Source organism: Coffea arabica, chromosome 3c (assembly GCF_036785885.1).
Source record: "Coffea arabica cultivar ET-39 chromosome 3c, Coffea Arabica ET-39 HiFi, whole genome shotgun sequence".
NCBI lineage: Eukaryota > Viridiplantae > Streptophyta > Magnoliopsida > Gentianales > Rubiaceae > Coffea > Coffea arabica.
Window position 1 is genome coordinate 14,236,482 of NC_092314.1, and position 71,325 is coordinate 14,307,806.

General features: G+C 37.0%; 1 protein-coding gene and 2 long non-coding RNA genes across 5 annotated transcripts; 1 reads left to right on the forward strand and 2 right to left on the reverse strand.

Moving 5' to 3' along the window:
* Window positions 1–10,940: 10,940 nt before the first annotated feature.
* Window positions 10,941–15,940, reverse strand: LOC113734739 (uncharacterized). Its single transcript, XR_003459371.2, has 3 exons — window positions 15,445–15,940; window positions 14,073–14,144; window positions 10,941–11,160 (listed from the first exon to the last, which is right to left on the reverse strand). It is a non-coding gene; the product is annotated as an uncharacterized lncRNA (long non-coding RNA).
* A 3,851-nt stretch (window positions 15,941–19,791) lies between these two features.
* LOC113736082 (uncharacterized) lies at window positions 19,792–23,439 on the forward strand. 3 transcript variants are annotated; one of them, XR_011841590.1, is made up of 6 exons: window positions 19,792–20,086; window positions 20,193–20,330; window positions 20,931–22,336; window positions 22,841–22,883; window positions 23,005–23,050; window positions 23,149–23,439. It is a non-coding gene; the product is annotated as an uncharacterized lncRNA (long non-coding RNA). The 3 variants fall into 3 exon arrangements; XR_003459590.2 differs by lacking the exons at window positions 19,792–20,086; window positions 20,193–20,330 and having other exon boundaries at window positions 20,859–22,106; window positions 22,250–22,336; window positions 23,149–23,433; XR_011841589.1 differs by lacking the exons at window positions 19,792–20,086; window positions 20,193–20,330 and having other exon boundaries at window positions 20,859–22,336.
* Window positions 23,440–35,723: 12,284 nt separating this feature from the next.
* On the reverse strand, window positions 35,724–39,011 carry LOC113735642 (norfluorocurarine oxidase-like). The gene is made up of 2 exons (XM_027262641.2): window positions 38,075–39,011; window positions 35,724–36,460 (listed from the first exon to the last, which is right to left on the reverse strand). The coding sequence occupies exons 1-2, from the start codon at window positions 38,993–38,995 to the stop codon at window positions 35,849–35,851; spliced, it is 1,533 nt and encodes a 510-aa protein (XP_027118442.1). The 5' UTR covers window positions 38,996–39,011; the 3' UTR covers window positions 35,724–35,848.
* Window positions 39,012–71,325: the final 32,314 nt, after the last annotated feature.

Consider the following 71,325-nt stretch of genomic DNA (forward strand, 5'->3'; position numbering starts at 1 on the left):
ACATGAGATTCATATGAATAGTAATTAAATATCGCAATTCTATTCAAAGTTGTACAAGTAACTAATGTTGAAATGCTATTTATTTAAATAACATTACACTATTTAGGAATTAATCGTTGCTTAGCAAACCTAGCAATTAATCTTTGATTAATGAATATGTTCCAAATAAGATTATAGAATCCACTAATTCCACATTAGTGCAATCCAAATAAAATTTGAGGTCCATATTTGTCCAATTGATGATATTTCATTGATCAAAAAACTAACTACTAGGTTTGCTAAGCAGTTAATAACATGCGCGAAAAAGTTTGATTAATCCCAACAAATTTTCCTTTTGAATGGGAAACTTCCTCGAATTGGATCCTTTTGATTTTTATATCGAAGTTATATTCTCACGAAGTTGTTCCAATTTATTGATTTGCATTAACTCTAGATTTTTGCTCCGAGAAATCAATTAATACTTTCTACTCGAGCTCTATCCTGGACTATTTACATTACCAAATGATGTTGAGACAAGAGCACTTTCATTCCTAAATTACCCCATACGCGATTTTCGCTAGTATACAAATCATAAGTGAATATATGATAATTAGAGTTGAACTCACAGGAAAGATAGATGACTACTAGTACTACTAAAACTTCTCTATTACTAGACTCTCAACAAACTAAAACTAACAAATCTAAGCTACTAAAGAGAAGAAAAATACAGATGAAAGCTCCCCCGGTAATAGATTCCCTATCTACTTATGTTGGTGCAACGTTTAGACTAATTGAGTACTAAAACCTCGACTAAGTTATGGCATAATTTCCTTATATACGTGATACCCGCTTTCGCTGGTGTACCAACTATACTTATAACTAATCGATACCTACTTTCGTAGTTATGAAATTAACTACAAGTTCATTCACTTCTATAAAATTACTACAAAACAAGTTACAAAGGTGTACCTCTACTTTTATAAATGTACTCCCTAAGTTTAATACTTCTATAAATTAGTGTCAAATTTCAACTTTTATTGCAAATCTAATACCTTGAGATTATCACACAATTAATGGCTAATTAATCATGATTATAAGAGCAAAAGTGCTAAATAATTCAATCAAGATAATAGCCCAAAGAAATCAACATATAGCAATCATAGATAGTTCACCTAAATACCCAAGGCATAAACTTTAAAACAACATCAATAACATAATATCCAAACTAATATATTCACTAAATATAAAATTAAATACATGACAAAGAGTTTGGGGAAGAGGATAACCCTTGTCATTAGAGCCTCCCACTGTGCCCCTTTTTCATCCCAATCTTCCTCCTTGCTCAACTTTTTACAGGAATGGATACATAACACAAGTCCTAAACTAATCCTACAATCTGATAGAAATGGAAAAAGTTATGAATATGGTGGGTTTGTGTCTTGCCTCAAAGGATAAGATACAACCCCTTTTGTTTCTTTCTTTTGCTCTAAAATTATTTCTCTTTCTAAACTAACTAGAAAACTAAAAAGCTCCTTCTAAGACTAAAAGCCCCTCTGCTTATAATCTTCCTCACTCTTAAATCTTCCACAACAAGCTTATTTTGGTCTTCAAGAGTCAAAAGCTTAAAATGGATGACATAAAGTTGACAAAAGTTAATGTTTTGAACCCAAAAAGTGGTTGTCAAAACGTCATAGATGCTATAGGAAAGAATGATGAAAATCTGGTTGCAAGTTGCGCAACATGCAAGAGTTTCCCGCTCAAGTATTCGATGCGGTATCCGAAGTGAATTTCACTATTCAGCGCTATATACTACAAAACACTCTTTTTTGGAAAATTCTCTGATGAGTTTCTGGCACGAGTATTTGGCTTCACTTCCTTAATCCGACGTTGTATACTGCTCAACATCCTTTATCTTGCAAATCTTCTAGCGAGTATCTGATTTGATATCTGACTTGAAATTTATTGTTCGGTCAAGTATACTCTCATCCAATCCGGTGATGACTTTTTATAATCAGCTCCAGATTGTCCTTGTTCCTTCATCCCTACCAAAAATGATAAACTTTAACAAGTAAAACATGATGAATTCACAAGTTTTCTCAAAATTATTTAAGAGCATCAAATATTGCCAAAATAGTCATTCACATTGTCTTAGAAGTTCAAAATTAACTACAAATGAACTAAAATATACACAAACTATTAGGTAAAATGGTCATTCACAGTGTCTTAGAAGTTCAAAATTAACTACAAATGAACTAAAATATGCACAAACTATTAGGTAAAATGGACACTTGTCAGTTAGTATGAACCATGATATATTTCTCTCAATCATTAAAGTTAATAATATAAATCAACTTTCAAACTTAAAACCTAAAAAGATAAACTTGCAAATTAAAATGGAATGAAAAAAATTCACTCACATGGATGGTAACATTCTATTTCTATATATATCTTCACCTAATTGTTCATTGGAACCTATACTTAACTTTGTGGACCAAGCAATTAAGGATGGAGGTGCTTATGTCAAATTGGACCAATGTGCCTGAAGAGGTGATTTCTGGTTAGGTAGCCGAGCTATCCTAAGTTGGTTCCCTCTTAAGCGAGATGAGTTTATGTGGTAGACTTCTAGACCGAAGTAATAGGCGGGGCTTTGTCCCCTGGGATCACTCCAACGATCATATCAGTTTAGTGAGAGGAAACAAGAACAATAATAGATTTTAATGTAACAGTACTCTTACTTGTATTGGAGGAAGGAGGTGGTATTTATAGGATACCGGATGGAGGGAAGGACAACAAGTTTAAGTCTGTGGACCCCCACAACCTGCACTTTACGGCTCTGTCCTGCATATTATGGCTCTGTTCTGACACGCAGCAGTGGCTCAGGCTTCCTATCATGCAAGCACGTGGTTTCCCAAAAATGTGTGACCATGTGGCTTCCCGATAAAGTACCCTTTACTATTAATCCGTCAGTTGAAATGATAAGGGGTGAGTTGGTTCTGACATTTGTGTGGAGGCGAGATGACTGACGTCGCCCAAGGGCTCGGTGTAGTCAGGTGTGGGAGTTGAGATGACCTCGGGCCGAGATGAGGGAAATGATTGGGCTCGGCTTTGTAGTTCGGGGTAGACGAGTCGAGATAATCGTCCTCAATAAGACCCCAAGCCTCGGGGATGAGGAGCCGTCGCATTCCGAGACTTTCATGTTCCGAGGTCATCCATAGCCCGAGGTCCTCCAATCTCGAGGCTTTTACGGAGTGTAATGGAAGGTCACGTTTGGCCATTATGCCATGTCAGACATGGGCATGCAATCCGGAGAGATATGGCTTGATGGGACAGTTACAAGTGACTGACACGATGTGAGATCATGGGGGAAAGCGTGTAGTGGTGTGTCAGAAAAATGGCTGAGCATTAATGAGGATAGAGGGGCATGTTCTTTTTTGAAATTTAAGGTTGCCGCCTTTCTATCTTCCCTCGTACCCTATAAATAGGGGGTCTTTTTCACCGCCCATTTCACCATTTCTCTAGTAGTAAAAAGCTAAAGCAGATACTAGAGCAACCGTCCGAAGATTTTTTTACCAGCCGACGTCAATTCTTTGTAGAAAATAGTAAGCCACTTTTTCTAATTCTTGATAATTCATGGCTCGAGTGGCGAGCACACACAAGGAAACCATGAGGCCGAGCTACATAGAAGCAGAGAGGCCCGACCCATCCGAGGAAGAAGAGGGCACCTCGTCTAGCCTTGAGGAGGAGGAAGTCGAAGTGTCCCAGGAAACAGAAGGGTCTCAGGAGACAAGTCAGAGATATATAACGATGACCTCGGAACCGAAGTCCCCCAGGCGGTTGCCCCACCAGATCTCTCCGTCATAGATTTTGGCCAATTCCGATCATTTAGAAGTCGGATAGGCATAGCCGAGGTGAACGCGATAGTCCGGAAGTACCCGTTCAAGCAGAGGTACAGCATCTACCCTCCTAGGGCGACCCAATCAGCTGAACTACCCCCAGCAGGCAGAGTCACGATCTACCTGGACCAATTAGAGGCTGGACTCAGAATGCCCATCACGAGATTCTTCCGAGGTGTCCTTAGGTATTAGGGAGTACGGGTCATCCAACTGGTCTCGAACGCTATTCGAATTGTGGTGGAGTTCGAGATGCTGTGCCGAGAACAGGAGGTGACCCCAACATTCAATCTTTTTTGCCAATGCTACACCCTTAAGAACCACGGGAGCGATAAGGGCTAGTTCTATTTCTACAACCAAAATAAGGCCATGCCGAATCTCGTGATGGATGCTCCTACTTCGATAAAGAATTGGAAGCATAGCTTTATCTTCGTCCCAGCCGAGGACTTCCTAAGGCGTTTCTGGTGGAGGCCCCTCAATGCTCCAAACGACCCTTTCCCAGGAGAAGTAGAGGAGTAGAACTTCCAGAAGTTAATGGGGTCGGGTCTTAGGATCAACTATTGGTTTTATCCCAAAGTGGTGCTAGTCGACGGAGGAATCAGCTGAACTGTCATTGACCCCGACAAGACTCCATATTTTTCTTCTAGATTTAAGAAGTTTTGTAAATTTTCCTTTATAACTTTATTTTTTACTTCGGCTATTCTAAATAATAATGCATCTCTCTTGCGTAGTGGTGAAGGTATCTGATCTGATCACGGCAAGGTCGGGAACCGTGGCCAAGAGGCTGAAGAGGAAGGCATCAGGGAAAACATCTGGAGCGCCAAAGAAGAAGAGTGCCTAGGCCCCATCATCAGGATTTCGGCAGCAATCAGCACTTCGTCAACTCTCACGACGGAGTCAGCCTCTCGCGGCTCGACTATTCCAAAAGGGGTTGTGACCCAAGGTGTCACAATCGCTTCACTTTTTCTCGGCCGAGGAAAGCCACCTTAATCATCAGCAGCACCGGTCATGGGGTCATCCTTGTGGAATCGCTTCTACATTCAATCCCGAGAAGCGGGTGATGATAAAAAACATCCCGGCTGGCACTAGTGTCTGGATTGAGAACTTAGTGTCAACGATCGCTGTTGGATCCTCGTGTGGCCCATGAACTCTTGACGTGCTCCACTTTGCCAAGGGACGTGGACTACACTAAGAAACTGACTCCTCCTCAATTGATCCAAACCTTAATGGTGTCATCGGCTTCCACTGCGGCCTTTGTAGCCGAGATCTCGCGGCGATATGGAAGCTTGCTCGAGCAGCAGCCGTACGTCGAAGTGTAAGACAAAATCTCCAAGTTGGAGAAACAACTGGCTTTGGCCGAGTATGAGAAGACTCAGCTTCGAGAGGAACGCCAAGAAGGATGAGACCCAGATAACTATCAATTCTCAGGTCAGCCTTGGAGGAAGAACAAAAAAGGTGAGAAGAAGAGGAGAAATCCCCTCGGGAGGCACTGGAAAAGGCGGGCACCTCGATTGTAGAGACCTTCCGAAAGTTCGAAACCTTCACTCAAGACTTGGGTGAGTTGACACTGCCGAGCTTTATGCTCAGGTATACTTTGGCCTTGAACAAGGTGGCGCCGTTTCTGTCCCAAGAGGATCTGGACTCCTTTAAAAATAAGGACAACTATAACGAGAATGCCAAGAAACTCTGCGACCGGATTGCCGAGGGTATTCAAGCCGGGAGGAACTTAGCCGAGATTCAAGAGTAATTCAATCGGTGGCTCTCTGAATTTGATCTGAAGGCCGAAGGCTCTTCAGGCACTGAGGCTGGAGAGACCGGCGGAGCAGAAAGGGAGGCCGAAGAAGCTGCTGGGGAAAAGGGAAGTGCTGAGGGCGCCGAGGCAAGAAATGCTTAAGAACATTCCTGACCTCGGATCTTTACACTTGTAAAACTTCCTTTGAATATCTTGTAATGCTTAATCATCAATGAAAGTTATCCCTTTTTTATCTCGTTTCTTCTTCTTCACTTCTTCCTACTCTTATCCCCTTATTTTTTAATATCAAGTAGTAATGCTTTTAAAAAATAACTAAATGAGACCAAAGTTAATAAATCAATAACATTCTTGTGAATAATATAATTTGAGATTCTCGGCATGTTAAGTTTTGGGTATAAGAGTGCCATCTCGGTAGGCCAACTTACAATAACCATTTCGGTTAGATTCAACCACTCGATAGGGACCCTCCCACTTTGAAGTTAGTTTACCCTGAGGTTCAGTTCGACTAACCGAATTCTTCCTCAGAACTAAATCTCCTGGGTTGAATCGAAAATATCTGACATGGGTATTGTAGCAGCTAGCCAAGATTCTCTTGTATGAAACTACCCGAGCTACTACAGTGTTTCTCTTCTTTTCAACCAAGTCGAGGTCTACCCTCATTTTGTTTTTTATTTGCCTTAGCAGCATATGCTGCCATCCGAGAGCTAGGAGTGAAGATTTCAACAGGGATCACTGCCTCGTACCCATAGGTCAATGAGAGCGGATTTTTTTGTGTGACAGACCTCAGCGTCGTCCGATAAGACCAGAGGACATTGGAGAGTTCGTCAACCCAAGATGATCCAAGTTGGTGCAACCTGGTCTTAAATCCATGTAGGAGAGTTCGGTTGAAGTTCTCAGCCTATCTGTTGGCTTGGGAATGACCTACCGAGGTGAAGTGCTCATTGATCCCGAGGCTTTCGCACTAACCTTTGAACGGATTTTCAGCGAACTATTTTTCGTTGTTCAAAATGATTGCTCGTGGTACTCCGAAGCGGTAAAACTATACATTTTCAAAAGAATTTCTGGATAGCTAGGCCGATTATGCTTCTTAATGGTTCGGTTTCGATTCACTTGGTGAAGTAATCCATAACTACCACAAAAAATGCATAACCACCAACAGCCTTGGGGAAAGGGCCGATAAGATTTGTTTCCCATTACTCGAAGGGCCAGGGCGAGGTGATAGGGATCATGAGATTGGTAGATTGATGATACTCGGGAGTGTGGTATTGGCATGAAAGGCAGCTAAGGATTATGATCTAGGTATCTTATTGGATGGTAGGCCAAAAGTACCTGAGGAGTAGGCTCTTTTTAGCCAACATCTTATGACCGACGTGAGTTCCGCATAGGCCTTTGTGTATTTCACAGAGGACCCGTCCTCCTTCCTCTGCCGTGATGCACCGTAGTCATGGTCAGAGGTAAGACCGCTTGTACAATTTCCCTTCCGGAGTGCATGCCGAGCGACTTTGCATTGGATCTTTCTCGCTCGACCCCGATCTTCGAAGAGGGTCCCCTGACCTAGGAATTTGATGAGGGGACTCATCCAGGTGTCCCTTGAATACACAGGACAGACTTTTTTCTCTGAATACTCTGGATCGATATGGACCTCCACTAGAACTGTTCTGTTGAGCGTTGAGAATGAGGTGGAGGCTAATCGGAACAATGCATCGGCTCGTTTATTCTATGACCGAGGTATCCTTTGAATTTTGACAGAGTCGAAGTATGCTGCTAGTTAGTGAACTTTAGAGAGGTACCGCTGCATGATTTCCTTTCTAGTTTCAAATTTAACGAGGACTTGACATATTACGAGTTGGGAGTCACTGTTAACTTGAATGTGCCGTGCACCTAGTTGGCAAGCTAAACGCAAACTCGCGATCAGAGTCTCGTACTCGACTTCATTATTGAATGTTGGGAAGTCAAATCGGAGGGCGTAGGAGCATATCTCCCCATAAAGATCTTTAAAAAGTAATCCGGCTACATTGCCACTATTGTTGGAAGATTCGTCAACATAGAGAATCGATGAAGATGGTTTAGATGAGTTTGAGGTGGCGTTTTGGCTCACTAAAAACGTGAACTTAGCCAAGAAATTTGTCAAATCTTGAGCTTTGATAGCTGTCTGAGACTCATAAGACAGATCATACTCGCCCAGTTCGATAGCCCATTTGATAAGACGTCCTGAAGCCTCGGGACGTAGAAGGATCTGCGGAATCAGTTGGTCTGTCCTCATAGATATGGGATGAGCCAAGAAATAAGGTTTCAGCCGCTGAGCCGCATGCACCAAGCCCAACACTAGTTTCTCCGTCTGGGTGTACCACGTCTCTGATCCGCGCAGGATTCTGCTGAAATAGTATACGAGTATCTGAGTACCTTCATCTCAGATTAGTACAACACTAACTGTTTTGCCAGCCGCGGACAAGTAGAAGTACACTCTCTCCTCGGCCTGTGGTGAACGGGAGTAGGAAGATGATGCAAATAATCTTTCATCTGATCAAAAGCATTTTGGCACTTCTCAGTCTAGGAGAATTGGTTCGCCTTCTTTAATACTTTGAAGAAGGGTAATGCCCTCTTGATGGATTGAGACAAGAACCGATTCAGGGCGGTTAGGCGACCTGTCAATCTCTGGACTTTTCGGGGATTTCGAGGGGGTGACATATTTTGGATGGCCTTCGACTTGTCGGGGTTAGCCTCTATTTCTCGACGGGATACTAGGTATCCGATGAACTTTTTCAAGGTGACCCCGAATATGCAATTTTTTGGATTCAGCATCATCCTGGCATCTCAGAGGACCCCCAACACATCTCGCATATCTGAAAGAAAAATCGAGGTAGTCTCACTCTTGAGGAGAATATCATCAACATAAGTCTCAACATTTCGGCCTATCTGGTTGTGAAAGATGCTATTTATCAGCCGTTAGTAGATTGCCCCGGCATTCTTCAACCCACAGGACATGATGGTGTAACAATAGACTCCTCGATCGATGTAGAATGCCATCTTTTCCTGATTCTTCTCGCTCATTTCTATTTGGTGGTACCCCTTGAATGCATCAAGGAAGTAGAGGATCTCATATCCCATTGTCGAGTCAACTAGAACGTCAATCCAAGACAACGGATAGCAGTTCTCGGGACAAGTCTTGTTAAAATCAGTGAAGTTCACACACATTCTCCACCCGCCAGTGTCTTTCTTGACCATGACGGGATTGGATAGCCAAGTCGGGTACTGAATTTCTCTGATCATTTTGGCTGGTAGAAGTTTATCAACTTCTTCAGAGATGGCTTTACTACGCTTAGGGCCGAAGTGTCTCCTTTTTTGCTTCACTGAACGAGCACGTGGATCCACGTTGAGCTTATGTATCATGAGCTCAGGAGGTACCCCGACAACCTCGTCGATTGTCCAGGCAAAGACATCTCGGTGTTCCTTGAATACTTGTCCCCACTCGGACCACCTGATCGGTCTCAGGGCGTTCAAAGTTACCTCTTCCACTTCATCTTCGGTCTCAAGTCTTCCAAGCTTACTGGTCTTGTGAGGATCGATACAGTCTATGGAGAGAATGTTTGGTCTTTTCCTCTCGGTCTTTGGCTCAGCACCTGGGTTGACAGCGGGTTGCATGGTTGCGAGGAACATTCTCTTGCCGCAGTCACATCACTACTCACTTCGGCTATATTAGCAGTAGTCAAGAACTTGAAACTCAAGTGGTAGATGGAGTACACGGCTTTCAGATCGTTGAGTGTGGGCCAACCTTTCAACATATTGTATGGAGAATCAGCTTTAACAATAGTAAAATTAACAGGGACAATTTGGCAGTGGAGGTAAAGGCCAACGGTGACCATCAAAGAGGCCATCGCTTCCGGGTGGACTACGCGTCCCCCGAGCCCGACAAGAGGAGTCCTCATGGGAGTGAGCTGTTCCCTCATCAGCTTCAGACTCTCAAAGGTTCGGTAGTTCAAGACGTCTACCGAACTGTTAGGATCTACATATACCTTTTTCACAATGTAGTTATTGGTGAGAACCTCAATTACAAGGGTCTCGTGGTTACTAGAGGTAGTTGGGACGGGGTCACTGAATCCATAAGTGATCACCTCGGATAGCCTGGAGCTTGACTCGGCTAGGTCCAGGCTAGCTTGACGGAAAGTCCTCTTCCTGGAGTTCTGACTATTCCCTCCCGACGAACCACCCTTAATAGTGTTAATGATCCCAACGATATTCAGACCAAAGTCTGGGAATCCGTTTCTAGGAGGTCTCCCAGACTCCCTATGGTCCCTGGGGCCACGGCTGTTGCTCTTCTCACTCTTCCCGGCCATCTTTGGAGGAACGCGGCTGAGGTGATTTTGTTCCATTATAGCAAGAATGTGAGATCGCCTGGTGTTGAGAAGAGTTAGCTTGGAATCAGAGACGGATGGTTTCCCTTTTGCAATCCTATTGAAAATACTTCGGCGATCTCGAGAAAGATTCTGAAGCCCGCCACTGGGGTCTCGTTCGTCTTGGCTTGATTCCTTCTTCTTTCGGGGGCCCTGTCCAGTGCGAGCTGCTTGCGCTTCTCTTTTCATGCGATTTACATCCTCACTTTGGATGCTCTTGTCTACTCGGTGCTAGAGTTCTCGAAGTGTTCAAGGATACTCCCGATATATTTCAGTGCTGAACGCACCTACTATTAACCCATTTGTAAAAGCAACTATGGTCACCTGCTCATTTTGATTGGGTATTTGCACGTTTTCATCGTGAAACCTCTGCATGTATGAGTAGAGGCCTACTACAAGAAAAAAGGTCATCAATGACAACCAATTCTTGTCACAAAAAAAGTAAATATCGTTACTGATGACAATTACTGACAACATGTAAGTCGCCACAGAGTCGTCAGTGAATGCCCGTCGGTAAAGATGTACAGTGACAACTTTATATGTCGTCAGTAAATAGCATTCTTTACTGACAACTCACTTCGTCAATAAAAAGTACAAATATAGTGATGACTTTATATCTTGTCAGTGATGGCCCCAGTAACATTGTCACTGAAACTTCTTGATGATTGTTGCTTGTATTGACTAATTACTAACAATTTTGGTTCACGCTTGTCACTAAAATAGACGTGATATTGACAACTTTTTGTCATCACTGCAGGCTTTAAGTTTAGAGATACTAATTATTGACAACATTTCATTGTTAGTGGAGAAGTCTAATTAGTGACAATATACTGTAACCGTGTAGTTTGATAAAGAAAATTATACTGGAATTAATCAATCCAACAATTCAATTTACGAATTGAGAAAAATAACAACAAAGCCTACTAATTAAAAACAGAAGACATCCATTACATTCGAAATGCCAAAATATCATATTTAAGTTCAACATCCTGCTACAGCTTTACAAAAATAAATCTAAGTCCTAAACTTAGCTAGCAACTACTGCCGAAACACTTCAAGAGCAAAACACAACTTTGTCTTCATTGTTCTTCAATCAATTAATAGCTGTGGATTAGAGGCCAAAAGAGTTTGAACAAGCAATACAAGTCTGCATAAAGTAGTATAATAATTAGTAGGTAACAAGTAGCTTGAGCAAAAAAATAAACTATCTTATATTTACCTACAACAAAACTCAATCACGATTAGAATCTTGGTCAAGACAAGAACAAATAAGGCAGAAAATTAACATAACAAGGACAATATCCCAAATTAGCTTAGAAGTTAGCTAGTTAAGTATTAGTGAGGTCAATACCTTTTTAACAAACTACTCAAGGCCAAACAAAAATATTACTAGCTTTTCACGGAGTGGCTTAACATGTCTTCCTAACAAAGTCATGGAGCCAAAAGCTAACAAAGAATTTTTTGACTGAATATTATCTCTAACTCGAATAGTAAATTATCGGATATCATTTTACATACACTCAAAACAGTAATAGAAAACCAACTACAAGCAGAGATATGCAAGAAATCATAGCTAGCAAATGGTTGTACATACTTTTCATGACAGGATAGAGAAAACATGCTGTTGAAGGAACAAGGCCTTCCTAGGACTTTACAAACAAGACAATCAATAAATACAATCAAATCAAAAAGTGTCCTCAAACACCCCTATTCCTGATAAATTTCTACATACCTGAGTTCTATACATAAAAGTTAGTCAAGGAAAGGGTACCCAGCTAGACTTGTGAAGGTTTAGGAAACTTGATCTTGTACAATATAAAGATTCTGTGGATCTACTAAGATCCCAACTTACTCCCTGCTCACGATAAATTGATGTCTAACTTTGCATTTAATGCCATGCAATAAGAAAAAGAGTGGCAACGATTTTCTCAATTTTACCATTGACTACTTGTTACCCAACCTTCTCCATTTATTAAATTCAATTCATAATGCAATCCATGTGTTTCCCACTTCTTATTTAAGTTTCAAACATTATTGTTATCTAAGTTCATTTTAAAGTAGAGCCGACTCTAGCTAGGACATCCATTTGGAACAAAGGAGTGGAACACAAGTTATTAGCTTTAAAGCTATCTCACATTTGTTAGAATTTATTTATTATATGTTTTACATTGTTAAAATCTATGAGTTAATTAACTATAACAACTTGTAAAAGTTGCATCTTACAAGACAAAAAATTTTTAGTTCATCAACTTGTAGCCAAGAAATTTGTCCTCTTATCATGCCAACCAGATCTAAAGGTGACTTTTTGAGCGACTATGCTAGTAGGAAAGCACTTGCATGTGAAATAAACATATTAACCATAAAATTGTGCTTAAAATCTTTGGAAAAATGGTTTGGGGTTGATGCATGCACAAATACTGGTTGTCTATATTTCCACACAAAAGCAAAAGCATATTGATAAGAAGCACCTTTTGGCATCTGGGAATTCTAACTCGTCTTGATCAAAAAGCCAGCTTTTGGAAAAATGGTTTAGGGTTAATTTTCTTGTTGCATCAGCTGAACCATCTTCATAGAGGTAATTTTACTGCCTTTTCTATAATTATGGACCTAAATATGCATCCAGTAACATAAGTATTGTTAATATTCACGTAAAAAATGATCAACTTGACCACTAGCCTGTCTAGAAAGAAGACAGAGCAAGAGTACCTCAATTCACTTTACAACAGGTTTTCTAGCATGACCTTTAGAATGGTAGCAATTTTAGCATGTCAAAGGAAGGAGTAATCATCCAACAAGAAATTCATCAAATTGATCTTCTCCAACAATTAAAAGGCACAAAAAGTTCCTAGCTTGCTTGAAAAGCCATGCCAGCTTCTTACAAAAATCTTGGTCAAAAGATCATTCCATTGCATCTTTAAGGAAATGCTCTATTCTATCAGTCTCAATACGTCATTTAACATTACAAAAAAACACATAAGACAACTCTTCCTAGAATATCATAAGGGAATAATAGTGATGTTGGATAGCAAACTTTTTGATACAATTAAAGTCCATACTCGCTCATTTTCTCAGGTATTCTAGAAACCTGAGAGATTACAATAGGCTAATAAAGTCATTAGAACTAGACAAATCCCGAATCTAAAGCAACCGAATTAGTATGTTTCCTAATTATCTGGCAATTTTACATGTTTATGACAGCAAGATAGCAAACTTGGCAAGTATCGCATTAGAATCATGTTGCAGAATCTTATTCACAACAGAATCTCTAGGGATGCTACTAACCAAAGTGGCATTCGTATCTCAATCTAACTGACTAGGGACAAATCTGTTATAATCTAACAGTACATGACTAATTTCACAGCTGAGAATGAAATTAAAAGCACAAGACGAATACAAATAGTCTTTATTGGATTCATCTATAAAGAAAGGGATACACAAAGACTACCTATTCGTTCTTGTAAATTGATACTCAAATAAATCAAAACAAACAACAAAATTAAATAGCCACCTTAGTTTCATAAGGAAAATTTTCATGATTTTTTTATCCTTCCTTTTCAATGAAGCACTTATTGGCATAAACAACCTTAGATTAATGAGGCAGTAAAAAGTTTTAATTGACATCCAACTCCATCTAAATATTTGGGATCTACGTAGTTTTTAATCATCCAACTCCTAGCCATGTTTTCTCTGTCTTGTATCCTAACATAAAGATATATGCATCCAAGATTATTTTAATGAAGGCACAATAACTAAATTGGGGAAACTAATCATCGCAAATAGCAACAAAGAAACTCCAAAGTAATGAAACACAAATTTTATCATTCAAATTGATCACGATCAGGTGCATGTGCTAAAAGTAGAACAAATATGAACATGATGTACTATTAAATCAGCATTATCATCAGATGACAACTCAATGCTTATAATTTAAATAAACATTAGTACTGGTGAACAACAGTACATTTTTGTAGGTCATTCGCAAAGCAAAAATTCTAGTAAAGTGTACTCATGATTACTAAACAAAAGAAAAAGGACTGAGGGAGAGTGCTTGTAAAGTACCTCAAAGTGAAAAATGCAACTCAATGAGAATATCCGAGGAAGACCCTAAGCCTATGTCAACAACTTCAATTGCTACAAAAAATAAGAAATCAATCAAATCTAAGAGAAATAAAGTAATTTTTGTGATCTACCTGAAACTAATCCACACTATATTGATTTATATAATTATATGCATATAAGTAGCACGCCAAATCAACAATATATGAAAAGGGAATATGAGTACAATTCAAAGTTGGAAGTAGCATACTGGAATGAATTCCATATTCGTAACTTAGAATGATGCTTTTGAAGTTATAATAGGTTTCAAGTTACTTGTATGATTAGTTAATCATGAGATAAACTAGAAGCCAAAAAAGAAAAACAATTACTAAAACTTTAAGGAGAAATCATGATGTTATCATATAGCATGCATGGCCACCATACAATTGTGTAGAATAATTAGATTGACCATGAAAACAATCACAAATATCAAATTGACCAGCATGCTACTTAGGAAAATAATTATAGATATCGTCAGCCTATATATTTGTATTTCTTTTCCTATGTATATTAGGGGTATAATTATAGATATCTTTAGCCTATATATTTGGTCTACCAGAAAAGACCAAAGCTTCAAACAGACCACACAATTCATCCAATCACACCTCATACATTTCAAATCTTTTCTATGTCATTTCATTGGATAATTGTAACAGCATGTATGTAAATATTATTATTAGTACTATTACTAATTAATAAAGCTCATTAACAACGAGCCAGTAGCTATTGCTTTGATTTTTGATAAAAATCCAAATAATTTCGAAGAACCCCTTTCAAGAATCGTTTCTGTAGGTACTTTAATGGGTTGTTCTGGTTTAGCTTAGTTTCAAGCAAAGTTTGAAGCTTTCGGGAAATTTTGAAGATTAAACTTTAATGTGCTACCTCTTTGCTCAGCCACATAGATAATCAACTAATCACTCCCCAATTCCCACTCCACCCAGCACCATTTATCCCACTATTTCTCTCACCAGCAGCCACTCATAGCAACATCGTACCATAATCACCTCCTTGCTCTCTTCCACTCCCTTCACCACCATCCAATTAGGCATGAACTTTTGCCCCACCTAGTTCCAAGCCAACGGCACCCGCACATAAATCCATTGAATTTTGTCACCATGACTCACATATGGAATTGGGTGATCAAGTCTACATCCCATGGTTGTACAAAAATAACTTAAGCAATTGCAACTATAGATCAAACAGTTCTACTAGAAGGAGTCCACGACTCAAACTAGGCACCATAAAAATTTTGCCAAAAATTTGGGGAAAAAATTTAGGGCAAATTAATTGAGGAAAAAGTTAAGGAAACAAGGAGAGACATAAGAGGACCTACCTGAGAGTTGGTGGAGAGCACATCGATCCCCTTCAGCGTTGAATGCACAATTAGTCTAGAGTTCCCTCAATCACTGCCAGCCTTTCGGTAAACTTGCCTTCTTTTTCTTGGGCTTGGTGTTGCGTCACCAAGGAGGTGGAGAAAGAAGTGGATGGTGGACTCCTTCTGGCTCCTTTCGGCTGTTGTAGTCGACTAGGGTACGGCCATCCTCCAGCTGCTTGCCGATGAAGATGAGGCGCTATTAGTTTCGGGGGAATGCCTCTCCTTGTCCTGGATTTTGGCCTTGACATCGTCGATGGTGTCAGAAGACTCCACCTCAAGGGTGATGGTCTTCCCCATCAGGATTTCCATGAAGATTTGCATTTTTTATGGCAGCAGCTGCCGGTTGTCGCCTCTACTGCTGCTCAGGTTTTGGAAAATGAATAAAGGGGGTTGGGTTGACCGAGGCATTGAGAGTGTTAAGAGTACTAAAGGCATCTGGAAGTGGGGAATAAGAGTGGTTCCTTTTCTAGTGTATACTGTATAGTACCCGGGCCATTTTTTTTTATGTTTAGCTTGAACAAATATTTGGTACTAGTCAATCAAGGCAATCCAAGTTAATTTTTAGCTTCAATTTTTATTTAAATTTACTAATATATTTCTAATCACTACTTCTTAACATATTTATTAAAAGGCTATAATGGATGAAAATTTTTTGCTAAATTCGAACAACTGGTAAATGTACTCTTTTTCAAGTTGTAATAGTTTAGATAGTTGTTCTAATTAGAAACTTTCATTAATTTTTTCCAGTTAAAAACCTATTATTATTTGAGTAACTATGACTAGTTTAATAAATTATTAAATTTTTAAAAAATAAATTAATATTAAGGCTCACAATTAAATAAATGCATTGGAGATGTTCAAGTTAGTGATGATACTATGTTATCACTAACTACATTATAGTTTTACTGACAAAAATTGGTTGTCAATAAATATAAATAGTGACAACAATGAAAAGTTGTCAAAGAAAGAGGTAGAATTACTGACAACTTTTATCAAGTTGTCACTATCGCAAAACTCCCGCCTTCCAAGTCTTATGGCGCGAAGTAGTTTTGTGACGACAATTAACGATTGTCACTGAAAACTTAGCTGCTTTGAGTCAATTGTGACAACCTTCAATGTCGTGACTAAACAACTACATTTTGTGATGACTTTTTGTCATCACTAGAAAATGTTGTCACTAATGCCCTTTTTTCTTGTAGTGGGGATTCCCTCGGAGCATGTTGTATATTTTACAGGTAGGCCGAGGTTTTTGTCACGGGCCGAGATGACACGAAACGGTGGATAAACTTATCCACAAGCTCTCTCAGGGAGGATATGCTCCTAGATTCTATGTTCTAGAAACATTTTCGAGCAGTTTCTTATAGGAAAATAGGAAAGGCTTGCCAAATAGAATCGGGAACACAATATAGCCGGAAGGCAGAGATGAAGGCATGGAGGTGGTTCTCAGGATCACCTCGCCTACTGTAAGGCGACAGCACTGGAAGTTTGAAGTTGGGGGCAACCATTTTTCCATTTATATCATCGGTGAAAGGTGGAGCCCTCATGTAATCGACTGCCAGCCCCTCTAGGTGCCGGGGTGGCTCCTCAGTTCGTCTTCCTAGCAAACCCCGGAAAAACGCTTTGGAAATGGAGGCAATCTTGGACGTGGCATTGGATGAGGCACGTTTTGAGGTGCTCCAGACAGGATGTCTGTCATCGGAGTCCTCTTCGGAAGGCATCTCAAGTGATTTCGCTAGCCTCCTCTTGGAAGACTCGACTTTTTCTTTATCTTGCCTTTTAAAGTATCTTCCTAACTCTTCGAAGATGTTCAGATTTTCTGCTACAAACTCAGCCATATGGGCGATGGCTTCTTCGTTTGCAGGTTGGGTCCTCGGGGACCCTGGTTCTTCAGAGATGTTATCGTGCTGGGGTCTGGACTTGGCTCAGCTCCGGTGGGGGGAACCCTCCTACTCCTAGAGTGCGTGGATTTCATATCTTAAGAGTATCTTCAATTCCCACAGACGGCGCCAATTGAAGAGGTGATTTCTGGTTAGGTAGCCGAGCTATCCTAAGTTGGTTCCCTCTTAAGAGAGATGAGTTTTCGTGGTAGACTTTTGGACCAAAGTAATAGGCGGGGCTTTGTCCCCTGAGATCACTCCGACGATCAAGTCAGTTTAGTGAGAGGAAACAAGAACAATAATAGATTTGAATATAATAGTACTCTTACTTGTATTGGAGGAAGGAGGTGGTATTTATAGGATACCAGATGGAGGGAAGGACAGCAGATTTATGTCTGTGGACCCCCACAATCTACACTTTATGGCTCTGTCTTGCGTATTACGGCTCTGTCCTGACACGCAACAGTGGCTCAGGCTTCCTGTCATGCAGGCACGTGATTTCTCGAAAAAGTGTGACCATGTGGCTTCCCGATAAAGTACCCTTACTGTTAACCCGTTAGTCAAAATAATAAGGGGTGCGCTAGTTCTGACATCTGCACGGAGGCGAGATGACTGACGTCGCCCAAGGGCTCGGTGTAGTCAGATGCGGGAGTAGAGATGGCCTCAGGCCGAGATGAGGGAAATGACTGGGCTCAGATTTGTAGTTCGAGATAGATGAACCGAGGTGATCATCCTCAGTGTCAAAAGCCATGCCTGAAACTTATGTTTTTCCTCCAGATAGGAGACCAGGGAAGCATATTCCAAGCTGCAAAGATAGTTCAACCATTGACCTCGAGAAAGCTGCAGGGCTTGAACGCACTAAAGTCATTGAGCAGATTATGAAAGCAAGCCAAGAATTTTTGGATTCTTTCATGTTCATAGTTCTGGTTATGTTTGAACTAAAAAATTAGATATAATTCTTGATGATGATTGTCTAAAAGCATCATTTGGAATGCATTATCAATCATGCTAAATGCTGTTAATATAGGTCAATAATCATGAAGTTTCTGAAGGCTTAATGGAGGAGACAATGAGTGTTATCCAGTTCTTTAGGCTGCCAGGTGAGTATAAGGCTAGCTGTCACTCCAATGACATCAATCAAAGCAATAGAATCTTCTCAAGCACTCTAATTATCAAAAAGAAGATTTTCACTATTGGAGGGATAACTTAACACATTCTTGCATCCTCTGGAGGATCATATTCAATTTTGGCCTGAAAAGACTACCAGATGTCAGTCAAAGCTATTGTAGGTTATATTGAGTCATAATCAGATAGAACTAAGAAGGTTTCGATGGTTTTTTGAACTTCTGTGTTTGTTACCATGGTTCAAAGACTCGGCCGAGTCGTCACCGAAATGGGGCTCCCTGTTTCGATATAGAGATGATATAATTCTGAGATATCTGAATCACCCAAAACTAGACTGAGAAATTGGTCGAGAAGTTGCCGATATAGATAGAAAAGGCCAAGTCATACCGAGTCACCTCGAATCAATTCAAATTCAACTAAAAACCAACAAAAAAAGCAAGAGAAAAAAGGGATGAAATTGCTGGGTGGTCTTGATTCTTGGTTTGAACTGTTTCACAAAAACAAGTTCGAGAACCCGAAAGAAACATCTGGAAACATGTTATTCAAATAATAGACAATAAGCAAAGTGCAGTTATTATCTGTACGTGCATATGCAAGTTGAGGCAAACAGCAAAAGATTGCACAAACCATGAAGATTACAGTTTTTAGCTTCTGGAAGAAGACAAATGTTATTCAGGTACCCCTAAAAGTTTAGCCTGAATATTTTCAAGCATCTTTTCCAGTCTTACAAGAGAGAGAGGAATTGACTGTATTACTGATTCTCTTCAAATACATCAAATGGGGATTTCACATCCTACAAACGTAAAATGTGAGCTCAAAAATATGACACGCCCCACATCGATGAAGATTCTACAGATGTATTTGACATGTAATTAATTGGAAACTTCTTGAGTTTTCGTCTAGAGCGGATAGAGTTGGACTAAATCAGATGCTTATAAATGGTATATCTCCTAATGTACAAGATTATGACACAAGAATTGCCCTTCATCTTGCTGCTAGAGAGGGCCGTGCCTCCATTGTTGAGCTTTTTTTGGCCTACAATGCTCAAGTACCACTACAGGAAAAATACGCTTTTTGTGACTCTTTTGCTGTGGCAGAGGGAAAAAGTGCTGCAAATAAGCAGCACATTTCAAATTGTCATATTGTGTTGCAAAGTTAATAGGGGTTCAAAATTTTATTGGCAAAACTACGTAGTTTTAATAAAGCCAGAAAAACGCCAAAAGAAGAAAAGAGGAAAAGTGGGCTCTTTGGCTTTCCATTATATCCTTCGTTCTCCCGATGAATTATTCCCTCTCTCTTTCAAACCTATTTCCACCTCCTCCATTTTCCTTGCAATATGGCCAACAAATATGCAGTAACCACCTTCATCCATGAGATATAGAGGAAATCTGGAAAAATAGAAAGATTGATTGCTGATCGGTTGCAGCGCCTAAAGCAAGGGTTTAATGCAAGAAAGATGAAGGACCTCCTCCATTTTCACTCTCAACAGTTGAAATCGATTCCCAATTGCAGTGTTTCTTCCTTGTTGTATCTCTCTTTGTTCCTCTTCTTCTTTGTCTCTCCAATTCTAAAGGCCATCACCTTCTCAAAGGAATATGGTGAGATTTGTACCTAGCGATAGTTTTATCTCAATTTTGTGTTTGATTTTTAGGTTTAATAACTCCTAGCATGATTTTGAGAAGTTAAATTTGTTTTCAATTTTAGGTAATTTTGCCAAAAGTGATTAAATTGGCTTTCACTAGCTGGATTTGCTTCAATTAATTTTGATCATCGGTGAAGTAATTAATAGCTTTGAGAGAACTTGCCCAACAATTTTGCGAGCTATTCTAGTTCAAAAGCAAGGTAATTAAGCTCAATTCCTTTTGCAATTTTTTTCACTTTACTCATTTGTTTTATGGTATAATTAGAGAATTTATTACATGCTCTTAGTGCTTGGGAGTTTATAGACTTTTATGGTTATTTTTATGTAATTTTTACAATTCTTTAGAATATTTATAATGTGACTTAATGGGGGATAATGGAGTTTTAGTTTCAAAAGTTGGACTGCACTGCATTTTAATCTCCAATTTTGTGATTTATCTATTTTTCTAGTTGTCAAAGGAAAATGTTTTTTTTATTCAAATAGTGGATAGAAATATGTAGGAGTTGATACTCTACATTTTATGTTTAGTTTCATAGTAATTGAGTAACTTTTTTCGTGTTGAATTTTGGTACAGTCAATTTTAGGTGGACAAAAGCATTCTAGTTCAAGTTTTAAAACTCTTTTTTTTTTTTCAAGTTTCTTCTCTTGAGACCTCTTCTAGCATCCAAATTATGATTATGAAAAATAATTAATGTTTAATTTGTATATATTGCTGTTGAAATGGAAGGGTTCTAATTGTCCTGTATTTTCTAGTTCTGATTTTCTGTGTTAAAAATTTTATGATTTTTGGTCTTGCACAGAATTTGGCAGATGTGAAGGGACTGGATTAGGAGAAAGAAGAAAGTTCTACAACATTTGATTCTCAACTTTACAGATGGAAAATATGTTCAAGATATGAGTCAATTATGAGCTTGGAATTCTTTTTCAAGTCCTTTTTTTCTACTCTTTCATAAACTTACCTGCTTTTCTATGATTGATTCGAATAATAGTTATAAGTCCCTGGAAAAGCTGAAGCGCCGAAAAATACCAGAGATAATTTTTCCATTATTATTTGATGCTGTCCTTACTTTAAATTATGCAACGCTAGGCCACGGGAATCAGGTCTCCCCTTATTCATAATTCTTTTCTTTTAAGAGTTAAAAAATGGCAATCAGCTACTCCATACATACAGGCTTCTTGATCAAATGTTCATGCTTTCTTTGTCTCTATCTGATGCCTTCAACATTTGAGTAGGCTTGATCTTGGGGATCTTGAAAGAATTGGCTACAGTTGTTATTATTTAGTTATCTTTCAAGTTTTAGGTGAAATTAGTTTAATTTAAAACTAGGCATCCTAAGCTTTCTTTTGGTGGGCCAATTGCTGCAAGTAGAGCTAAAATGAGTGAGATATAAGGTTCTTGATGTTAGGTAACGTCTTATCCTGGTTCTATTATAGTAATAGTTAAATGAAATGATATTGTGTATACATGCAATGATAATCTATTGCATTTGTTTCATACTTAGCTTTAGCTTCAGAGATTAAATGCTTGGAATGGTAAGAATCACTCAAGTAATAGTACATGTCCTCTTTCTATGAGAATGCTTTCGATTTTGTATGTAAATAATTATTTTGGCCTTCAGCACAATTTTGTGTGTGGTCCAAGTACGTGCTAACATTCCTTTTCAATGATTTCCTTCAAAATCTGCTTTGGCAGGCCATTTATGAACTGTTAACAATATAATTTATCATCGCCATATGTTGTTATGCTTAGTATCTTCACTGTCTGTAAATGTTCTTGTAGTTTTTTAAGCTCTGCCTTTTGTATTAAAGCATCTACTATGCATTAAAAAATGGAAGTAACATTTGAAATTCTCTGTTAATTGCAGAGGCAGCAAAGCTAGTTACTCTTCCAAGTAAAGTGGAATGCTTGAATGGATTGAATGGAGTTTCCATTAAGATTGTCTCTTTGGGTTTTGAGCACTCAGTTGTTGTTATAGGTTTATATCTGTATTTCAAGTGTGTGGCAAATACAGTATTATCTAAACACTGGCAGTCTTTAATAGCAAGCATATTTTTTTCCTTTGTCTTTCTTGTTATGATTCTATGCTTTATTGACCACTGGTTTGCTGTTAATGTTTAGATAAAAGGGAGGCCTTGAGCTGGGGTGGAGGAGCATCAGGAAAACTTGGACATGGTCATGGATCCAGCATATTGGAATTTTGAAAAAGTAACAGGTTCTTTTATGTGGTTAAGCATGCTTTTTTGTTCACAGAATGAATTTTTTGGATAATTGTCTTGGAAGTTTAAACTGTTATTTTTTTCTCTCTCTCTTACTTGACTGTCTTGTGAGATGGCTTTTTACTTTGAAGTAGAAACAAATGTAGGTTTTGGGATAACTGATCTCAATAATGATTGATAACTATGCCTATATGTTCACATTCGCCTCATTTCAGTGTTTAGAAGGGAATGACATGAATGGTTGACATGGGAAGGGTAAGATATGATAGAATAAGAAAACCTCTTCAAGCTATAAACATTTTTGTCAAAATATCATAGGTGATTAGCAGATTCACCACCTAAAAGTTTCATACATCTTTATCACCTAGTATTGTTATGTATTGTTATTCCTCAATATGCCTTGTTAAAATATGCTTTCACCCTTGAAGAATTTTGAGATGGCTGCAGCAACAGAAGCTATTAGCTTGATTATATTGGATTTTCTTTTATGCAGTGAATTCACTCCATGACTGATTAAGGATCTGGAGGGAGTGAAGGTAGCGTATATGTCTAGTTTTGTACAAGTGTCTGTTTAGTTTCTCAAGATCACGCTCACCGTGAGTTGGTCAAGGTATTAATTCTTTGATCCTTGTCACTCTGTTTCCGGAGAATATATAGGTTACAAGTGTTGCTGCTGGGATTTTGCATTCTGCTTGCATTGATGGTAAACTATTGACCTCTTGGAGATGGTTTATGATTACAAACTCTGAAGATTGGAATTAAACTTTTTTGGATAGCTTTTTGATTCCTGGGGTATTGCAGAAAATGGCTTTGTATATATTGTTGATTTTTCCAACGGCCGCAATGCTTGACTATGGCATAATTCTTTCATCCCACATCGCAGCAGACAGCAGGAAGGCTTCGTTGGAGAGTCTATAAATAGAAGGGGTTTATGAAGGAATCAAGTGCACCACTCAAGAGAGTATTATATGGGCTATTAGCTTCTTGAGTCATTTAGCCCATTTAGTCAAATATTTTAGACTCTATTGTTTTGAGTTTAGGAATATTTCCTAAACCTTTTGTAAGTGTCATTTTGGCTTGGGAACCACTTTCCTACGGCTTTTGTATTTCTTCTTCATAGTAGAAATATTACTTCTCCCTCGCTCGTGGACATAGGTCAATTTGATCGAATCACGTAAATTTTCTGTGTCTTTTATTTGCTTTATTATTTGTCATTATTGGGTTGCCATAACCCTTTTATATGGTCAATTTTACCACCTAATTATTATATGGTTGGTATCTACCGCCTAACCATTATATGGTTGGGTATACTGCCTATTTTGTTCTAACTTTAGTTTGTTTATTTCTGGACCAGACTTAACAAACTGGTATCAGAATTGGTTGATATAGTTTGCAAGACAGATTCATCTCGTGGGGCCTGTCCATCCTATGGGGCCCACTCATCCTGTGGGGTCCGTTTATCTGTAGGGCCCACTCACCTTATGGGGCCTGTTCATCCCGTGGGGTCCGCTCACTTTGTGGGGCTCGCTTATCTCATGGGGCCGCTCACCTTGTGTGGCCGCTCATCCTGTGGGGTCCGCTCACGAGACTTGCATATTTGTTTGGCCAGTTTTTTGAGACAAACTTTAGGTTACAGATTTTGTGGCAACAATGAAAATAACAAAGACGGTTGTCGAAAAATTCGACAGGAATGTAAATTTCGGCATGTGGCAACTCAAAATGGAGGCTATTCTTGTTCAAGACGGAGTTAACTTGGCAATTCAGGGAATTGAGAAAAAGTCAGAAGATGTAAAGGATGCGGATTTCACCGATATGGATAAGAAGGCCAGATTCAGCATAATCTTAAATCTCTCTGATGAGGTATTGCGTGAGGTAGCAATGGAGACTTCGGCCAAGGTTATGTGGGATAAATTGAAAACCTTGTATATGAAAAAAACAGTCAAAAATTAGCTATATTTGAAGCAAAGTTTGTATATGCTTCAGATGTTTGAAGGTACATCTATACTCTCCCATCTTGATAAATTTGATTCCATTGTTATGGATTTGGAGAATATAAATTCAAAAAATGATGATGAAGATCAAGCCCTATTACTTTTGTGTTCCTTCCCCCAGTCCTTTAAGTATTTTCGTGATACTATGATTTATGGAAAGGAAACAATTTCATATCGGAAAATTAAATCTGCATTAAAATCTAAAGAGTAGATAGATAGGGATATTACTAGAGAAACTAGTGGGACTCAAGCCGATGGTTTGTTTATTCGGGGTAGATCTGAAAAGAGAAACATAGAAAATAGAAGTTGACCCAAGTTCAGACATAAAAATGTGGTGTGCAACTGTTGTAAAAAGAAGGGTCATGTTATCTCTGATTACTTTAAATTGAAAAATAAAGAAAAGTAAAAAGGCAAATTTGTTGAGAAAAATGCTGAATCCGCTGAAGCTAGTATAATAGTTGATGAGAATGATGGAACCATTTTTTGTGCAACAAAAAATATTTTTAGGTCTAATAATGAGTGAATTTTAGATTCGAGTTGTTCATATCATATGTGTCCCAATAGGTACTGGCTTTCAACATATGAATCAACTAAAAGTGGAGTTATCTTAATGGGTAACAATGCCGCTTGTAAAGTTGTTGGCAAAAGCACAATCCGGATTAAAATATATGATGGTATTGTGAGGACGCTCACAAATGTTAGACATGTTCCAAATTTGAAGAAAAATCTCATTTTTTTGGGCACTCTTGAGTCTATTAGGTGCAGGTATTCAGGTGGAGATGGAGTTCTCAAAATCACTCGAGGAGCTCTGGTACTTTGTATATTTTGCAGGGATCTACTGTGACAAATGCTGCTGCTGTTTCAACATCATCTTTGTCAGATACAGACATCACCAAATTATGGCATATGCGTTTGGGGCACATGAGTGAAAAAGCCTTGGGCATACCGAGCAAAAGAGGATTTTTTTACGGACAAAGTATCGGGCCATTGGAATTCTGTGAACATTGTATTTTTGGGAAGCAAAAAAGAGTCAGGTTCAGTTCACCAGCAATTCACAAGACAAAAGGTACTCTTGATTACATTCATTCAGATTTATGGGATCCTTCTCGTGTTCCTTCTAAAGGTGATGCCAGGTATATGTTGATTTTCATTGATGATTATTCAAGAAAAATTTGGGTATATTTTCTTAAGTATAAAAATGATGTTTTCCTAACTTTCACACAATGGAAAGTTTTGATTGAAAAAAAAAAACAGGAAAACATGTTAAGCGGTTGAGAGCAGATAATGACATGAAATTTTGTGAAGATGAATTTGATAGATTCTGCAAAAAATAAAGAAATTGTTCGGCATCGCACTGTCAGAATGATGCCTCAACAAAATGGTGTGGTTGAACGTATGAACAGAACGCTTTTGGAGAAAGTAAGATGTATGATCTCCAATGCAGGGTTGATAAACGACTTTTGGGCAAAAGCGATCAATATGGCCTGTTATATTGTCAACCGTTCTCCTTCTGCATCTCTTGATTTCAAAACTCCTGAGATAGTTTGGTCAGGTACTCCTGCTGATTACTCCAATTTAAAAGTTTTTGGGTATCCAGCATACATGCACGTGAATGATGAAAAATTGGAGTTTAGGGCTAAAAAGTGTAATTTTCTTGGGTATGCTTTTGGGGTGAAAGGATACAGATTATGGTATCTTGATCCCAAATCTCCAAAATTTGTGATCAGTAGAGATGTTACTTTTGATGAATTGTCTACGTTATCTTCCAAGAAGGAGTCTTCTAGTCCTTGTACTACTGATAGTACACAGAAGTAGGTGGAGCTTGATATTGGTAGTTCTGATCCTTCTCAGACCAAATCTTTTATTCAACAAGTGTCAGTAGATGCACCTGAATCTACTGTTGAAAATAGTTCAGAAGAAGAAGAGTATTCCATAACCAGAGATAAACCAAGGAAAGACATTCGACCACTACAAAGATATGCAAATTTAGCTACAGATGCTTTGTTTGTTGTAGAAGAAACTGATGCAGTTGGTGAGCCTTCCACCTATTCAAAAGCAGTTTCTTGTAATGATGCTGCAAAGTGGTTGATTGCAATGAATGAAGAAATTGAATCTCTTCATCAAAATGAAACTTGGGTTCTTGTAAAGCCGCCTTCAGATAAGAAAATTGTTGGATGCAAATGGGTCTTCAAGAAAAAGAAAGGTATTCCAGGGATTGAAAATGCAAGGTATAAAGCACGATTAGTTGCAAATGGCTATAGTCAAGTACAAGGTGTTGATTTTAATGAAGTTTTTTCACCTGTTGTTAAATATAGCTCTATTTATGTTTTGCTTGCTTTAATTGCCATGTGTGATTTGGAGTTAGAACAGTTTGATATTAAGGCAGCTTTCTTGCATGGCGAACTTGAAGAACAAATTTATATGAAGCAATCCAGGGTTTTGAGATTGAAGGTAAGGAAGACCATGTTTGCTTGTTGAAGAAATCGTTATATGGATTGAAGCAGTCTGCAAGACAACGGTATAAAAGGTTTGATTCCTTTATGTTGGGTCATGGTTATTTGAGGAGCATGTATGATAGTTGTGTTTACTTCTCGAAATTAAATGATGGTTGTTTCATTTATTTGCTACTTTATTTTGATGACATGCTCATTGCTGTCAAGAATTTGTCAGAAATTCAAACTTTGAAACTGCAGTTAAATAGTGAATTTGAAATGAAAGATTTGGAAGCAATTAAAAAAATTCTTGGCATGGATATCAAGAGAAATCGAGGAGTAGGGAAGTTGTTCTTGATCCAGAAAAATTACCTTGAGAAAACTTGGAACGTTTTGACATGAAAGATGCTAAACCAGTATCTATTCCTCTTGCTAGCCATTTTCGGCTGTCTACTGCTCAATCAGCAAAATCAGATGAAGAGAAAGATTATATGGCACGAGTTCCTTATTCCAGTGTAGTCGGTAGTATTATGTATGCAGTGGTTTGTACTCATCCAGATATTGCACAAGCAGTCAGTGTTATTAGCAGATATATGTCTTGCCCTGGTAAAGTACATTGGCAGGCTGTGAAATGGATTCTCAGATATTTGCGAGGTACTTCAAATGCATGTTTGGAGTTTGGAAGAAATAATAACACTTTGGTTGGTTTTGTAGACTCAGACTACGCTGGGGATCTTGACAGGAAAAGATCACTTTCAAGCTATGTATTTTGAATTGGCGGTTGTGCTATTAGTTGGAAAGCTACTCTACAACCTGTCGTAACTTTGTCTACTATAGAAACAGAATATATGGCTGTGACTGAGGCAATCAAAGAAGCCTTGTGGTTGAAGAGTTTATTTAGTGAGCTTAGTCTACATCAAGGTGCTACTATTATTCACTGTGATAGTCAACGTACTATACACTTGACTAAAGATCAGATGTATCATGAGAGAACAAAACACATTGATATAAAACAGGGTAAAGTACATAAAACCCCCCTGTGGTTAAGGAAATTGACACGAAATCTCCTCATTGTTTAGAAACTCCCACTTAACCCCCCTGTGCTTTGGACTTGTTTGGATTTTACCTGCTAACCGGCTGGGGAGCTAGCGAGTGATATTTACGCGGCTTAATGGTAACTTGTTTCTAGCTGAAACTCATTTCATTCCAATTTTGTCCTCCATGTCTCTTCCAAGCTTGCACCCACCATAGTTGTAGATCTGCAAATGAAAAATTTCGACAGAGATGCAAAACGAAGACCCAAAGTTTGGACGGGAAGGGCCAAAGATGCAAAATCTTCCTTTCCTTTTCTTCCTTTACTCGATCCAAAATCTTCATTGCTAAAATCTACTATAGCACCTCACAGAATCTAGGTGGACCTTGTTACCCAAAGAATTCCAAAAATCTGGGCACTTCCACTGTCAATTCAATCTGACTTAATCCGATAAATCAATTCATCTTCATCCAATTCTATCAAGGGTTCGTAAACCTTGATCTTCATCATTCACGCAACTCTCTAGCATTGTTGAATTCCGAATTTCGTCGCAATGATTAAGTTCAAAGGCGAAGATTTAGGGTTTTTCCTTCATTTTTCCCCATTTATTTGTCTTTTTTTTAACATATTAAAATTAGTAATTCTGATTCCATATAACCATTGGGCAAAATTATTAAAGTAGAACCCCCCAAAAAAAAGGGAATTTTACAGAATTTTCAATCATAAACTACAATGATTGTATATTATAACCACGATGAGGTGGAAGACGAACCAATTTGTTTAATTTCTTGGAGTTGTTGAAGTGAAGCTGCCATCAGTTAGATGAATGAAAGGTCGTCACACGTGATGGTTCTGAGGACTCAGCTGTTGCCGCGGCTTCACCACCTCCGAAAAAGTTAGACAAAACTGATCCCATGCCTGACCTGCCGACGACGTTACTTTTTTTTGTCTGTTTGTTAATTGGGAAAATTGCCGATGGCCTCTCCCTCTCTTTTCCTTGCGGGGAGGAGTCAAAAGCCGAAGGTACTATAGCGTGATGCCTGATCTTTTATTTGTCTATTTATGTCTCTTGGGTTGCTGAAAGTTTCTTGGTAGGTGATGGTGGCAGTAATGGCTAACAAAGTGGCAGCAGCCATGGTAGCAATCACGGCGAAAGGAAAAAGAAAAAAGAATGGAAAAAAAAGGAGAAACAGAAAAAGCAAGACCACTTGCGTCGTGAATGGACCGGCAAAGATTCTTCCCTTTGCTTTCATTCTCATGTCTATGGTGCCGCTGCCGGTGGCCTATGCGATGGAACAGGCCATTCCTCATGCTGATTTGGGGGATCTTGATCTGGACTTGCATTTGTGTCAACCGGGGATTGAAGTCCCACGGCATCCAGAGATTGACTGGGATGGATTGCAAGAAACCCTTTCCCAAAATTTCCAACGCCACCACTTTTCCATGCCTCGCTTTCCTACTCCGCCGTTGGTGGAAATCCAAGAACACTTATTTCTGGAAAATAGAAATCTTCTAGAGAACCTAAGGCGTCCCCTGTCTGAGGCTGAAGAACTACTTCAGCTGAAAGACCGAATAATCCAAACTATGTCCAAGGTAGAGAATAACCCGGTTTCTCTCTTAGTTTCTTTCATCCGCTCCAGATTGACTCATTGCATCTGTAACTTTTCACATATTATATATGAGGGTATTTTTGGTATTTCATATTATTACCGGCTCCCCAGCCGGTTAGCAGGTAAAATCCAAACAAGTCCAAAGCACAGGGGGGTTAAGTGGGAGTTTCTAAACAATGAAGAGGTTTCGTGTCAATTTCCTTAACCACAGGGAGGTTTTATGTACTTTACCCTATAAAATATCATTTTATCCGGGATATCATTGCTGAGGGGAAATCCTTGTTCGAAAGATTAATACCAAGGAGAATCCTGCTGACATGTTTACGAAATCTCTTCCAGTTTACAAGTTCAAGCAGTGCTTAGATTTGATTGGTGTTCATTGTGTGTGATTTGGCCCATTGGGGCTTATGTGGAGAAGGTGGAGCAATTTTACTATTGTCAATGGTAGGACTAGAAATTATGCCAAGGTGGAGATTTGTTGATTTTTCCAACGGCCGCAATGTTTGACTGTGGCATAATTCTTTCGTCCCACATCGCAGCAGACAGCAGGAAGGCTTCGTTGGAGAGCCTATAAATAGAAGGGGTTTATGAAGGAATCAAGTGCACTACTCAAGAGAGTATTATATGGGCTATTAGTTTCTTGAGTCATCTAACCCATTTAGTCAAATATTTTAGGCTCTCTTGTTTTGAGTTTAGGAATATTTTCTAAATCTTTTGTAAGTGCCATTTTGGCATGGGAACAACTTTCCTACGATTTTTGTATTTCTTCTTCATAGTAGAAATATTGCTTCTCCCTCGCCCGTGGACATAGGTCAATTTGACTGAACCACGTAAATCTTCTGTGTCTTTTATTTGCTTTATTATTTGTCTTTATTGAGTTGCCATAACCCTTTTATATGGTCAGTTTTACCGCATAATTATTATATGGCTGGTATCTATTGCCTAACCATTATATGATCGGTTATACCGCCTATTTTGTTCTAACTTTAATTTGTTTATTCCTGGGCCAGACCTAACATATATTTTTTCGGTAAACAGAAAAGGCAAAGATGGTAAGACTTGGATTGCCACAAGAAAATTAATGTACATCTTTGTTTCCTTTATTTTTTTCCCTAAACAAAAGCTGCATTTTTTCTTCCAACTTTTGAATCTGGTGCTGTTTGATTTAGCATAGTTTGTTATATGTTGCATTTTTTTTTCAAAGAATGTGTTATGTGTGGAATTAAGGCTCTAGGATTATAACAGAATGGAAATGTAAATCAAACAGACTCTGTATTTTTATTGATAGTCATTTGTACTTAGAGTTAGAGATTAGGCGGAATTTTTGGTTGATTATCAAAGTTATTATCGGAAAAGTTCTCCTTTTTCTTTTTTTCACTAACCAAAAGAGTTTGCTTCACTTTCATTAATGGTTTTAGATATATGTGCTAACTTCTTACAATGTAATCACTGAAGTATATGTGTTCTGAACTTTTGCCGGAATCGTCCATGATTTGATTGCAAAGTGTGGAGTACAATGGTATAAGCTAGTTCATGCTTTAGCTGCCAATTAAATCAGTTGACAAAATTAGCTAGTGCCTATGTGTATTGATGAAACCCTGATACTGTGATATGATGTTTACTTTGACATGTATTATAACTAATTTTTAGTACTTTGGCTGCCATTAAGATATCAAACTCTATGTCAGGTCAAACTGCACAATATTAATGGAATATCAATTGTTGATTGTTTGCTACAAATCAAAGATAGTCCAGCCCTATCCTGTTTTCATAGCTTGATAACTATTTTAGCCTGGGACTTGGAGGATTTTGATGTGGAACAAGCTAACTCATGCCATGCTTAGAGGATTTTGGAGGATATTTATGTGATTCCAGTTGGTATACTGCTTATATATCTGACAGAAATAATTCATAGAACCATTTGAGGCTAACATATGCTATAGGACTGCATGTTTTAGAAGAAAAGCTGCTCTGTGGCAGAAGGAACTTTGTTTTCTTCAATATTCAACAGTATTAGTAGCTGTCTCTTCTTAGCTGAATTAAATCTCTGTCGGAAGTCTTAGTTAATAGTGCTTACTCTTCATATATTTATATGGCTAGTTTAACTTGTCTTCATGCGAGTCAGCATGTTGAAGTCAGAATATGTTGCAGCTTATGAGAAAAATGTTGAGTTGAAAAAGTTGTTTCCATTACACTTGTATCATTACAAGTACTATCTCATTTCCATATTCTTGCAATTTTATATTTCTAGTCATGAGCACTAATATGATGCAAGCTGTTTTACTGAGGCATAATTGGGAAGGACTTAATTATGATGCATGCTGCTTCAAAATGCATTTGAAGACATTTCATGAACAAACCATTAACAAAATGTTTACGTATATACAGAAGGGACATCATAATATTTAAACGTCATGTTGGTTTTTAGTCATTTAGACCAATGGAAAGTTAGTAGTGGCATGCCTGAAACTTATTTTGGAGTTCCAAAATCATTAGCCTTCATTTTATTAAAGTTCAAGGTTGTATTAGTATCTTACATGACCATATTTTTTGTGTTATTTTAGGATTTTGAGATGTGAAGATACTTTTGAGAGATGTATGATGAATTTGTGCTTTCCAAGACAAGTACTTCTTGGGAAATATGAAACATCTTGTCATTGAAGTAGACTATTATACAAGAAAGTTCATCATCTTTTTGTCAAAAAATGATATGTGATAAAGTTTGTAGAAAATGACTGAAGTAGTGTATGATACTTTATCCTGGCGTATCGTGGAACTTTAATTTTGTTATGATATTCAATTTTAGTATATTTGTTATGATGTTCAATTTTAGTATGTTTGAGTAGATTAAATATGAGCAAATTATCTGGATGACCACCAAACTTTTGGAATCGTTGAATTTTGATCATTGAATTATTAAAAGTCTGGTTTTGGCCACTGAACTATCTAAAATTTAGATTTTGGGTCATTCCGTTAGATTTAATCGTTAAATATGATAAATTTGAGTGCTTGCACAGTTCATGAGACAAGAAAAAAGGGCATAGTTAACGATTAAATCTGACGAAATGGCCCAGAATCTAAACTTTAGATAGTTCAGTGGGCAAAATCAAACTTTTAATAGTTTAGTAGCCAAAACTCGACGGTTCCAAAAATTCAGTGACTATGCAGATAATTTGCTCATTAAATATTGTGCATCAAAATTTCTGGCCTTTATTAGTGACTTTTTTGCGACAATTTTATGTCGCAATAACATTACTGGAATTTTTGGCAACGCATTTTTGTGCCGCAAGTAGAGTGGTGACACTCAAACTAGCATCACAAAAAGCGATGCAAATACATGTGGCACATCGCAATGCAAATACATGCGGCACATCAAAAGCTTACGTTGTTTTCTTTTGTAGCGGCTACTTTTGTGACACATTTGCATTCTGTCGCTTTTGTGCCGCAGAAAGGTTTTTGAAGTGCTTTTTGACTTTTTGCGGCATAATTCTGGCGTTGCAAAAAGACAATTTTCTTGTAGTGAATTAACCTTCAAGATAGGTGGCAGAGGACCGTAAGTTTGATACAGTATAAGATATGACTTTCAAGTTATGTGTCTTTAAAATCTTTCATGAAGCTAAAACAATTGTGATTATGTTTACTTTTATTCCTTTGTATCATTCGAAGGGAAATGAAGACAGCCCATTTTTCTAAACCGTACTAGGACAGAAAATTATACTAGATTAAGAATTTGAACAAATTTATGTATGTGGTGTAGTATAATCATTGGCGTGGGCAGTGATTATATAGCCAAGAGATGTATCCCAAGTATTTTGATTGCAGAAATGAAAGACATGTATGTTCTGATTTTCAGCCTTACTCAAAATGCTTTATCTCTGTTTGTTGCGAGAGAGGCATTGTGAAGGATGAAGGATCATAATTTTCTCTTACTTTTAATTGTCAAAGCCTTTAACTGATGCAACACTGTATGGACATCGAGATATATGCAGGATCCTGGTATATCAGTCCATGGTAATAATGATAAATTTGCTTTAGTCTTTTTTGAGGGTTTGATAAATAAATTTCGATTCAAGGCTACATGTTTGCATTAAGTGTTTTTACTAATGCTTTTTTCAGATTAAAATGTTATCGATCTCTCCATCAAGCAAAAACTTAAAGAGAGTTTTTAGACTAGGAATAGTTGACTTTAACCACATGGGATATTAACAGCCGTACCAAGTATATTTTGGAGTCCTATAATTGATTCACATTATATACTATGGTAATATTTCTGTAACATATAATGCAGACGATCCACCGTGAAGAAGATTCATATGAGGTGAATATTGACATGTCTGAACTGAATTTTGCAGCATTCATCAATGATTGAACAGGTAAAGAGTACGAGCAGCAACCCATCCTAGCTTACTGAGCTCCAAATTTGCAATGAATTATCTGATAAATGGGCTTTGATTTCAATATCTTTTTGGGCAAAAGATCTCAGCGGCCATTAAACTATTGGCGGAATCATGTTTTGGCCATCGAACTATTTTTTGTCATTAATTGGCCATTAAACAATTTAATCCGTAAACCCGTGACCATTTCGTCTTTAATTGCTCTTAAGTTCTGAAATTAGCATTACACGTGGCAATGCCCAAGGGCAATTTTATCCAGCAACTATGCGACCTTCTTCTCCCCTGAATTTCTTTCCTCAAACAATCACCAAATGGAACATTATGTGGAGGAAAAAATATGGACTCAATTGGGAGCCCCAAATCTTCAACCACAAATCAAAGATATTAGGAAGGCCGTATTTTTCCACTGAGGGATTTGAGCACTATTTTTCCATTTCCAAAAGTAATGTTCCGCTAATAACAGTATGCATATTAAGAAGAGCCATACCAGTCCAAGATTATCAGTTAATGCATCCAGCACTTGCTCAGCTCCGTCGCATCCGGCTGCTATGTGCAGAGGAGTCAAGCCCCCAGGGCCTTTGACATCGGTCTAAATGCATAGCAGATTGGACTTAATTTTTTCAGATCTGCATCTAGATGGTATCTTAGGAGGACTTCAACCATGGACCTACAATTTCGTCGAACAGCTCTATGGAGCAGCCCATTTTCCTGCAGTGCATCTTCAATTGAAGAGCGCTTTTCTTCACCCATGAGTTTGTTGACCAGAACATTCAAAAGCATCTTGACCACTGCACCCCAGTCATGTTCGACTGAGAACTCTATAAGCCATCTGAAACGCTGGAAGGGAAATGTATCCAAGTTGGGATCTTGAAGACCCAATCTAAACTTCAACTTACTTCTACGGAGGAGCCAACCAATTTCATGTATGAAGTCCAGAGCTTGTTTGAGGAAAGAAATTCAGGGGAGAAGAAGGTCGCATATTTGTTGGACAAAATTGTCCTCTCATTTTGCCACGTGTATAGCTAATTTCATAGATTAAAAGTAATTATTGATCAAATGGTGACGAATTTATTGATTAAGTTGTTTAGTGGCCAATTATTGACAAAAAATAGTTCGATGACCAAAACATGATCCCGCCAATAGTTTAATGGCCGCTAAGGTTTTTTGCCCTATCTTTTTACTGACTTAGTTCTACATAGACATCTTCTGTATCGGTATTATTGAGTGCATGTCTTTGCCCAAGAGTTCGTAATCTTATGCCTGTCGGTAATATTTTTGTTTAACATATTTTTTGACATTATTTGCAATTTTTAGAATATTAGATACTTTAAAATTTGCGTCTCACTGAGACCGTGACCGATATGCCGAAACCGATGTAGAACGGTTCGGGCCACGATCGCGACTGCAACTTTGAACCATGCTTGTTGCGGCTTTGACTGACAATGGAAATCCTCCTGCTTATAGAGCTTTCACATACAAAGAGTTCTGTAGCACCTTCTTTGGGAAAGCTGGTTGCAATGCTCCAAATGCTCTGGGATGCTTCAAGAATACACCAGAATGACCATGGCGTTTGTATGAAAAGATTGGGTGACATGAAATACTGCCAATCATAGTTATGTTTTCCTGAGTATGTAAAATTGGACTGACAGAAAAATTTTATGTAAATTATAGGTCTGATGTAAAATATGCATGTTTTCAAGTAAATGTTCTAAAGGTCAATCTTGCTTAGTTAATTTCTTCCGTACCAATGTTGAACAAGTCATGAAGTTTACTTGAATCAATGTATTACCATAAGAAAGGTAAATTTGTGTCGGTATATAAGAACGGTAATATACATATGATTGAACCCACGATAAGCACACCCAAGAGTGGGGTTGAGGCACTACAAAATTCTAACATTATCAGTGAACTAGATATACCTTAATTAGCATTATCAATTTAAACTTTTGCAAACAAGAACCCATTACCATAAATTACTTGCAAGAACTTCACTAGAAATGAAACAAAACAAGAAAAGATGAAAACATCATAAACAAAGACATTAGAAGGAATATGGTGTGGCAATGGCATGCAGAGGAAGTTTTCTGTGGATCGTGACACCAGGTGCTTCAGTCATATCCAAATCGTTTGGTTTGATTCCATCAGGTAATGTAAAGTTAAATTTGTTGACCAGTTTTGCCAATGCAAGTTCATTTACCGATATGGCAAAGTAGATACCCGGGCAAATTCTTCGTCCAGCACCAAACGGAATTAACTCAAAATTCAAACCACGAAAGTCTAAACTGGAATCCAAAAACCTCTCAGGTCGAAACTCCTCAGGGTTCTCCCATAACATGGGATCTCTTGCAATTGCCCAAGCATTCACAAATACTTGTGTGCTCGTTGGTATATCATACCCCATTACTTTGACGTCTCGAATTGATTCTCGAGGAACCAATAATGGAACTGGAGTATGAAGTCGTAGAGTTTCTTTAATCACTGCTTTTAAGTACTGCATTTTCTCCATATCATCTCGAGTTATTTCTGGTTTTCCTTGAGTCATTTCTCTTACCTCGGCCTGCAATTTCTGCAAGATTTCAGGATTCTTTAGAAGTTCTGACATTCCCCATTCCATAACTGAATGTGTTGTATCAGTTCCAGCACCAAAGACGTCCTAAATAATGGAATCAAAGAAAGTGTTGGATCAGAACATGTTTCGATTACACAATGACAATAAGCCATTATTTCTATTATGTACCAATCCAACTCTATTCAAAACCATGTAGTAAACAGTTGATGGGTTCAAACATATATATGAAGATTTAAATAAGTTGAGCTCAGATTTGTCGAAGCTTGACTGACAAAACCAGTTAACGCTCCCGCTTACAACCTACAAGACTCTTGAAGGTTATGAGTCGTACGACTACGGGTGTCAATTGGCCTTTATCAGTCGGGGTTTGATAAGGTTAAACTCAAGGGATAATTTCAGAAACCTCCCCTGGCTTTTTTGAGAATTTCACTAGCTTTTCTTGAAGTTTGTAAAATTACACAAATCTTCTCCGAGGTTCGGGTTTTGATAACACAATTAGTCCAATTAGAAAAAGTAACATTACAAAAGTACTTTAAGGAGAAGGATGAAACTTTTATTTCATAGATACCCTTTATTCATGTATATAAGTTGTATTAGTAAAAGAATAAAAGTTAAAAATAATTAATACACACATTTCATCACTCAAAAAGTTCATATTTAATAAATTAAATAACACAAAAAAGCAACAAAACAATAATAATGATCACAAGATTTAACAAAATAGACTAGTCATTTCTTTTGACTTGATGTTTGCTATAATTCTTATGATTTTCAATAGAAAAAATTTTCAAAATTTTCATTTCTTTTCCTGCCATTCTCCTTTATTAATATCCAATGATTAAATAATTAGAGCACTAATTAACTATTAATGACTAATTAATGAAAATAACAGTTTAAAATTTCTTTAATAATAAATGATGACTTGTATTTATAAAATAACATCAATTGATATACCTAATGCAGGAAGGAGGGAAAAGAAAGGCAAATTTGAAAATTTTTAATATTATAACAATTATTGCAAACATCATGTCGAAAGAGATGACTATTCAGTTTTGTTGAAGCTTGTGATCATTAGTGTAGTTTTGTTCATTATTTGTATTGTCTAATTTATTAAATGTGAACTTTTGGAGTGGTGAAATATGTGTATTAATTGTTTCTAACTTTTAATTGTTATTATTCTTTTACTAATACAACTTATATACATGCATAAGAGGTATTTATGGAATAAAAGTTTCATCTCTCTACTTAAAGCATTTTTTGAATGTTATTTTTTCTAATTGGACTAATTTTGTTATCAAATCTTAACCTCAGGAGAGATTTGCGTAATTTTGCAAACTTCAAAGGAGGCGAGTGAAATTGTCAAAAATCTCAAGAGAGGTTTCTGAAATTATCCCTAACCTCAATGCACTTATATATTTATACGTTTAAGTGATTAAGACAGGTAAAAGATTTAGAATTTGGTGCAAGTTCGATTGTGATTTATGTGTGGTACAGTTGTTAGTTTCTTACATTATTTGATTTATACTAATGTAGCTTACATAAATATCACTCGTGTACACCAATTCAGTGATAAAATTTTATACCAAGTTTAAAAAAATAAAATAAGAGCACCGTACATAACCACACTAACATCAACCATACTTGCCTCAATCCCCAAGATTTTACTACCAATATAAATAGATGGAGAGTGAATTTTACCAGGATGATAGCTTTCATAGCATCTCGGTCAAGCGCAAAGCCGATGGTGTTTGCCCTTTTAATCTCAATCAAGATATCCACAAAGTCTTGGCATCTTGCCTCAGAAGTATAGTCACTTTCAGCCTCACCTTTCCTCTTATTAATGTGCTCTTCTATCACGCCCTCAAGAAATCCATCGATCTGTTTAACCGCTTTCTCCACTTTAGAGTCCAAACCATTGAAGCGATTAACCCACGCAAGCCAAGGAATATAGTTTCCTACATCAAAACAACCTAGTAACTCAGCAAATATCCTCAGATACTCCATACTTTTCCTTCCATTTTCTTCCTCACTATACTTCCTCCCCAAGGCTACCCTGCAGATTATATCGTTTGTGAGAGTTAAAAACATGTCACTTAAGTTTACAGGTGAGGAGGAACACGTTTGGCTGATCTTCTCGATCATGTGTGACGTCTCTTCTTCTCTGACATGTTGAGATGACTGAAGCCTTTTGTTACTCAAAAGATGAAGCACAGAAATACTTTTCACTTGTCTCCAATACTCACCATATGGCGAAAAAGCTATGTCCTTGCTTCCGTACAAAAGTCTATATGCGATGCTCGATTTAGGCCTGTTTGCAAAGAATAAATCATGGGTTTTCATGATCTGGCAAGCTGCATCAGAGGAAGAGACAACCAGCGCTGCCTTGCTTCCCAGACGAAGTAGCATGAGCGGACCATATTTTCTTGACAATAATTGGAGGGAGCGGTGTGGAAACAGGCCAAGTTGGTGAAGATTGCCAATAATTGGGAGCTTTGGTGGAGATGGTGGTAGCTTTTTCTGGGGTTTGTAAGCAACAAAAAACCATTTGAGAAGGGATAGAAGGAATATAAGCAAGGAAAAATTTGAGAAGAATGAAAGATCAAGATTGATAAGAGCCATGTGCTATATGATCATGTATTTGACTAGTAATGGTGTTCTCTTCTTATACTGCGTTTTTAAGCTCTTTTGACCATAGAAATTCCAATAGATCGGGACCACAAAGTAAATGTGCATTTTGCAGCGGGGATGATTAAATCAATACATGATACAGGATAACCTATTACGACTGCGACCGTTGAAGGTCCTAGGTTCATTCATTTTTTGGGCTGTGATATTTTTATTTTTATTTTTACCAACTAATCTGTTTGTGCCAATAGTTTTTTTTTTTAAGTGGCAAACCCCGTAAATGGGGGTGGGATGCCAGCCCAACTTTTATTAAAAGAAATCAAAAATACATAGCGAGGAACCACACTTTACCTCCAGCCTATGAGACCGATTAGACAAAGCTACCATCCGTGTCTAATCATATGAAAACTAGGACAACCCCACCTATCTAAAGTAACATCTCCTCTAACCATGAGGGGAAGGGCAAGGAAGGAATCATAAACTCACAACTCCCCAGAATCAGCCCCAACCTTAGAAAGTCTATCCGTAGGTTTATTTGCCTCTCGAAAGCAGTGTGAGATCTCTCTGTAGTGATGGCTATACTGCAACAATTCTTGTAACTCCCGCTGCACCACCCATGGACACTTAGCTCTCCCCTAGATAATGTGGATAAGAACTAACGAGTCAGACTCCAAATGTAAATTGGCCAATCCCCGAGCTACTCCTAACTACACCCCATGGAGTAACGCCTTTATTTCCGCTTGTAAACTAGTCATCTCCCCAAAATAACAAGAAAAAGCTAACAGGAGCCTCCCATCACTATCTCGGAACAGACCTCCCCCTCCACTCCTCCTAGGATTACCCCTTGAACAACCATCTGAGTTTAACTTCACCACTGCTTGGAAAGGACATCTCCATCTAACCGTCAACACATTCACAGACATTCTCAACCCAGCTACCGTATCTAGGAGAGCAGGCCACGACCTAGGTATACTAACCTCCTGAAACTGAGCGCCAAAACTCTCGTGAAGCTCATTAACAATTCAACCACAAACTTGTGTCACAGTCGCCCCTCCCTTCAAAGACAAATTTATTTCTCGTTTTTCATAAGTTCCAGCAAATCAAGGCGGGCAGAATTCGAAACAAGAATCGAATATATGAAGTTCGACCAGATTTCGACCACCAATTAATCACCTTATGCCTTATCATGAAAGCTGCCCCAAACCCTCCAATCGGCACTTCAAAGAAACCCCAGACCTGCCTAGCAAACTCACCTGTGCAAAAGATATGGTTAATAGTTTCTTGAGAAGAATGCCAACAACAAAAACAACGAGACGGGCCGAATACTCCAAATTTATGCAGTACATCCATAACCGGTAGCTGACCATTCATCAATCGTACCATAAAAAAGGAAATTTTCAAAGGTAAGACCTGATGCTATAAAAAGGAGAAGAGTCTAGAACTATTATCACCCTTTCGCACCACCTGATATGCCGAGGCTATAGAAAACTCACCCGAGCTAGTTGGATACCAAATCATTTTGTCCACCTGATCCGAAGAAGGTGGAGCCGCCTCCAAGACCCTCTGCACCCAACTCGTAGGCAACACATCATATAACCTCTGCCAATCCCAGCAACCTTGAACCACGAAATCCGCAACTGACTGTTCCTGAAAGGTTTCCACCTCTTGACATAGCGTCCCTGATCCTAACCAATTGTCGTGCCAAAAACTTGAATTTCCACTACCCAATATCCATCGTATATTATTCTCTGCGACCACCTAAACATCCATTATCCTTCTCTAAGTGGCAGATTGCCCTGGGCACACCTCGGAATAACACGGATGCAAATTGGAATTATACTTCAAGTGCATGAATTCTGCCCATAATGATTGTTGCAGCCTGAACCTCCACCACAACTTCAGAGAAAAAGCAGCAAAAACATGGTGCAACAACTGTAGACCCACACCTCCCTCCCCATAAGGCTTACACAGCTGGTCCCATTTGATCCAGTGAACACGTGGCCCAAAATCTGAAGCACCCCATAAAAAGTCAGGAAAAATATTCTCCAAGATCCTGAGAATCCCCTTAGGAGGATTGGAAGCCGCAAGAATATGGATAGGCATCGAAGACAGCACACTCTGTATCAAGACCAATTTGCTGCCATATGATAAGAATTTTTCTTTCCACGAGAGCACCCTATTAACCATTAAAGTACATATAGCCAAAAAGTAACTCTTTTTCCGTCTCCCAGAGTATAATGGGTACCCAAGATACTTTACTGGAAAGGATTGAAAGGATTGTGCACGAAAACTAGTGGTTTGTGCAATAATACGCCTTCGCAACCCCTAAGATATTAGCATGAGCCAAAAAACAGCTCTTACTATGATTGACCTTCTATCCCGAGATCATCTCATAATCCTTTAGCGCCTTCAAAATCAGCCGTAATGACTTCTTCATCCCACTAGAAAAAATAATAACATCATTTGCATAAGCTAAATGGGTAACAACCGGGCACCCTAATGGAACCTTAAAAGGCACAAAACCCTGTTGCCCAATCAAGGAGTTTAACAGTCGAGACAAGACTTCAGCGCCTATGACAAAGAGAGATGGCGACAACGGATCCCCTTGGCGAATACCCTGACCAGATTTAAAAAAACCATAGGCCACACCATTAATAATAACTGAGAACCAAACATTCGAAATCAACCTCCAAACCACATCTATCCAAACCTCACTAAACCCGAACCTTCTAAGCACTTGCAATAGGAAAAACGAGAACACCCTATCGTACGCTTTGGCCATGTCTAGCTTGAAGACAATATTACCCCATCGACTAGACTTCCCTATACCTGACACTATTTCTTGAGCTAACAGAAAATTGTCAAAAATCAGCCTACCTTTAACAAAACCACTCTGTTGAGATGAGATAATACAAGGCAACACCTTAGCCAATCTAACAGCTAGAACTTTAGACAGAACCTTATTAATACAATTATACAAACTTATCGGCCGAAATTGACTAAAGTCTTGAGGAGCACTTATTTTCGGGATAAGCAAAACCAGTGTCACAGTAATGCTCTTCGACACCTCAGCTCCATAGAAAAAACTGCCCACCGCCTCATAGACATACTGGGCCACCACGTCCCAGGCAAAGGAAAAGAATTTCCTTGTAAAACCATCCGGCCCAGGGGCACTCTCACCATCCATCGCAAACACAACCTCTCGAACCTCTTCCAAGGAAGGAGCACCTACCAGGTCCTCATTTTGATCATGAGATATTACTTTAGGAATTATACCCAGTGTATCCCATGACCCCAAGCAAGGCTCAGCCATAAACAAACTCTCAAAGAAGTGAACCGCCTCCGTTGCAATCTGACTCTCCTATGTTAACCAAACCCCAATGGCATCCTTAATACGATGAATTATTGACTTGGCTCTCCTCTCTGCAACTATAGAGTGGAAATACTTTGTGTTTCTATCCCCATCCTGCAGCCATTTCGGTTTTGCCTTTTGCTTCCAAATTCCTCCTCCACAAACAAAGCATTCCTAAGTACCGCTCGAGCTTCTTGCAGTGCTAACAACTACAGCTCAGAGGGATTATCATCAAAGTGAGCCTCTGCCATTGACGCCCACTCTTCAGCAACGCACACCGCGTAAAAAATATTTCCAAACTGCTCACGTGACTAACTTTGGAGATGTTTTTTAACTTGACGCAATTTACTAGCCAATCGCTGCAACGGCGGTCTTGAAAATGACCCTTTCCACCCTCTTCGAATCACCTCCAGTAACTCTGGCTTAGACGTCCAAAAATTCAGAAACCGGAATGCTCTTGGCTTATTGTCAAGCCTAGTTATGGCCGATAGCAGCAGGGGAGCATGATCTGAGGGATCTTTCCCTAAATGTTGCACCTGAAAGTTAAAAGGTAAGGCAACAGCCACCTGGTTAATGAGCATTCGATCTAGTCGCTTCCAAATACGAGCTCTCCCTCCTCTATTATTACACCATGTAAATCTGGATCCTGAGAAGCCAGCATCTTGTACACCTGCCCTAGCCATAAACAAAATAAAATCCAACCCCTCCTCCAGTCAAAACGATAAACCACCTCTCTTTTCCTCCTCCCTAACAATCACATTAAAATCCCCTACCAGAAACCACGGAAGAGCCATAGGGTTATCCACTAACAACGCCGCCCAAAGCAAAACTCTTTCTTGCCCAGTACACTTTGCATGTACAAATGAGAAAACCATCGGCTCAGAAAGCAACTGGGAGTGTATTTTAATCGACAAATGTTGACTAGATTCCCCAATATGCTCACAGATAAGTGACTTTTGAAAAAACACCCACAGGGCCCCTCGCCATTAACAATACAACCATCCATATTCAACTTTACCCGAAGTAACTGGACCTCCCCCGAAGATAATTTAGGTTCACAAATTGCAACTAGTGGAATAGCGAAATCCGCAATAAGTCTTTTTAACCGACGAAAATTTGGGGCACGTGAGATGCCCCGAATATTCCAAAAAAGAAAATTAATCATCGGACAATATTGCATAAGAGTTATAGTTTTGTCTTAGAGCATAGAGAGCGATACTAGGAGCTGGAGCGCTCGTACCTTTGTGTTTAAGCTTCGTGATCGCTTTAACCCCCTCTTCTGTCAGAACCTTGCCCTGAACTTGTTGAACTATCGGGTCTGGGTTAAATATATCAATGAACAGCGAACCAGCCCCCCGTTGCACACCTCCAACTTCACCACGCGATGACAAATTCCCAGCTACTTGCTCTGCACTATGAACCCCTCCCTCCTCCACTGCTGAGCCAAACGCCATCTCCATGAGAGCCTCTTCCGACCCACCAGTCTCCTCCCCACCCTGATCAACCCCAAAAGTTGCAGCAGTCCCAGAAGAAACCGGCAAACCGGAAGCTGTCAACTCCCCCAACTTGTCCGTAGGCATGCACGGAACAGCTGCTACATTCCCCGACACCAGCGCCTTGTGTGCTGTACCAATTTGGTTGTCCACCTTCTCTGCAGTCCTAATGGGAGAAGCTATGGCTTGCGCACTAGGAGACTGCCCAAGCGAAGCCGCAGCCGAAACACCCTCTGCCATACCCGCTGTTGCAGCTTGACTCAGCACCAGCACTGCGCCTGAATCACCAATTGCACTAGCAGCCGCTGCCGACGCCGGAACAGCCTGAGTGGAAGCTGCGGATAAGGCATCCCCCGCCACTATCGCGCCACTGGGATTCACGCCAGCTCTCAATTTGCCGTCCTCCTATTCTCCAACTCCGGCCTGCTTGGGACGATATGCCACAACAGTCTCCTGTCTTTTTAGGCCTCCATGCGGCAGTGCCGCTCTCGGTTCTGGGTTCTTAACATGGCACCCATCCATCGCATGGCCTTGGCGGAAACAGAAGGAGCAATATGAAGGCATGTTCTCAGGCTCTAACACTTGCCAAAAGCCATTCGCCTCATCCATCCCAACACCAACCCATACCCGTTTCGGAAGAGGTTTCAACAAATCAACCTTCACACAAACACGGGCCATACTGGGGCGTGCTAATGAGCCGGTTGCAGCATCTATGATGAGTGGTCTTCCCAAGCAAGTCACTATATGAAATAGGCACCCCTTCTTCAAAAAAATGAACCGGCAGTTTCGGTAGTGAAAACCATACTAGAACTATTGAAGGTTCTTTATCGACATGCAAGGATGAAGTCCATTTAAACACACGCATTGGGCATCCAAATACATACCATACGCTCCTGCCCCAAAGCCGATGAAAATCTTTCTCACTAGCAAGACGAATAAGCACATGTCGATGATCTAAGAGACCGAACGAAAACTCATCTTTCAAGTCCAAAGCCTTGAAAAACCTGCGAATATCCTCCATGGGAGGACAGCCTTTTGAGAACTTGCCAACCAAAGAAAGCTAAAACGAGGCTGCAAATTTTGATACGTCCAGTGGAGAGAAGACCACCGCTGGTTCCTCTCTTCTTGTTGTCTTGTCTGTCTGCAACTCCAGCGTTGGTCCGTCCTTTGAAGAGAAAAGCGAAGAGAGCGACTTATGTTGAAACGAAGGCTGTGACATAGAGATTGGATGCCCTCCATCCTGCGGATGAAGGGCAGCCGAAGTTGCCATGGCACTCAAGAAACCCTAGCTGCCCCCACGTCAAAGGAAGAAGGAGCGTATCTCACTTTTTACTAACATAAGGTCAATAGTTTTATTTCCATAAGTAGATCAACATACTTAAAAACTAAACTCATCTATGAATGTTTTCTTATTAAATTTGCACAAAATATTTGGACTGCACAAGACATATCAAAATTATGATAAAAGATTTAAAGTTTGATCTGATAGTAAAATTTAATCAATTTAATTTTAATTCTTGTACGTACATTAAGCAAGTGGAGAAATATATTATGGATAGTCTTGATTTTCAAACATAATATTATAATTAAAATTATGATATAGGTGTAATGGAATGAAAATCTTTTTCAATTAATGGAGAGGAGCCTAATCCTTTGTATAGAAGTAAAGTTTTTGTAGTTAGGAAAATTTTTAGGTAGATCATGTAGTTTATTTAAGAGTTCGATATTTTTTTCATGCCATTTTATTTTACTCCTCGTGACTTCTTTATGCTGCGTACATTGTCATGTTTATTTATGTGATATTTCAATACATCACAATCCACAAAGTACGTCTGTCAGCTAATCCTATCTCAGAATTTTGAACTGCGAATTAACCTCTTTTGAGGGAAATTTCTCTTATCAACCTTTTGTTTTTGTTTTTTTTTTGACACAAGGAATTTGATGTCTACCACAAATTTTGTATCAAATTTTCACTAGTTATAATCAATAACTACATGCATGATACATGCTGGAAGACAGCAATAGCCGAAAATTAAGGTATGTGGTAAATGTGTAGAGACTATTTTGTGGCTTTGAAGAAACGTGACACATATTTTTCATACTAATTAAACTTTCTTGATTGCATAGTAGTATGCTATAATTTAATGTACTAAATTCTTGTAATTTTAGATTTTCTTCTAAACTTTCTAACACTGAGTTAAATTAGAAAGTTTTCTTAACCAACTTTTTCTACCCAAGCTATATATTGTTCAACATTGAAAATTTTGCATCGAAGAGTACTATAGCAGCACAAACTTTGAAAACTCAAATGTTTGTTTAAATAAATACAAAGTTTCAATCAATACCCATCCAAAAATAGATCAAGATTGGAGAAAGGATATACTACATTTACAACTTGAAATGTGTGAGATTACAAAAAATTAAATGCAATATCAAAAATTTTAGCTGAGAGTTAGGCACAAACATGAAAATGAGTTCCTAATTTGGATGGAAGGATCAATTAGATTATCACAACCTGACAGCAGAAGCCAATTGTGTTATGAAAATGCTTCAAGCCCAAAGACAATTTAGATCTAGCAAAATAGATTAAACAAATTTTAGATATAAGAAATCTTAGATTTAACAAGAAAACTTACATAAATAAAGAAATACTTCACAAAGAAAGTCTTAGAAGAAGAAAAACTCTCACTCAAAAAATTTAGAAGAGAAGAAACTCTAAATAGGAGATTCTAGTATTTAAAATTTTATCACTAGGAAACCATACGAGGGAACTCACTCAAAGAAATGAGAAAAAATTATAGATAGGAAGATCAAATAAAGGAAGCAGAAGTTAATTCTAAAGAAGGAAAAGTTTGAAGGAAAGGAGAGAAAATATAGTAAAAAGAGATCAGGTAACAAAAAATTTAGTATATAATAATTTTATGTAATAAATATAAATAACTATGTAAGAATCCTATTGATTTTCTTTCTTAAATTAATTATGCCTTACACAAGTTCAAAGCTAATTCAAAAAGAAAAAATATATCCTGTGCCAAATGCACGGCCTAAAATACTTGTCACAAATGAAGCTGAAAAACTAACAAGTACATTACCTTTTAAAGAACTACAACCAACATTAATCTATGTAAAATCATGGGCTTAAAACTCTCTTTCTCCTCCCTACTTCTTAAATTTCATTCTTCTCTGATCACCAAAAATAAAACATAAAAAATACAATCAATGTTAATCACAAATTGTAGTGGGGTTTTTTTAGATGCACTTTTCTCTTCTTAATTTTCTTGTCTCATGTGTTGTATAGTTGTTGGGTTTTGGCCCCTACTGTTGAACTTGATCACTAGTTTTTGATGATTGTATAAAATAAATGATGATTAGTATTAATGATTTTGTAGATCTCATTTGGTTTGGTTCGTCTCAAATTCAAATATCACCCATGAACACGCCTCTTGCCTTTGTCGAGCGAATTTCGTGACTTTTTCTTGTCAAAACTCTCGTTTAATTATGACTGAAGTTTTTATTTAGTTATTGTATCTATTTATCATTGAATGTTGCATTATTTATCGTAATTTAAATTAACCTTAAAACCAAAAAATTCAAAAATGGATGACTTAGGCATATTCCATTTTAAATTAATTTTTTATTTTCAATTGGAAGCTAAATGAATTTTTACAAGATGATTAATCACCAATTATGAAAGTAGCACAATTTTTAGAGAAATTTTGTTTTAGGAATTAGGGTTTTAGGGTTTACGGAATAGGGTTTATTGTTTAGGGTTTAAGGTTGCTACAAATGTTAAATTTTTATATTTAAAATTAAAAAAATGATGGCTTGACAAAAAATGATATCTATGAATAAAAAAAAAAAGACTTCGCTGCATGTCAAACGGGGACGAAGCCTTTCAGCAAATTTAAAAAAAAAAAAAAAAAACTTTCTTTTCACTTCCTTAGCATTGAAAAAAAAAATTAGTGGCTACCAACTTATGTCACTTTTGCTGCCGTCTTGGACTACTTCAAGGTGAATCTGGTTATAACTCATGGGAGTCATGCTTTTTCTGTTTTTCTTTTTAATTTTCTTTTAACACAGGAAGAGTAAGGAGGGAGATTTGAATCCAAATATCTAAATTATGGACTCTAAACCTTAGCTATCAGGTTATAGTCTCCTTAGCACGGGAATCATAGTTAAACCGACATAAATTACTAGTGACAGCAAAAGAAAAAAAATTAGTTTCAGATTTTGTAAGGACAACCAATTTATGTGATTTGTCAGTGTCATTAGCCACATTCATGGGGAAAGGCACTTTATGTTGAAGACGATTTTTCACACGACTAGCAGCTTTTGCCAGAGCAACACACAATACAAGCGTTAATGGTGTTAGTCGCAAAAATTTTGTCTGTCCAGTTTAAAGTTATGGTGGCATTTTCTGCACGTACAAAGTATATGGAAAATGAAAGGATATTTAGTCTAAGCATTGTTAAATTCTAGTTTAAAATTCTGAAATTATTAGTCCACAATTTCTTGTTTCATTTTGATGTCACTGTTACATGAACTCCAATCCTATCTCGAAGACAAACCAAATATTCCATACTACAAAGACATTCCAACCATTGACGTTGAGGAAGCTGCAGGGCTTGAACAAGCTGAAGTCATTGAGCAGATTATGAAAGCAAGCCAAGAATTTGGATTCTTCCAGGTTCATAGTACTGATTATGTTTGAACTGAAAAACTAAACATAATCCTTGATGGTGATTGTCTAAGACCATTATATTATCAATCTTGCTGCAGTACAGGTCATTAATCATGGAGTTTCTAAAGGCTTAATGGAGAGATAAATGATAAGTGTCCATTTTACCTAAGAGTTTGTACATATTTTAGTTAATTTTGAGCTCCTAACACAATCTGAGCGACCATTTTGACAATATTTGATGTCCTTGGGCAAATATGAGAAGATTTGTGAATTCATCCTTGTTACTTGTTAAAGTTCAGGGCAAATTACAGTTTATCCCCTTATAGTTTAGTATTTTGTACACAACTCCCCTATGATTTCAAAAACTATACATAATTTCTTAATAATTTGGATTAAAGAGTCAAAGTGACGGAAATGGTCATTCGTAACGGAACTTTTAAAAATATCAAAATTATCCTTATAAATACATGATACACTAACCTATATGGTTTTATGTTTTACCATATAACCTCCTTATGATTTTCAAAATATACACATAACCCCCCTTGGTTAATAAATAATTTCAACTTTACATAAGGATATTTTTTATATTTTAGGTGACTTCACTATGAATGATCATTTCCATCACTTTGACACTTTAATTCAAATCATGAGAGGGTTATGTATAGTTTTTGAAACCATAGGGGGGTTATGTAAAAAAACTAAACCACAGTGGGTAAAGTGTAATTTGCCCTAAAGTTTATCAATTTTAATAGGGATAAAGGAGTAAGGACAATTTGAAACTGTTTACAAACAATTATCACTAGATTGGAATAGAGTATTTGGGGTTGAATAGTGAATTTCGAATCAGATACAAAGTCAGATATCCATCAAAAAGTTTAACAATAGTAAGAGTATTGAATAGTATACAGCATCGAATAGAGGAATTCAAACAGGATATCGCGCCAGATACTCGTCAGAAAGTTTTTAAAAAAAATGAAGAAAACGGTATTTGGGGTCATATAGTGAAAACCATGTAACATACTTGAGCAAGAAAATTTTTCAAATTGCGCAACTTGCGCAACTTGCAGCTAAATTTTCAACTCTGTTTTCAATGATGACTATGACAATTTGATAGCTGCATTTTGGGCCCAAGACATCAATTTTTGTCACCTTTTTGTCAATTTTATGTCATTTCATTATCTCCTTTCATCTTTTCAAGATCAAAAGAAGTTTTTTGTGAAAGATTAAAGGGATTTGAAAACCATAAATAAAGGGGTTTTTAGTTTTAACTAGAGTTTTTAGACATAGTTAGTTTAGAGAGAAAAAGAACTTTGGAGCAAAAGAAAAAAAACAAAAAGGGTTGTGTCTTGCCCTTTGAAACAAGAGACAAACCAACAATATTAATAACTTTTTCTATTTCTATTAGTTTGTAGGACTAGTTTAGAATTTGTATTATGTATCCATTGGTGTAAAAGTTGAGTAAAGGGGAAAATTGGGATAAAAAGGGCCATGGTGGGAGGCTCTAGTGATGAGAGTTATTCTCTTCCTTAAATTCTTTATCTTGTATTTGACTCATGTTTAGTGAACTACTAGTTTGGATACTATGTTGTTGATGTTTTAAAGTTTATGCTTTGGATATTTGGTTGAATTATTTATGATTTCTATGTGTAATTTGTTGGATACTTTGGGCTATTATTTTGATTACATGATTTAGAACTTTGCTCTATAATCATGATTAACTGGCCATTGATTGTGATCATCTCAAGGTGTTTAATATGTAATGAAAATTAAAATTTGAAACCAATTCATGGAAATGTAAATTTAGGGAGTACACTCACGAAAATAGAGATGCATCTTTGTGGCTTGTTTTGCAGTAATTTCATAGAAATAAATGAGATTTTAATTACTTTCATAACCACAGAAGTAGATATGGATTCGATGTAGGTATGGTTGGTACATCAATGAAAATGAGTGTCAAGAATATTAGAAAATTACGCAATAACTTAACCAAGATTTTAGTAATCAATTAGTCGGAAAGTCGTACTAGCATGAGGAGATGAGAATTCCATTACCCAAAGAGTTTTTATTTGTATTTTCTTCCCATTAGTAGCTTAACTTTATTAGTTCTACTTTGTTGAGAGTCTAACTAATAGAAAAGCATTGGTAGTGTTGGTAGTTGTTTGTCTTTCTTATGGATTCGATCCTAATTGCCCTATACTCGTTCACAACTTGTATATTTGTGAAAATTGTGTGTGAGGTAGTTTAAAAAATTATAAATTCAAAATTTAACTATGAACTGAATTTTATTGTTGCATACATACCCACGTTCGTCAAAATTTTGGCGCCGTTACCGTGTGTAAGTCCCAAAGACAACCAAGAGGGGGGGTGAATTGGGTTGATTAAAATCCTAACCAAATTTATGCACTTTTTCTTTAATAAAAAATTTACCTTCTTTTCTAGTAATGATTAACCAAGTAGATTAGAAGACAGGAGCAATATTGATCAGAAAAATAAGTATAGAAAAGCAATGAGAATTTTATTAAACAGAAAAGTAAAATAGGGAATCAAACCAGGTGTCTACCAAACTATCCTCAAACTTGAAGACCAAACACAAGGAAGAGCAACTTCTTTTTGATGAAAGAAGATCAACTAGATGTACAATGGAGGGAGCACTTCCTCCTCGCCCTAAGCCTCACTTAGTCAAGCTAGGAAGTTTTACAATCACTCAGAAAACCCTCAACAAAGCTACACTAAAGATCCTTTCAACCACAAAAGAAATGCTCAACAGAAATTCACACCACTTTAATACAAATCTGCTTTGGAGACTATTTTCTAGCTAAAATATCTCTTGAGAACTTGTAAACAAAGTGTGCAAAAGTCACTACTTCGTTCAGACCAGTTTGATTTTAAAGGGAACCAGAAATGGGCTTCATCAATGCTTCCAACGGATAGAAGGCAGCCGAAGAGTCAACTAGCCGTTGGGGCTGTCGGACGTCCGACGATCGAATCATCGTCCGAACCAATCGTCCGATGATAGCCAAGTTGAGGTTCGGACGTCCGATGAGTTTTTTTGTCGTCCGACAGCACAGCGTCCGACCTTGGGCCGAGAGCTAGCAAGTTATCTTGGAATTTTTCGGACGTCCGATCTGGTTGATATGCGTCCGAGGTGTGCGTCCGATCCTTCCGGACGTCCGATGCTCCCATATGAGCGTCCGACAGAGCTTCCTTCCTGATGTTCTTCATCCTTTCGGACGTCCGACAGATTCCTTTCGGCCGTCCGATGTGAGTGTCCTGTTTTTGCTTCTTCTTTTGGTTGAATTGCATTTCATGACCTATTCATACCTGATTCTTTGATATGTGAAGACACTTATAATCGAAGAAAGTTAGATATATTTCAAAATACCAAGAATATCAAAAATGTCATGCTTAAAAGACATTATCTTTGATCGGAACAAAACAATGACTAAATTCATTCATATTATTCCAATCTTGTTTGTCATATCCAAAGTAACGTAGTCAGGAGATAAACAAACATATGCTTTCTTTGTTCCATCAGACCTGATCAAAGTGTTCACTTTCTTGGTTAGTATAAACATTTCAAATTACTTTGTGATCATCAAAACCAAGAATAACATTCTCCCCCTTTTTGATGATGACAAAACAAAGGTTTGAAATGAGATTTGATGATTGGACCCTTTCACAATAGACAAGAACTCCCCCTGTCTTAGTGAATCATAAAATTTGAAAATTTTGAAAAACTCCCCCTCACTTAGCTGTCCATCCGAGCCAAATTTAAACAATCAATCCAACCTATCCTAACATCACCAATCATCAATCATGCCAATCATTGGTATTCTCCCCCTTTTTGTCATCACAAAAGGGCAACTAATCACATCAACACATCCACAAATTCACAAATTTACACAAGTTCACAAATCAACACATCCAATACATCCACAAATTAATTACATTCACACACGCAGAATAGACAATCATTCATCAAAATATTTAGACATCCATCAAAACAGTACTTAAATATCAGATCATACCAAAAGAAACTTAAAATATCCATTACAATATATATTCATTGTTGAATACCACAAACACATAAAAGAGACAAACAGAATGCAAATGTCCTAAATGATGAACTAAGAGGATCCAGGAGTCCTCCGAGAGAGCTGATATTGAGAGAGGTCTTCCTTATCAGTTTCTTCATCATCTTCAGCAGCTTCTTCAACTGGTGCCTTGCCTTTGTCTGATGTGGAAGGGCCATGAGGAGTCACAGGAGTTGATGGATTCGGATCTGGATCAGTGGTTCGAGGATCTTTATCATGTGAGACTTCCTCGACCACAGGTGGAGGAAAAAGAAGATTCTTTTTATCAAGAAAGGCAGTTTGTTGCTCAGAAGACATGGTGAGCATTAGGCCATGTTCTAGAAGAAAAACATGCTGTTTGAGTTCATGAAGCAGCTCCATTACTTCATTACTGGAAGAGGAAGATGCTTTAGTGGTAGACTTCCTAGGATGAATGGGAGTGAGTGAAATGGGTGAAGGATCATGTACAGTCTTAGACCTCTGTTCACTAGATGATGCCCCCTTATATGCCCACAGATTATCTTTAAAAATAAGATTTTTCCTTTCAAAATATGCTCTGGTAAAAGCATAAGAAGATGCTTCTTTGGGACAAACACCTAGAATTGGAACTTTGTAAAATTCAAAAATCTTTTGAAGAAACTTTCCATAGGATAGTTTTCTTCGAGAGTCAGTAGCATAGCGAAGTAAAAACTTGCACATGACAAAGCCAAAATCAATCCGAATTTTTTCTCGAAAACAATAAAAAAGATACAGTTCCATTTTGTTTGCATCAGTTCTATGGCCATCAGTGGGCACAAGCAAGTTTGAAATGATAGAAAAGGCAATCAAATTCACAGGAGCCAGATCATTCAACTTAGCATCAGCAGGTGAAGAAAAACTTCTTTTGAAATAAGTTAACATTTTTGTCCCATCAAAATGATTTGCAGTAGTAGGAAGCTCTTCATAAGAAAAGAAATTAGCAACCTTATCTTTGCACAAACGTTCAATGGTAGTCTTTAAAATGGAATTCACAGTATCAGAATCAAAGATTAGGTCTACCCCATTTACCCTAGACATGATCTCAGTTTGGTTAGTTCCTTTCCTAAGGTTAGCAAAAAATTGATGCAGCATATCAGGATAGTAGACATTGGGCATGGAAATGAGATGCGACCATTTCTGGAAATCAAATAGACTTAGAATGGATTCTAAACCTATGGAACGAAATTCAGAGGGGTTTACAGTTCTTTGAGGGATGACACCCTTCTGAGATATCCAGGCGTATTTGTCTTTCGCAGCATCATCAAAGAATGGAGGGAGAGGGACTGATTTAGGAGGCGGTTGAGAAGAGGTCCCCTGTCCAGATTCTGGTTGAGAAGTGGGTTGTGGAGTAGGCCGTGACATTTGACCCTTGATAGCTCCCCTTTTGAAGCGTTTGGATGTCCGTTTGACAGTAGGAAGATCCTCATCCTCAACCCTGAGTGGATGCTTGCGTCCGGCAGTAACTTTTCCTCCCCTTAGATTCACCATTGTTCTAAATGTGTGGAATGGAGGATGCAAATGAAGCACACAGCAATAGGAAAGTGAATCGCACAGAAATTTTAGGACAAAAACACCTTGAACGTGATTTGACAGAGCGGTTAAGCAAGAGTAGGGTTGTGAGAAAAATTTGGGGATTTGCGAAATGTTATTCAGTTTGGTGAAATGATCAGGAGAAATGAAACGCAAACGATGGGGAAATGTTTTGGTTGAGTCAATTTGGGAATGGTGGTTGCAAAATGGTATGAATTTGAGAGTGAGAGAAGAGAGGGTTTTCGTCCGAGAGGAGATAGAATAGGAAGAGACTGAAGCAAATAAGGAAGAAAGTTATTTTTAAAAAATGAGCCGTTGCACTGTCGGACGGCCGAACGAAGTTGTGCGTCCGACAGTTGCGTCCGAACAGACGCAATCTGGAGAATGGCTGAAGAACATCATCGGACGTCCGTTCATCTTCTTTCGGACGTCCGAAGACCCAAAGAAAATTAAAATGATTTTTCGATTATTCCTAATTTTGATCTTAGATGAATGAACTGTTCTAATGGCAAAGCTTTCGTAAAAATATCAGCAAATTGATCTTTAGAACAAACATAATTTACACATATTTCACCTTTTTGAACAAGATCACGAATAAAGTGATGCTTTATATCTATGTGCTTTGTCCTAGAATGATGAATAGGATTTTTGGTCAAATTGATAGCACTAGTATTATCACAGAATACAGGCATGCAGTCATACAACAATCCAAAATCATTCAAAGTGTGCTTCATCCATAGAAGTTGAGCACAACATGCACTAGCGGCAATATATTCCGCCTCGGTGGTAGACAAAGAGATTGCACATTGTTTCTTGCTAAACCAAGAGACTAAACAATTTCCAAGAAAATGACAAGTTCCACTCGTACTCTTTCTATCCACATGACAACCTCCAAAATCAGCATCCGAATAACCATATAGAGCAAACTCATTAGATCTAGCATACCAAAGACCATAGTCTAATGTACCTTTCAAATACCTAAAAATTCTTTTTACAGCATTCAAATGTGATTCTTTTGGACAAGATTGAAATCTAACACACAAACAAACAGCAAACATAATATCAGGTCTACTTGCGGTTAAATAAAGTAGGCTTCCGATCATACCTCTATAATGCTTTTCATCCACATGATTACCTTCTTCATCTTTGTCAAGCTTTGTAGAAGTGCACATTGGAGTTCCAACTTGTTTTGAGTCCTCCATGCCAAACCTTTTCAGCAATTCCTTGGTATATTTTGCTTGATTTATAAAAATTCCCTCAGGAGCTTGATGTATTTGAAGTCCAAGGAAGAAATTTAATTCTCCCATCATACTCATTTCAAATTCACTTTGCATAGTGGTGGAGAACTCCTTACATAGATACTCATTAGTAGCACCAAAAATAATATCATCAACATATATTTGCACAATAAGAAGGTCATTTAACACATGCTTAGTAAACAGTGTGGTGTCCACAATACCTCTTTTGAAACCTTTTTCAATTAAGAACCCACTTAATCTTTCATACCAAGCTCTTGGAGCCTGCTTTAAACCATATAAAGCTTTAGAAAGTTTAAACACATGACTTGGAAATTTTGTATTTTCAAAACCGGGGGGTTGATCCACATACACTTCTTGATCAATAAAACCATTTAAAAAGACACTTTTAACATCCATTTGAAACAATTTGAAACCTTTGAAGCAAGCAAAAGCAAGAAGCATTCTAATAGATTCTAATCTTGCTACGGGAGCAAATGTTTCATCAAAATCAATGCCTTCTTCTTGTGCATATCCTTTAGCAACTAATCTGGCTTTATTTCTTACTACAACACCTTTATCATCCAACTTATTTCTAAAAATCCACTTTGTGCCAATGATAGGTTGATTTTGAGGTCTATCAACAAGTGTCCAAACTTCATTTCTCTCAAATTGATTAAGTTCCTCTTGCATTGCCAAAATCCAGTTTTCATCCTTTAAAGCATCATTGACATTTTTGGGTTCAAAAAGAGAAACTAAAGCAAAATTGTCAATCAATTTTCTAGATGAGGAACGAGTGTTTACCTTCTCGGATGGATCACCAATTATCAGCTCTTTTGGATGATTTTGGCCGAATTTCCAAGCCTTGGGAAGATCTTTGAGTGGATCATCATTTTTGTCTTCATCTTCCTCTTCTTGATCATTATGAACTTCATTTTCCATTTCAGTTGCTGCTGGTTTAGAACTTCCTTCATTTCCAATTGATAACTTTTCCATTCCTTCTCGAACACCTACATCATCATCCTCACACGAACTTTTGGAATTATCATCATTGGTTTCATCAAAAGTTATATGTATAGCTTCTTCAATCACAAGAGTCCTTCTATTAAAAACTCTATATCCTCTTTTATTCTCACAATACCCCAAAAATATTCCTTCATCAGATTTTTTATCAAACTTACCAAGATGTTCCTTTAGATTCAAAATAAAGCATTTACAACCAAATACTTTGAAATAACCAACCGTAGGTTTCTTATCAAAAAACAGCTCATAAGGAGTTTTCTTTAAGATAGGCCTCAAGAGAATTCTATTCATCACATAACATGCAGTGTTTACTGCTTCAGCCCAAAGATATTTAGGCAACCTACATTCATTCAACATAGTTCTAGCAGCCTCTTGGAGAGTCCTATTTTTCCTTTCTACAACACCATTTTGCTGTGGAGTCCTTGCAATAGAGAACTCATGTGTTATACCATTATGATCACAAAATTCTGGAAAACCACAATACTTGAATTCAGTCCCATTATCACTTCTAATCCTAACAACTTTTAACCCAAGCAGATTTTGTACTTTAGCAAACAATGAAGTAAAATTCTTAAAGGCATCATCTTTATGAGCAAGAAATATCACCCATGTGTATCTAGAATAATTATCCACAATCACAAAACAGTATTTCTTACCACCCAAGTTAGAGATTTGAGTAGGGCCAAATAAGTCAAGATGCAAGAGTTCTAAGGGTTTTGAAGTAGATACACACTTCTTTGTTTTAAAAGAAACTTTTGTTTGCTTTCCAAATTGACATGCATCACATATTTTATCCTTTTCAAAACTGATTTTTGGCAAGCCTCTAACTAGTTCCTTTTTCGAAATTTCCTTTAGTAAATCCATGTTAAAATGACAAAGTCTTCTATGCCACAACCAAGGATCTTCATTTGAAGCTTTAAGACATTTTAAGCTAGAAGAATCAACTTTATCAAGAATCACAATATATATGTCGTTAAACCTCTTCCCTTTGAACACAATATTATATTTGGAATCAAGTACAATACATTCATGCTTTTTAAACAACACATACAAGTCTTTATCACACAATTGACTAACACTAAGCAAATTATATCCTAAGTTATCAACTAAGAGCACATTATGAACAAAGGTTTCACCATCCTTACCAACATCACCTATTCCAATTGTCTTAGCTTTCACATCATCACCAAATGTCACCTTTCCACTTGATTTTGATTTCAGCTTTATAAACAAAGAAGGATCACCGGTCATATGCCTTGAGCAGCCGCTATCAATGAACCATTTGGACTTGTTTGATCCTTTTTCCTGAAAAGATAAAGTGTTTGGTACCCTTTTTAATTTTTGGATCCATAGTAGTTAGCATTGTATCTAACTAATCACATGCATTTCATCCCTTTGTTCAGATTTCTTTTCACATAGCAATTTCCATTCAAATGCCCTTTTTGACAACAAAAGTTACACATAATGGAAGAGTCCTTAACATGTACTGGTTTGACATATCTCAGTCCACCTCTTCTATATGTTGTGAATCCATGTGCAATTCTGTTGTGTGCAAATGTTCTTTGAAAAGCAGTAAGATGGGTAGATGACATGTTCCTTTTGAAAAAGTCCTGCTTTCTAGCTTTCAAAGATTCATCCAAGTTGTCCATTCTTTTCTTCAAATCACCATGTCTTTCCTTCAGCATTTCACAAGTATTTGTCTTTCTAACAAGCTCATTTTGAATATCACATCCAGCTCTTACAAGACATTCATTGTCAGTCTTTAGTTGATTATTTTGTTGAAAGAGACTTGTATTTTCTTGAATGAGGAAAGCAATTTTCTGTTTTAACTGCTTGTTTTTATCATAAGATTCCTTCAATGCATTATGCAGTTTTTCAACAAAGGATTCAAGATCATCATCTTCATCATCATCACTTTCGGATTGAGAGTGAGTGGTAGTTACCTCATTATTTCCAATAGCCATGAAGGCCATTTGAGCTGATTTTTCTTCTTCTTCAACTTCCCCTTCGGAGTTGCATTCATTCCAAGTAATCTGAAAGTTGTTGAATCTTGGCTTCCTATCAGCTTTTCCATCTTTCATCTTCTTCATGGGGCATTCGTTTGCATAGTGTCCAGGTTGTCCACATTCGAAGCATTTGTCCAACTGTTTCTTGTTGAAATCTTGTTTTCCTTTGTACTTTGCAATAGATGGCTGATTCTGGAATTGATTGCTAGGACCTCCCCTTCTAAACTTTGTTTTATTCAAGATTCTCTTGAAACCTCTGGTTATGAGAGCAAGATCATTATCATCACCCTCTGAGTCTTCATCATCCAAGTGAGCTGTATCATCTTCACCTTGAGTAGTCTTTAGAGCAATGTTTCTCTTTGCTCTAGCATCCTCTTCCTCCTGCACTTTAGATTTCAGTTTCAACTCATAAGAGGTTAGTGAGTTTATGATAGATTCAATAGGCACAGAACTTAAATCCTTAGCCTCCTCTATTGCAGTCACTTTATTTTCCCATTCTTTGCCCAATGCATTGAGAATTTTCCTGTTCTTCTCTCCCAAAGTGTACTCTTTGCCCAATGTTTCAAGATCTTTGATTAAGTCAGTGAACCTGCAATACATTTTGTCAATATCCTCAAGAGGTTCAATTTTAAATGATTCATATTTTGTAACCAAGATAGCCTTTTTCTGTTCTTTCACGTTGTCACCACCCTCATGGATTTCCCTTAGTTTATCCCACATTTCTTTGGCCGATTTGCAGCCTTTTACTCTAATTGATTCATTTGAATCTAGGGCACTATAAAGAACATTCATGGCCTTGGCATTCAATGTGAGGTTAGTCCTATCTTGAGCATTCATTTCAGCTCTCGTTTTTGGCCGAAGCAACCCTGTATCTGCATCAAGAAAGTTAGCTTCATGCGGTCCTTCACTCACAATAAACCATAGTTCAATATCAATAGATTGCAAAAAAATAATCATCCGTTCTTTCCAGCTAACATAGATAGAGCCACTGAACATGGGAGGCCTAGTAACAGATTGCCCCTCAACAAACATAGCATGACTGGTTGTCATCTTTACTCCAAGCCGTTAGAGCTTAATCTCAAGGAGACCAAGCTCTGATACCAATTGTAAGTCCCAAAGACAACCAAGAGGGGGGGTGAATTGGGTTGATTAAAATCCTAACCAAATTTATGCACTTTTTCTTTAATAAAAAATTTACCTTCTTTTCTAGTAATGATTAACCAAGTAGATTAGAAGACAGGAGCAATATTGATCAGAAAAATAAGTATAGAAAAGCAATGAGAATTTTATTAAACAGAAAAGTAAAATAGGGAATCAAACCAGGTGTCTACCAAGCTATCCTCAAACTTGAAGACCAAACACAAGGAAGAGCAACTTCTCTTTGATGAAAGAAGATCAACTAGATGTACAATGGAGGGAGCACTTCCTCCTCGCCCTAAGCCTCACTTAGTCAAGCTAGGAAGTTTTACAATCACTCAGAAAACCCTCAACAAAGCTACACTAAAGATCCTTTCAACCACAAAAGAAATGCTCAACAGAAATTCACACCACTTTAATACAAATCTGCTTTGGAGACTATTTTCTAGCTAAAATATCTCTTGAGAACTTGTAAACAAAGTGTGCAAAAGTCACTACTTCGTTCAGACCAGTTTGATTTTAAAGGGAACCAGAAATGGGCTTCATCAATGCTTCCAACGGATAGAAGGCAGCCGAAGAGTCAACTAGCCGTTGGGGCTGTCGGACATCCGACGATCGAATCATCGTCCGAACCAATCGTCCGATGATAGCCAAGTTGAGGTTCGGACGTCCGATGAGTTTTTTTGTCGTCCGACAGCACAGCGTCCGACCTTGGGCCGAGAGCTAGCAAGTTATCTTGGAATTTTTCGGACGTCCGATCTGGTTGATATGCGTCCGAGGTGTGCGTCCGATCCTTCCGGACGTCCGATGCTCCCATATGAGCGTCCGACAGAGCTTCCTTCCTGATGTTCTTCATCCTTTCGGACGTCCGACAGATTCCTTTCGGCCGTCCGATGTGAGTGTCCTGTTTTTGCTTCTTCTTTTGGTTGAATTGCATTTCATGACCTATTCATACCTGATTCTTTGATATGTGAAGACACTTATAATCGAAGAAAGTTAGATATATTTCAAAATACCAAGAATATCAAAAATGTCATGCTTAAAAGACATTATCTTTGATCGGAACAAAACAATGACTAAATTCATTCATATTATTCCAATCTTGTTTGTCATATCCAAAGTAACGTAGTCAGGAGATAAACAAACATATGCTTTCTTTGTTCCATCAGACCTGATCAAAGTGTTCACTTTCTTGGTTAGTATAAACATTTCAAATTACTTTGTGATCATCAAAACCAAGAATAACACCGTGGAAGATTTGTGGCAATATCGGCGTGCAGAGTGACTCTATTAGTTTAGATATTTTTACTTGATTTCTTTAGCTTTTCTCATCCTCTTTTTCATTTGTGTTTTTCTGTTTGCATGTAATTTGTTTTGTTGTGTTTCATTTTTGTTTGATAGTATGTGTTACTAGTTTCTATCTTTCTTGTCTAATCTTGCCTTTGAGTTGTTTGAAGGCGTTTTTAGAGAATTGGGAGGATAGGTCATTTTGGAGGACAGCATGTGAGAGAATGAATTTAGGGGCCTAATCCATACTTTCAATGCACAATGCATGGTGGTAGAGTGTAAGAAAATCTTGCAGGTTTGACCCTTGATGATCGCATGTTGAGATAAAATGCAAAATTGGACAGTTTGATGTACTTGATTGAACAATATAGGAATGTTAATGTTTTGAATTATAATTACATGGTTTGTGTCTTGTGTGGATTATCATGCTAATAATCAATATATGCAAGGACAATATGTAGATTACTTTGAAGGATTTGAGCATTGCACTTCTTATGTTGATCATCGTGACCTTAATTGGGATAATATGTATGATTATGGTTGGTATGATCATTGCGTTTCTTATATTTTTCTAAATTTTGATGATCTCCAACTCCAACCTGTCCAATATGATTCCAAGCCATCATGAGAAAGGTTAATGAGCAACTCTTAGTAAACCATAGAAAAATTAGCCTATGGATCTAAATCACCTTAAGAGCGAGTTATAGAAAGATTTGCAAATAAAATGAATTTAGACATAAAGAAGCTAATTAGTGTGATATCCAATCATTTTACTAAGATTGGGAACAGAATAGATCAATTAACTTTGCACTTTAGTAGAATATATAACTAATTACATGAATTACGTGAAGTTATTTTTATCTAATTCTATGCAATTTATTTCTAGAAATATTGGTACGAGTATTATGTATGGAAGTGAGCTGTGTTTAAATGATGATTATGATATTACTTCCATCCCTTGTGATAATATTTTTGGAACTAATGTTGAAACTCAAGAGGTGACTTTGAATGATACATTTGTTATCCCTCTTGAGGAATATTTAGTACCTAAAGGTTCCAAAGACCATGATTAAACAAGTAATTCCTGTAGCATCTCCTTTGGTAAGTTTTCAAGTGGTAGATATTCAAGATGATATCTATAAAACATTTGGGATTGGTAAACCCCTTCCCACTCTCTTCACTTTTGGATATGTGCCTCACTCACTGGAACCACCATTTATGATCTACCACGACCTGAGTTGGTGGATTACCACCTAACAAAAAATCCTTGATAATGAGGCAAAATAATCAATCTAATGGCTATAAACAAGCGCTTGTTAGGAGACAACTCAACGATTTGTTAAATTTTTCATCTTTTTGGTGTGTTAAGTATATTCGTTTTCATTTTGTTGGTTTAAAAAATAAAGGTAAAATGAGCACTTTCAATAGAGATTTGAAAATCAATACCGCCCAATCATGACAAATCACCTACTATGCTAGGAGAGTATTTCATTTCTTTTTCTTTACCTTTTTACATTGAGTACAATGTGTAATTTAAGTATGGAGGTAAGGTTGGTTGGAATTGATTGCATCCCTTGGTGAAATTTGATATATTTGTTAAAAATTTTGGTAGTTGGTAATATTGGTATGTTTGAAATATAAAATTTTGGGATTATTGGAAGGGAGATTAGTCCAAATATAAGGGTAAACTATGCTAAAAAAAATTTCAAAACTTTAGTAGAAATAGTGTCGTTGGTTGTGTTGTGCTTGTTGACATGAGATTATATGTAAACTGCTTTGAGATTGTTATTGTGTAGGTTAAGGGTTTTCATTTTTAAGAAACTTAATCCTTTATAAAGTGGAGTTTATTATGTCGAGATTTCTTTAAGTTCATGAAGTGTATTGCTCTAGATTTGTTTGTGTAAGTTGTGTGATTGGTATGATTGATGAATGTGAACTTTTCTTGTAATTTTCTCCTTAGTTCTAGTTTTTTTAAGGAGCAAGTAATGTGCTTTTGCTTTCACAAAATAAGAAAAAATTATATAATTATTGATCATATAATCACTGACCTAATGATTTGAAACACTTCGTAATCAAGGGTCGGCATCTATAAATGTCCACATTTGCATAAACATATACAGACCAATGAGAGTTTGTAACTTGGTCGAGTAATCAAGGGCATCCATCTATCAATATTTATTTTCACGTCAAAAGACAAGGTCAATACTTGAGTAAAACTTGATGAGAAAGAGAAAAAGAAGAAAAGAATGTAAAACAAAAAAAAAGAAAGTTTGTGATCAAAGTGTGAAAGTTTTCCTAGTTTCTTGTCCTTGTTTGTATAAGTTCTAAGTGGTGGTTACAAGTTTTGTTCATATGTTAATTACACTAGTTGCATGGCAAGCATGATTGGATTAGGGACATTACATAGTATTGGACTTGATCAAATATTGGAATGATAAACTTTCCTCTATCTGGTATTATGGAGTACTAGAATTGGGATTCAAAACTCACATAGTGATCATCTCTCTTGTGCCTTCACACATAAATCTCTACAGTATGCTATTCCACTATTTTGGATCATTGGCTAAAGTTATTTTTATGCATTGCTTAAGGACAAGCAATGATTCAAGTGTAGGGGTGTGACACGTGTAGGGGTGTGTAGTTTGTGCATATTTTAGTTTATTTATACTTAATTTTGAGTCCTTATGACAATGTAAGCGATCGTTTTGACAATATTTGATATCCTTGAGTAATTTTGGGAAGACTTGTGAATTCTCCCCTTTTACTTGTTAAAATTTATCATTTTTTGGTAGGAATAAAGAAGCAAGAACAATCTGAGATCATTTACAAAAAGTGATCGCTTCATTGGCATAGAGTATTCGAGGTTGGATAGTGAATTTTGAACCAGATACCAAGTGGGATACCCGTCAAAAGATTTTGCAAGAGTAAGAGTATTAAACAGCATACGGCGTCGGATAGAGGAATTCAAGCTAGATATAGCACTAGATACTCATCACAAAGTTTTAGAAAAAATGAAGAAAACAGTATCTAGGTTCGTATAGTGAAAACAGTGTTGGATACTTTGAGCGGAAATATTTTTCAAGTTACGCAACTTGCACAACTTGTAGCGAACTTTTCAACTTTCTTTTCTATAATGGCTATGACATTTTGACAGTTGTTTTTTTGGGTCCAAGACATGAATTTTTGTTACCTTTTTGTCAACTTTATATCATTCCATTATCAACTTTTGTTTCTTCAAGACCAAAAGAAACTTTTGTGGAAGATTGAGGAGATTTGAAAACCATAAATAGAGAGGCTTTTAGTTTTATCTAGAGTTTTTAGATATGGTTAGTTTAGAGAAAAAAGAGTTTTGGAGCAAAAAGAAGAAGCAAAAGAGGTTGTGTCTTACCCTTTGAGGCACCATACAAACCCACAAAATTCATAACTTTTTCATTTCTGTTAGTTTATAGAACTAGTTTAGGATTTGTGTTATGTATCCATTCGTGTAAAAGCTGAGCAAGGTGGAAAATTGAGATAAAGAAGGGGCATAGTGGGAGGCTATAGTGACAAAGCCTATGCTCTTCCCCAATCTCTTTATCTTGTATTTGACATTATGCTTAGTAAATCTACTAGGATAATATGTTGTTGATGTTGTTTTAAAGTGTATGTCTTGGATGTTTGATTGAATTACCTATGATTGTTATGTATTGATTTCTTGGTTATTTTGAGTTATTATCTTGATTAATTTATTTAGCACTTTTACTTTCATAATCATGATTAACTGACCATTCATTGTGATCGTGTCAAAGTGTTAGATTTATAATGAAAATTAAAAATTAACACTAGTTCATGGAAGTGCTAAACCTAAAGAGTATACTTATGAAACTAGAGGTGTACTATTGTGCCTTGTTTTGTAGTAATTTCATTGAAGTAAATGAGTTTGTAACTAATTTCATAACCACGAAAGTAGGTATGCATTACTTATAAACATAATTGGTACACCAGTAAAAATGGGTATCACGAATATTAGAAAATTATGCCATAATTTAGTTGAGATTTTAGTACTCAATTAGGCAGGAAGTTGCACTAGTATAAGGAGATAGAGCCATTACCCAAGGAGCTTTCATTTGTAACTTAGCTTTATTAGTGATAATTTGTTAAGAGTCTAAATAACAAAGAGAATTTAGTAGTATCGGTAGTTGTCCTTCTTCCTTGTAGGTTCAATTCTAATTACTCTATGCTCATTCACAATTTGTAGATTTACAAAAAAATCGCGTGTATTATAATTTAAAATAAGGTACAAGCAATCAATACTGATTTGTTCATAAGTCCAAAACATCGAATGATAACAAACACAAAAGCTTGAACAACCATCGCAACCTTCTTGGCTCCATCTAATGATGTCGCAATATAGAGCCTGCAACGGCTTTGACTGACAAAGCAAATTCTCCTATTTATACTTGATGTGCGTGAGATATACATACACAATTAGCTCATCCACAATCAAATTTTACTTTTATAACATTCTAAATACCCCACACACAATTTTTCTGTAAGTATACAGGTCGTGAGCGAGTATAGGATATTAAGAGTCGAACCCACAAGGAAGATTTTCAATTACCGGTGATTTTCGAACTCCTTTATTATTTAGACTATAAGCATGAAGTAAAAGTGATAAAATTAACACTAGAAAGCTCCTAGAGCTATGGAATTCCTTACTACTCTTGCTAATAAGATTACCGGTTAAGTGAATGCTATTATCTTAACTAACTATGGCATAATTTCCTAATGTATGTGAAACCTACTCTTAAGCCATATAGGTGCACCTTTACTCTCGTGAGTGTACTCCCTAAGTTTATTACTTCCTTGAAATAGTGTTAAATTCTAATTCTTATTGCAAACTTAACACCTTTAGATAATCACAACTGATGACAGGTTAATCATGATTAGAAAAGCTAAAGTAATAAATAAATTGCTCAAAATAATACCATCAAATAACCAAATAAATATCACTAACAACATATAGAAAGTTCATCCATACTCTAGGCATAAACTTTAACTAATCATGACAAAAACACAAAACCAAACTTGTATTATAGCTAAATATGAAATCAAATACAAAAGAGAAAGTGATAGGAGAGATGTCACATGAGACTAACCTCTCCATATTTGCTCCTCAATTTTCATTCAAATCTAACTACAAATACAAGATGGATAAACTACTCTACATACTCTATACTATCCTAACTAATAAACTAAGGAAATTCTAGTGAAAGCCATATTTTTTGTGAGATTCTGTACCCTTCCAAAGTTGTAAAAATGGTCTCCAAAGGCTTCTATTTATAAAGGAATTCATGGTCAAGAAGAGTTGTTAAAGTTGTCATTTTTTGAATCTTGAACTCCTATGAGTTGTCTCTCCAACTTTTCACCCTTTTCTTGGTCAAATACAGCTCGAATTGCTAGCTAGAATTAAGTTGAAAAAGTTGTGTAAAAGCAAAGCAAGTTGTAGAAATCAAGTGAGAACACGCGACTTCTTCTCGCGTATTGAATAGTCACATATTGAGTTTTGCACACTTCAACTTATATTTTTTCAATGATGGAGGCTGAACTAACTCTTGTGTAAAACATAAAAATTGTAACCCTTTGAGTTAGCTTTCCAATGCATCAAGAATCATCCAATTTAGAGCTCTTTAGACTGATATATGACCAAAACACCATCAAATGGTCAGAGCTCTGTTTCAACTTTTGACAACAGAGTTTCACTTCTGTATGTCGACTTTTTGACATGGAAAACGACTGAAATAGATTTTGATGTCTTCATACCAAATGTAGATCTATTTCTTAAATTTAACATGGTTCAATAATTACCTCAATCCGATCATTGTAGCTCAAGATATTGCCAAATTACCACAAGGTGTCAAAGCTATCTTAACTTGCATTTCTTCCTTTGAATGTTTTACAGTTCATTTATTCTTTAAATCACTTCAAATCATCAATAATCATCCAATTCTCTTCTCAAGTCACTTCATTTGATGATTTGTTAATCTCAGTCCATAGCTTTTGATGATTATAAAATAAATGGATGTTACTAATATTCTCTCAATAGACCTTTTCAGAAATGGAGCAAAACAGGTTCAAAGATTAAGCACGAAGGATGCTGAAGCTGCTGTCAGATGCACAAAAAGACTGGATCGGATGTCCGACAACCATTGCACAACTTCTGACGCATGAAGAACTCCACCCTCGGACGTCCGAAGATGTTAAGTCATTTCTTCTAAATTCACTGATTTCGATCGGATGCGCAATATCAGAGCACCGGACGTCCGACAAACATTGCGACACTTCGGATACAAAGCTTTGGAGGCACCGGACGTCCGAAAAGAATTAAAGAAGAATTCTCAGTTTCATTTCCTACCATTGGACACATACATTGAAGGTACCGGACGTCCAAAATAATTCAAGAAAATTTCTTGAATTCACTGCCTACGTTCAGACGCAAGAAATTGGTCTACTGGACGTCCGACACTACCAATGACTAGTTGACTCTTCAACTGCCTTCTATCCGTTGGAAGCATTAATTGAGGAACTTTTTGGTCTCATATAAATAGAATAAGATCAACCACTTCAAAGGACTTTTGCACATTGAAACTACATCAGATCAAAAGTGATTTTAGTAGAAAAATACTCTTCAAAAAAGATTGTAATTTTCGTTGTGTAAATTTCGATAAGCTTTTCTAGTGTGATTCAATCATTTCAATAGTGTAGCTTTGCGAGAATTATCTGAGTGATAGTAAAACTTCCTTACTTGACCAAGTATGACTTGAGGCAAGGAGGAAGTGATCATTTCTTTGTACACAAATATTGGTTGTAAGTTGATCAACTTGAAGAAACTTACTTACTAAAGTGATATTCAAACTCAAGAGGAGTTTGGTATTTGGTTTGCTATTCTTTCTCTTTTACTTACTATCTTACTGTATAAATTATTCATCTTTTCTACTCACAAGTACTTATACTTTCTCATTAATTGTTTCATTGTGTGGTCTTTTAGAAAAAGAGGGCAAGTACTCAAAAAATGACTTACAACTTGGCTAGTTTTTAAAACTACCTTATTCACCCTCCTCTTAGATTATTTTCGATTTTTACAATTGGTATCAGAGCTTGGTCTCCTAAAGATTAAGTTCAATCAGTTTTGGAGTAAAAATGACAATCAACAATGTCATATTTTTTGAAGGACAATCCGTCACTAGACCCCCAATGTTCAATGGATCAAATTATGTGAGTTGGAAAGAAAGGATGATTATTTTCTTACAATCTATTGATATCGAGTTATGGTTTATTATCAATAAAGATCCATATGATGCCTCTATAGTTGATGAAGTCACCCATAGACTAAGACCAAAAACTAGAAATGAGTTGACTGGCGATGATAGAACCCACCTCACTTTGAATGCCAAGGTTATGAATGTGTTATACAGTACTCTAGATTCAAATGAGTCTATTAGAGTCAAAAGCTGTTGATTTGCAAAAGAGATTTGGGATAAACTTAAAAAAATTCATGAAGGGAGTGAGAATGTAAGAAAACAAAAGAAATCAATACTAGTTACTAAGTATGAATCATTTAAGATGGAATCTCATGAAAACATTGATAAGATGTATTGTAGATTCAATGATCTCATTAAGAATTTAGAAGTGTTGGAAAAGAAATACTCTCTAGGTGAGAAAAATAGAAAAATTCTGAATGTTTTATCCAAGGATTGGGAGAGTAAAGTGACTGCTATTGAAGAAACTAGAGATCTAAATTTCATGCCTATTGAATCTCTTATTAATTCTCTAACTTTTTATGAGTTGAAACTCAAGTCCAAGGTGCAAGAGGAAGAAGATGCAAAGGTGAGAAAGAGTATTGCTCTAAAAGTCTTGCAAGATGAAGATGACTCAACTTCCTTGGATGGAAAAGATATGGAAGTTAATTATAGTGATATTGTACTCATTACAAGAAGGTTCAAAAGAATTCTCAATAAAAGAAAATTCAGAAAAGGAGGACCTAGCAATCCATTCCCAAATTAGTTCAACAACTCAAGAAACAAAGGGAAGCAAGAATCCAATAAAAAGTAAACTAATAAATGCTTTAAATGCGGCAAACTTGAACACTACATGAGTGAGTGTCCAATGAAGAAAAAAAAGAAAGGTAAGGTTGAACGAAAACCAAAATTCAACAACTTTCAAATTACATGGAATGATTGCAACTCAGAAGGTGAAGTCGAAGAAGAAGAATCTGCTCAAATGGCTTTCATGACCATTGGTGACGATGAGGTAACTACTTGTAACTCTTAACTTGATAGTGATGATGAATCTGATGATGATATTAATTCATTTATGGAAAGACTGCATAATAACTTGAAAAAATCCTATGCTATAAACAAGGAACTAAAACAAAAGATCAATTTTCTGATTCAAAACAATGCAAACCTTTTTCAACAAAACAAGAGTCTGAAAAATAAAAATGAAAACCTGAAAATGATTGAAAATGATTTACATGCTGAACTTGACAGAAAAACAAACTTTTGTGACATGCTCAAAAATGAACAAGAGAGTTTGAAAAGAAAAATGGATGATCTTAATCAATTGCTTCAACATAAGAAACAAAACTGTTTTCAAAGGAATGATACAAAATCTCATTTTGACATTCATGAGAAAAGGTTGAATTCTAGTGCAAATGAATTTACCATTTATAAGAGAAGGCAAATCAGATTTGTTAAACCTATCCATGCGAGTAATTCATTGACTATATGTAACTTTTGTTGTCAAATTGGTCACATAAAAAATAATTGTTATGTAAGGAAGAATATGAGAAATGACATGAAATGCATGGGGATAGTTAGATATAATGCTAACTCTCAAGGACCCAAAAAATAAAGAGTACCAAATATTATCTTGTGAACTCTTGTGTAGGTGAATTTGGTGAATATTATTAAGGAATCAAAATGGTTCATAGATAGTGGATATTCAAGGCATATGACTGGTGATCCATCACAATTCATCAATCTCAAACCGAAATCAAGTGAAAAAGTAACATTTGGAGATGATAACAAAGCTAAAACAATTGGAAAAAGAAATATTGGTAAGGATGGTCAAACTTTTATTCACAATATTCTCTCAGTTGACAATCTGAGTTATAACTTGTTAAGTGCTAGTCAATTATGTGATAGAAATCTGTTTGTGTTATTCAAAAGTATGAATGTCTTGTTCTTGACTCAAAGTTTAATCCTATTTTCAAAGGAAAAAGAGTTAATGATATTTACATAGTCATTCTTGAAAATGTTGATTCTTTTAGCTTTAAATATCTTAAAGTTGCAAATGAAGACCCTTGATTGTGGCATAGAAGGTTTTGTCATTTCAACATGGATTTGCTAAAAGAAATTTCTAAAAAGAAGCTTGTTAGAGATTTGTCAAAAATTAAGTTTGAAAAGGACAAAATTTGTGATGCTTGCCAATTTGGAAAGTAAGTTAAAGTTTCTTTTAAACCCAAGAAATGTGTTTCTACCACAAAATTTTTGAAACTTTTATATCTTGATTTATTTGGTCCTACACAAACTGTTAGTTTAGGTGGCAAAAGATATTACTTTGTTGTTGTTGATGATTATTCTAGAAACATTTGGGTGATGTTTCTTGCACACAAAGATGATGCTTTCAAAAATTTTGTTTCATTATTTGCAAACGTTCAAAATCTGATTGGGTTGAAAATCATCAAGATCAGAAGTGACAATGGCTCAGAATTTCGTTTTTGTGGCCTTCTAAAATTTTGTGATAACAATGGAATTACACATGAATTTTCTATTACAAGAGTTCCTCAATAAAATGGTGTTGTTGAAAGAAAGAACAGAACACTTCAAGAGGCTGTTAGAACCATGTTGAGTGAATGCAACTTGCCAAAATATTTTTGGACAGAAACCATAAATACAACTTGCTATACTATGAATATAGTCCTTTTAAAATCAATCTTGAACAAAACCTCTTATGAGTTGATGTTTGATAAAAGGCCTATTGTTGGTTATTTTAAAGTTTTTGGTTGCAAATGTTTCATTTTAAACACTAAGAAACATTTTGGAAAGTTTGACAAAAATTCTGATAAAGGAATTTTCTTGGGGTACTGTGAAAATAAAAGAGGTTTTAGAGTCTATAATCGAAGGACTAGTTATAGAGGAAGTTATACATATTATTTTTGATAAATCTAATGGTGATATTTTCAAAAGTTGTGGTGAAAATGATGATACAGGTGTTCAAGAAGAACTAAAGAAACTCATAATTAATGACCAAGACATTACTTCACCAGAAAATGATTCAAAGGAAGATGATTCTCAAGTTAGTCTAGCACTGGAAGACAATGACAGGGATGTTAGTACACCCAACGATCTTTCAAGAGTTTAAAAATTTATTCAAAATCATCCTAAAGAACTCATCATTGGTGATCCATCCGAGAAGGTCAGAACCCGTTCCTTCACCAAACAAT

Bases quoted from the DNA above. Each gene is read 5' to 3' on its own strand.
- LOC113735642 (XM_027262641.2), bottom strand. From the start codon at position 38,995: ATGGCTCTTATCAATCTTGATCTTTCATTCTTCTCAAATTTTTCCTTG. The intron at 36,461-38,074 runs GTAAAATTCACT...TCCATTATTTAG, and splicing joins CTATGAAAGCTATCATCCTG to GACGTCTTTGGTGCTGGAAC.